The 60948-nt window shown below is 45.1% G+C and overlaps 1 protein-coding gene across 1 annotated transcript; it reads right to left on the bottom strand.

Annotated features, from left to right (window-relative positions):
• Positions 1–6902: 6902 nt before the first annotated feature.
• ebna1bp2 (EBNA1 binding protein 2) lies at positions 6903–29341 on the bottom strand. Its single transcript, XM_070886092.1, has 9 exons — positions 29210–29341; positions 24584–24667; positions 22819–22991; positions 20288–20411; positions 19334–19423; positions 14072–14147; positions 13781–13886; positions 13000–13168; positions 6903–7416 (listed from the first exon to the last, which is right to left on the bottom strand). The coding sequence occupies exons 1-9, from the start codon at positions 29279–29281 to the stop codon at positions 7363–7365; spliced, it is 948 nt and encodes a 315-aa protein (XP_070742193.1). The 5' UTR covers positions 29282–29341; the 3' UTR covers positions 6903–7362.
• Between the last annotated feature and the right edge of the window lie 31607 nt (positions 29342–60948).

The raw sequence follows: 60948 nt of genomic DNA, 5'->3' as shown, positions 1-60948 counted from the left end.
AGGCGGGAGATTAGGAAAAGGGGAGGTGCAACGAGACATGGGTGTCATGGTACATCAGTCATTGAAGGTTGGCATGCAGGTACAGCAGGTGGTGAAGGCGGCAAATGGTATGTTGACCTTCGTAGCTAGGAGATTTGAGTATAGGAGCAGGGAGGTCTTACAACAGTTGTACAGGGCCTTGGTGAGGCCTCACCTGGAATATTGTGTTCAGTTTTTGTCTTCTAATCTGAGGAAGGACGTTCTTGCTATTGAGGGAGTGCAGTGAAGGTTCACCAGACTGATTCCCAGGATGGCAGGACTGACATATGAGGAGAGACTGGATCGACTGGGCCTGTATTCACTGGAGTTGAGAAAGAGAGGGGATCGCATAGAAACATATAAAATTCTGACCGGATTGGACAGGTTAGATTCAGGAAGAATGTTCCCGATGTTGGGGAAGTCCAGAATCAGGGGACACAGTCTAAGGATAAGGAGTAAGCCATTTTGGACTGAGATGAGGAGAAACTTCTTCACTCAGAGAGTTGTTAACCTGTGCAATTCCCTGCTGCAGAGAGTTGTTGATACCAGTTCGTTGGATATATTCAAGAGGGAGTTAGATACGGCTAAAGGGATCAAGGAGTATGGAGAGAAAGCAGGATAGTGGTACTGAGGTGAATGATCAGCCATGATCTTATTGAATGGTGGTGCAGGCTTGAAGGGCCGAATGGCCCATTCCTGCACCTATTTTCTATGTTTCTAAACTTGGAGATATACATTTGGTCCCCTCATCCAAATTATTGATATAGACTGTGAATAGCTGAGGACTAAGCACTGATCCTTGTGGTACCCCACTAGTTACAGCCTGCCAACCCAAAAATGACCCATTTATTCCCACTCTGTTTTCTGTCTGTTAACCAATCCTCAATCCATGCTAGTACATTACCCCATCCCATGAGCCCTAATTTTGTTTAATAACCTCGTGTGGCACCTTAGCAAATGCCTTCCAAAAATCCAAATACACATCTACTGGTTACCCCTTATCTATTCTGCTAGTTACAACTTCAAAAAACTCTAACAGATTCATCAAATATGATTTCCCTTTCATAAATCTGTGTTGACTCTGCCCAATCCTATTATTATTTTGGAAGTGCCCTGTTACCACGTCTTTAAGAATAGATTCTAGCACTTTCCCTACTACTGATGTCAGGCTAACTGGTCTGTAGTTCCCCGTTTTCTCTCTCTCCTGCCTTAAATAGTGGGGTTACATTTGCTACCTTCCAATCCATGGGAACCATTCTCGAATCTATGGAATTTTGGAGGATAACAACGAATGCATCCACTATCTCTATAGCCACCTCTTTTTAAACCCTAGAATGTAGGCCATGAGGTCCAGGGGATTTATCAGCTCTCAATCGCATTAATTTATCCAGCAATACTTTTTTGTACCAAATAGTATCAGCAACAAAGTGATCAATGTTTCCTCCAATCAGTTTTGGGTGAACATAAGATAATAGAAGTTACAGGACAATGTAATATCCACCAGCAATAATTTCAGACTGATTCCAATTTGAAAAAGCTCTAAACATTGTATTTAATCGTGATACAGTGATTTTCTTGTAGCTGATTGAAGCATAAAAATTTGGAATTATCAAACATTACTGTGGTGGTAACTACACTACAGTAAATGTGATAATGTTGCTGCACATTTATGTGCAGTTAATTCACAGCCTGTCGTAATTGCTATTGATTCCATACACAATGCCAGTATAGATTTAAATGACACCATAATAATATTTATGACTAAATACTTAAGGTGCTTTAAGATTCGATCATACCAGAATGTCTCTCCATGTCAGTATTCATAAAACACATTGGATTACATGGAGGTTGAAGTGTGTTCTGGTGCCGGAATGAATTGAGTTGTGATTTAAAAAAAAATTTGTTCATGGGATGTGGGCGTCGCTGGTAAGGCCAGCATTTATTGCCCATCCCCAATGGTCCTTGAGAAGATGATGGTGAGCCGCCTTCTTGAACTTGTGCAGTCTGTATGGTGAAGGTACTCCTACAGTGCTGTTAGGGAGGGAGTTCCAAGGTTTTGACCCAGCGCGATGAAGGAATGGTGATATACTTCCAAATCAGGCTAGTGTGTGACTTGGAGGGGAACGTGGAGATGGTGTTCCCATGTGCCTGCTGCCCTTGTCCTTCTAGGTGGTGGATGTTCCGGGTTTGTGAGTTGCTGCAGTGCATCTTGTAGATAGTACACATTGCAGTCACGGTACGCCGGTGCTGGAGGGAGTGAGTGTTTAAGGTGGTGGATGGGGTGCTAATTAAGCGAGCTGCTTTGTCCTGGATGGTGTCGAGCTTCTTGAATGTTGCTGGAGCTGCACTCATCCAGGCAAATGAAGAGTATTCCATCACTCCTGACTTGTGCCTTGTAGATGGTGGAAAGGCTTTGGAAAGTCGGGAGGTGAGACACTCGCTGCAGAATACCCAGCCTCTGACCTGCTCTTGTTACCACATATTTATGTGGTTGGTCCAGTTAAGTTTCTTGTCAATGGTGACCCCCAGGATGTTGATGGTGGGGGATTCGGTGATGGTAATGCCGCTGAATGTCAAGGGGTAGTGGTTAGACTCTCGCTTGTTGGAGAGTCATTGCCTGGCACTTGTGTAGCACAAATATTACTTGCCACTTATCAGCCCAAGCCTGAATGTCATCCAGGTCTTGCTGCATTCGGGCATGGACTGCTTCATTATCTGAGGAGTTGCGAATGGAACTGGACACTGTGCAGTTATCAGCGAACTGCCCCACTTCTGACTTTATGATAGAAGGAAGGTCATTGATGAAGCAGCTGGACACTGCCCAGATGAACTCCTGCAGTGATGTCCTGGGGCAGAAATGATTGACCTCCACCCACCACAACCATTTCATTTGTGCTCGATATGATTCCAGCCAGTGAAGAGTTCCCCCCCCCCCCCCCGATTCCCATTGACTTCAGTTTTACTATGGCTCCTTGATGCCACACTCGGTCAAATGCTGCCTTGATGTCAAGAGTAGACATTCTCACCTCTGGAATTCAGCTCTTTTGTCCATGCTTGGACCAAGGCTGTCATGAGTTCTGGAGCCGAGTGGTCCTGGTAGAACCGAAACTGGGCATCGCTGAGCAGGTTATTGGTGAGTTCGTGCCGCTTGATAGCACTGCTGGCAATACTTTCCATCACTTTGATGATGATAGAGAGCAGACTGATGTGGGGCAGAGGGGGGAGTTAATTGGCTGGATTGGATTTGTCCTACTTTTTGTGGACAAGACATACCTGGGCTGTTTTCCACATTATCGGATAGATGCCAGTGTTCTAGCTGCACTTGAACAGCTTGGCTAGAGGCATGGTTAGTTCTGAAGCTCACGTCTTCAGCACGACAGCCAGGACGTTTCGGGATCGTCGATGATATATAGCAGCAGTGAAATGTGAGTGGCTCATCAAGCTCATCTGGATTCTGTCCTTTCTTTGTACCTCAACCTATTCTTTATACGAGAGATAAAAGTGGAGGCTGTGGGACTGTTTTTGCTCGTCCCGACTTTGGCCTTTTGTGCATCCGCTCACTCCCTCCCTTTGCCTTATCATTGGTGACTATGCATTCAGTTGTCTAGGCCCTATTTCCCTCCAACTCTCCTCCATAATGCCCTTCTTGTTGAAAATGTTTTTGTCTCCAAATATCTGTCTCTGTGCTCATTTTTGTATGATTACGCCTCTGAGGCAGCTTAGGTCATTTTTCTGTTGTAGGCACTATATTACAGGTATATGCAAGTCGGTTATTTTCAGTTTATTTGTACGATAACTGAGAAATGGTCCCCATAGAGCCCCTTTGTTAGTCCCCAATCAAAGTGAAATAGGGAAATTCAGGAACACAAGCACCAGACTAGGTATAGGTCTTTCTTTTCTCTGACATCCAGGCAAATACAATGAGAGATAAAAACAGTCCAGCTTCAATTACTAATTGCAGTGATAGACCCAACAAAAGGAGCTTGCAAATATAAACAACTTCAATAAACAAAGCCTTGACAAACAGAATCTAACTTGATTATTGTCCTGCTGTCTAAGTCTACTTAGGCCAAGCATATACCACAGAAAAATAGTCTCATTGCCGAGAGCATGCAGAAATCAAGCGCAGGCAGCGGAAAGAGCATGCGGCAAACCAGTCCCACCCATCCCTTCCCTCAACGATTAACTGTCCCACCTGTGACAGTCAGTGGCTCTCGTATTGGACTGTTCAGCCAGCTAAGGACTCATTTTAAGAGTGGAAGCAAGTGTTCCTTGATTCCGAGAGCCTGCCTATGATGATGAGTCTACTAGATAATGTACTGGTCTTGCTTTTAAAATCACTGTTTTGCCCAAAAGATACAAACAATTGCTCAAGTCTTGCACTCATAACAGCCAAGCACTTGATTTGAACTTTAACTTTGTAGAAGTAATGTACGCTTTTAGTCAGGACATCTGGATAAATTTGGAGACCACAACTACCAGTAACACTGCTTTCCTGACTAGAAGCCCAACTGTACCCTTGCTAAGCAACAAAGAAGATAATGGGCCAAAAATTGTGGCTTCCTCTGGTGCGGAAGGACCCGGCGAGGCCTCGCAAAAGTCGGTTTTCGGGGTGCGGTGCGCATGTGCCGAAAACGGGCTTTTCCAATCTGTCAAAATTTCTTGAGAAAGATCGAATGCATCCCCGCAGGAAGGACATGCGCGTGTCAAGAGTTTGGGCTATTTGCCCAACTCATGCCCAGCATTTTTTAACCCTATTAAAACACATTTTAAAAAAATTCCAAAAAATATATTTTTTCCTAAAACATTTAATTTTAAATATGCAAGATTTAAAAAAAATTTATTGTGCTGTGTTTCTTGTTTTAGGGGGTTATTCTCATTGATAGTAATGGGAACTTGTACAAACGGAGTTCCCATTTTTATCAATGAGAATACTAGATAGTGATTGGTGGTCCAGGTCCACCTGATTCCAACATAGACATTCGTATCTGGAAGACAGATCCCCACACGCTGCGCAGCGAATGAAGGCCACAGCGTTTCTCCGGGACCAGCAGGTAGTTTTGTAGATTTTTTTCGGGTTGGATGCGTTCGTACGAAGGAAGCCTCCAGCCGTAATTCTCTCCTATACGTTTTTAGGCTAATCTCCCAGGCAAGTTACGAATTGAATGGGTTATCAGATTTCTCTCCAATTCCAACCCATGTCCCTCCCCCAATGAACCTGGATGTCATTGGACATTCCCTAAAAAGAACATCCAGCTGCCAATGAGGTAATATGGAAAGCAGAAATAGCATCGACATAAAATAGGCTCAAGCCCTTCACCAAGAAGACCATGTACTTGCAGTACACCAGGCATGGTTGATTCTAAGCCACTCACCACATGTGGCTAATTGGGAATCCAGACATGGCTAATTGCAAAAAAATACATAGTTGTTGGGCATGTGATCACAATGGTCATAATCGCACAGCATATGCATGTGTACTTTAGTCTATTTGTGCACTGGATGGCAAGGCAAAAAGCAGAGCGTGCGAGTGTTTTTTGATCGTCGTGTGCGCTTTACCTCCTTAGTTACCGATTGGAACACGGGTGAAGATGTCAGACTTCAGCATATTGGAAACACCAGTAACATTGTATGGAAAGGGGTGCCATCGGCATGGTCAGCTTGAACAATCGCCATCCATGTTCTGGATGGAGAGCAGGGGTGGGTCTGGAACATCTCGTGCGAGTCAACATTCTCAGCAAATTGTTCTGGTGAAGTCAAGTATCGTTTGCAACTGCTGGACAACAACCTAGAAGCTGCACAAAGAATTTTTGTGTCTGATAAAATCACGCCAGATTTCCAAATTTTGGTGAAAGAGGAAGACTGCAAATTTCAACACTGAACCAATTAGCCACATGTGGTGAGTGGCTTAGAATCAACCATGCCTGATGTACTGCAAGCACATGGTCTTCTTGGTGAAGGGCTGGAGCCTATCTTATATCCATGCTATTTCTGCTTTCCATATTCTGTTAAGTAAATATACACGTGTAGTACATTTACTTGTATTGCGTCCAAGGTGTTTTCCGTTATCTTTAGTGCATGTGGCTAAAACGGCGTTGTGTCTTGTCAGTAATTTCTATTGGACAACACTGGGATTGACAATCAAACACCAGTCAAAATGTGCTCCATTTATGCTAATAAGGGTACAGTCTTCATTCTATGAAGGATTGTTCCAACTGTTTTGATCCTCTGATCTTCAGTGGAATCCTGATAGTCCCACAAATATAAATACAGTTAATGAACATGTGCTTTTCTCCTAATCTGGACTCCCAACAACACATACCATTACTGGCAGAGGGCAGGCAGCATACCTGATCCCAGTCAGTGTTAAATTATAGCTGGTAACTGATAGGAGAAGGGAAGATTGGAAGATTCACCATGACCTACTAGACTTCATACTCACTCACCCACTCCTTCCCACCGCAGCATTTCTGGATCACTAGATCAATGGGCATAAAATAAAAAAAGATTAAAGAAAATAAGCTATATGAAATGGTAAGTTTAATCCTGACAAACTGTTATTCTTACTTTCACTGGAGTCTTTACAAAAAATTGTCCAGAGGAAGTAAATTGTGAGAGAATTACTAATGGAATTATTTAGCTAGCTTGTTTATTCAGTTCTTGGTCATCCTGATACACTGAAGAGACTCAGTTATAGAATTTCCTGTGGCCACTATGAAGATGGGAGAGATTTATTCATAATCCCCCTGCCCTAGAGGGCAGCAGATTCCAAATGACAATTGAGACTAGAATGATATGAATGGGAGTCGCATGCTCAAACATCACATTTTTTCAGCACTGCATCCAAAGTAAACGTTACATTATGTAAACACTCAGGCAAGATGGAAAGGAGATGTGGGATTTATTTTTTGCATTGTTTAACAGTCCTTTGGTTACTACAAATGTACATGCTTATCCTAGGATCCGATAGCAACAAGTCACTGATCTTTCGTACACTGAATTTAACAAGATACTTGGTGATAAGTAAATGTTGGAATCTGTCCACGGTTAAAGTTAGCTGGTCATAGGTAGAAACCATTACTTTTAACAGTAATTTCTGAAGTGATTTACAAAAACATTTCTGACCTACATTTAATAAGTCAACCATTTCCAGACATTGATACCATCCAAACCAAACAAGCTTCAACCAATAATGTTGTAAAATCTTAATAATTAAAAGCAGATTTTTTTCTTCTAGAAGTATCCTCAAGTAAAAATCTGTATACATATAAAGACAAAACCAAGTTCATTAAACCCCACACTGTGGGGAAACAGGATAGGAAGATCCAGCTTTGTATTTTCAGTTCATTTTCGTGCCTGGTTTTTCATCTTCTGTCTATTCCTTTTGCCAGGACGCTTCTGCATATGACAAAAAAGACATATTACAAACTAAGTCACAATTAAAAGTGCAAATTTTATGCATTCTTCTCTTCACTCACCAAAAAAAAAAAGAGAAATTGTGATCCAATTGGAAGGAACTAAAGCTACTCCAAAAAGGCAGAAGCTTCAAAGTGAAGAAGACATATGTACTAATGAGGGGGGGGGGGTAATTAGATACCCACTTCAGCATTTCCCATAAAGACTTTTCTTTAAATAAAAAAATGCAAGTCACTACAGTATTACAACAAAATCATGATGGGAAGCCTAGCTGTTAAAGGTCCTCAGTGCAAAAGAAACTGGTCTTGGCAACATTGGGTAGTCATTGGAAGAACTTAAAATTGTCAAAAGTATTTTCCTCAAAACATTTCATTAAAATTGTCTAACCATAGAACCTAAATACGTCAAATGAATGGTTCAGCTTACTACCTAAAACACAACTACCAATGGTAATAAGATTTACATTCCATTTAAAATTTGTTCTAAGTGCACTAATTCTTAGCACAGTGGGCCCAAATTTGCCCAGATGTTGCTCAGTTTCTTTTGGAGCAACTTGATTTTTCTGGAGTGTCTTAAAAATCCCTATTCTGTACATTTAATTTGCGCCAGTGTAAGTGAATTAGTTAGGATTTTTTAAGTCATCCCACCTATCTTTCTATCAGCAGCAAATTTGACTACGTTACACTCGGTCCCTTCATCCAAGTCATTAATATAAATTGTAAACAGTTGCGGCTCCAGCACTGATCCCAATGGCACCCCACGAGTTACAGTTTGCCAACCTGAAAATGACCTATTTATCCTGACTGTTTTCTGTTAGTTAGCCAATCCTCTATCCGTGCTAATATATTACCCCCGACCCCATGAGCTTTTATGTTGTGCAGTACCATGAAGGTAGCAGGCAAGGCAGTTAAGAAGGCATATTGAATACTTGCCTTTATAAGTCAAGGTATGGAATACAAGAGCAAGGAGGTTATGCAGATACATCACCTTGGGTGCTGTTGGGGGGTGGGGATGACTCATCAGAGGAGGGCAGCAGCAGCCAAGTTCATGGCATCATGGGTGACTCTGCTGCACAGGAGGGCAGCAAAAAGAGTGGGAGAGCTATAGTGGTAGGGGATTCTATTGTAAGGGGAATAGATAGATGTTTTTGCAGCCGCAATCAAGACTCCAGGATGGTTTGTTGCCTCCCTGGTGCAACGGTCAAGGATGTCTCGGAGCGGCTGCAGGACATTTTGGAGGGGGGAGGGTGAACAGCCAGTTGTCGTTGTGCATATAGATAAAAAAACAGGATTAGGTCCTACAAGCTGAATTTAGGGAGGTAGGAGTTAAATTGAAAAGCAGGACCTCAAAAGGTAGTAATCTCAGGATTGCTACCAATGCCACGTGCTAGTCAGAGTAGAAATAGCAGAATAACTAAGATGAATACGTGGCTTGAGGAGTGGTGCAGGAGGGAGGGATTCAAATTCCTGGGACATTGGAATCGGTTCTGGGGGAGATGGAACCAGTACAAACCGGCCGGTCTGCACCTGGGCAGGACCGGAACCAATGTCCTAGGGGGAGCGTTTTCTAGTGCTGTTGGGGAGGGGTTAAACTAATATGGCAGGGGGATGGGAACCTATGCAGGGAGACAGAGGGAAGCAAAATGGGGGCAGAAGCAAAAGATAGAAAAGAAGAAAAGTAAAAGTGGAGGGCAGAGAAACCCAAGGCAAAAATCAAAAAGGGCCACATTACAGCAAAATTCTAAAGGGACAAAATGTGTTAAAAAGACAAGCCTGAAGGCTCTGTGCCTCAATGAGAGGATTATTCGTAATAAGGCGGACAAATTAACGGATGTGATATAATTGAGATTACGGAGACATGGCTCTAAGGTGACCAAGGCTGAGAACACAACATCCAAGGGTATTCAACATTCAGGAAGGATAGACAGAAAGGAAAAGGAGGTGGGGTAGCGTTGCTGGTTAAAGAGGAAATTAACGCAATAGTAAGGAAGCTTGGATGATGTGGCATCTGTATGGGTAGAGCTGCGGAATACCAAAGGGCAGAAAACGCTAGTGGGAGTTGTGTACAGACCACTAAACAATAGTAGTGAGGTTGGGGGACAGCATCAAACAAGAAATTAGGGATGCGTGCAATAAAGGTACAGCAGTTATCATGGGCGACTTTAATCTACATATAGATTGGGCTAACCAAACTGGTAGCAATACGGTGGAGGAGGATTTCTTGGAGTGTATTAGGGATGTTTTTCCAGACCAATATATCGAGGAACCAACTAGAGGGCTGGCTATCCTAGACTGGGTGATGTGTAATGAGAAAGGACTATTTAGCAATCTTGTTGTGCGAGGCCCCTTGGGGAAGAGTGACCATAATATGGTAGAATTCTTTATTAAGATGGAGAGTGACACAGTTAATTCAGAGACTAGGGTCCTGAACTTAAGGAAAGGTAACTTCGATGGTATGAATCCCCAGGGCCTGATGGTCTGCATCCCAGAGTACTTAAGGAAGTGGCCCTAGAAACAGTGGATGCATTGGTGATCATTTTCCAACAGTCTATCGACTCTGGATCAGTTCCTATGGAATGGAGGGTAGCTAATTTAACACCACTTTTTAAAAAAGGAGGGAGAGAGAAAACAGGTAATTATAGATCGGTTAGCCTGACATCAGTCGTGGGGAAAATGTTGGAATCAATTATTAAAGATGAAATAGCAGTGCATTTGAACAGCAGTGACAGGATCGGTCCAAGTCAGCATGGATTTATGAAAGGGAAATCATGCTTGACAAATCTTCTAGAATTTTTTGAGGATGTAACTAGTAGAGTGAACAGGGGAGAACCAGTGGATGTCGTGTATTTGGACTTTCAAAAAAGACTTTTGACAATTTCCCACACAAGAGATTGGTGTGTAAAATTAAAGCACATGGTATTGGGGGTAATGTATTAACATGGATAGAGAACTGGTTGGCAGACAGGAAGCAAAGAGTCGGGATTAAACAGGTCATTTTCAGAATGACAGGCAGTGACTAGTGGGGTGCCGCAGGGCTCAGTGCTGGGAACTCAGCTATTTACAATATACATCAATGATTTAGATGAAGGAATTGAGTGTAATATCTCCAAGTTTACAGATGACACTAAACTGGGTGGCGGTGTGAGCTGTGAGGAGGATGCCAAGAGGCTGCAGGGTGACTTGGACAGGTTAGGTGAATGGGCAAATGCATGGCAGATGCAGTATAATGTGGATAAATGTGAGGTTATTCACTTTGGTGGCAAAAACATGAAGGCAGAATATTATCTGAATGGCGGCAGATTAGGAAAAGGGGAGGTGCTACAAGACCTGGGTTTCATGGTACATCAGTCACTGAAAGTTGGCATGCAGGTACAGCAGGCGGTGAAGAAGGCAAATGGCACGTTGGCCTTCATAACTAGAGGATTTGCGTATATAGCAGGGAGGTCTTACTGCAATTGTGCAGGGCCTTGGTGAGGCCTCACCTGAATATTGTGTTCAGTTTTGATCTCCTAATTTGAGGAAGGACACTCTTGCTATTGAGGGAGTGCAGCAAAGGTTCACCAGACTGATTCCCGGGATGGCAGGATAGACATATGAGGAGAGACTGGATCGACTGGGCCTGTATTCACTGGAGTTTAGATGAATGAGAGGGGATCTCATAGAAACATTAAATTCTGACAGGACTGGGCAGGTTGGATGCAGGAAGAATGTTCCCGATTTGGGGAAGTCCAGAACCAGGGATCACAGTCTAAGGATAAGGGGTAAGCCATTTAGGACTGAAATGAGGAGAAACTTCTTCACTCAGAGAGTTGTTAACCTGTGGCATTCTCTACTGCAGAGAGTTGTTGATGCCAGTTCATTGGATATATTCAAGAGAGAGTTACATGTGGCCATTACGGCTAAAAGGATCAAGGGGTATGGAGAGAAAGCAGGAAAGGGGTACGGACGTGAATGATCAGCCATGATCTTATTGAATGGTGGTCCAGGCTCGAAGGGCCGAATGCCCTACTCCGGCACTTATTTTCTATGTTTCTGTTTCTATGTCTGAACTGTATAAACACTGGTTAGGCCGCAGCTGGAGTACTGTGTGCAGTTCTGGTCACCACATTACAGGAAAGATGTGATTGCACTGGAAAGGGTGCAGAGGAGATTTACAAGAATGTTGCCTGGACTGGAGAATTTTGGCTACGAGGAAAGATTGGAGATGCTGGGTCTATTTTCTTTGGAATAGAGGAAACCTAAGGGGAGACTTAATTGAGGTATATAAAATTATGAGGGGCCTGGATCGAGTGGATAGGAAGGACCCGTTTCCCTTGGCACGAGTCAACAACTAGAGGGCAAAGATTTAAAGTAATTGGGGGGCGATTTAGAGGAGATAGGAGGGGAAATGTCTTCACCCAGAAGGTGGTGAGCATCTGGAACTCACTGCCTGAAAGGGTGGTAGAGGCAGAAACCCTCACCACATTTAAAAGATACTTGGATGTGCACTTAAAGTGCCGTAACCTACAGGGTTACGAACCAAGAGCTGGGAAGTGGGATTTTGGCTGGATAGCTCGTGGTCGGCCGGCATGGACATGATGGGCCGAAATGGCTTCCTTCCGTGCTATAAATTTCTATGATTCTATGAACAGCAAGAAGACTAGAAAAGGAAAGTCAGCCCCATTCCCCAAGGTTTTTAAAAAAAAATGTTTTTAAAATTTGAATGACACTTTCCAGATAGAGGGAGGAGACTCCTTAACATCCCTATTCTACAATTTCACTTTTCAGATTTTGACTATTGCTGTACTGAAAAAGTCAAGTGTATAGTGGATAAAGATTTGAAGCAGATGATATGGACTATGGGGAGAACGTTGGGCAGTGGGATTAAGCTTTGGATTACTCTAGCAAAGAGCAAGCATAGAAAAAATGAATTTTTTAACAGGCAGAATGCATGCAAATACACAAACAGAACATTCATGAGGGACTGGGTACTTTGCAATTAATAGGATATTGCTTTATTAACCATCATCACCATTGGCAGTCCCTCGGAATCGAGGAAGACTTGCTTCCACTCTGGTGGCTGAACAGTCCAATATGAGAGCCACAGACCAGGTCACAGGTGGGACAGACATTCGCGGGGGAAAGGGGGTTGGGACTGATTTGTCGCACACTCCTTCCGCTGCCTGCGCCTGACCTCTTCACGCTCTTGGCGTTGAGATTCGAAGAGCTCAACGCCCTCCCGGATGCACTTTCTCCACCTAGGGCGGTCTTTGGCCAGGGACTCCCAGGTGTCAGTGATGTCACACTTTACCAGGGAGGCTTTGAAGGTGTCCTTGTAACATTTCCGCTGCCCACCTTTGGCTCGTTTGCCATGAAGGAGCTCCGCATAGAGCAATTGCTTAGGGAGTCTCGTGTCTGGCATGGGAACTATGTGGCCTGTCCAGCGAAGTTGATCGAGTGGGTCAATGCTGCGGATGTTAGCCCGGGCGAGGACTCTGATGTTGGTGCGCCTGTCTTCCCAGGGGATTTTTATGAACAGTGAACACCTCATTGCAGGAACTGTAATATTCATAGAAAATTTACTCACATTTGCGTTTTTCTTTCCTCCTTTTCCAAAACTCTTGTTTTTGGAATGCGCAACTTTTGATCGGAAGCTGGAGACATCATTGTGACTGTCTTTGGTGTTCCACTTTAAGCCTCTCTTCTTTCCTCCAAAACCAAACTTATCATTTTTGTATTTCCTCTTTGCATTTATTCTGGGTTAAAATGAACAAATGGCTGTCAATACTCAATTTAACCAGTCCTACAATTTATACAGTTATGGGCTACTTAAACTCTCACCTCGACAAGTCCAGGAGTAATTCATACAGGTGCATAAAGTAATGGTTCTGATATTAACTAGAGTACAGCCTGTGGGTTACTGGATTTAGTTCTCTTTTCTGAAAGTTTGTCTGCTATTTAAGTCCATCATGTAGCAACACCATTTCTACAGGACAAGCATGTAACCTGGTCCTCGGCCTTCTATGAAAAGCAATCTTGAACTGGTCATCAATTGGCACACAAAAATACTTTACATATGCTGCACCAATCTATTCCAGATATTTTACATAATAAAATAAAAATTGAAGCTCTGCTAGACAAGTTTTAATGGTCCCTGTCCCTTTTTAAAGGGTAGGTTCTCGCATTACTGACTTTGATTTCCAATCTTTAGTCAGGAGATTGCAAACTATTGTTAAAACTGTGCTTAATGGCATTGTGAACGGACTTCAGATGTATATAGTAAAAAGTTACCTGCCAGCCCTTTCAACCTAACAGAGAATCACAACAAAGATTAAGGGTGAACTTTTCTCACCAATACAATCTCTTACCCTTTCTTCTCCTGTGCAATTCCACCTGCTAATCCTCCACCACCTTCTTTCTTTGCTTTTGAAGAAGTCTTATCACCCTCAAGGAAATCCAGTTTGTCAGAAAGTCCTGAAGATCAAAGAATGCAGAATCAAAATCCCATTCTCTGTACCTTTGCACTAGTGAGTAAATAGTAAAACAAAAACAGCTCCACATATGTCTGGAACTGAATCTCTTGGGCTCTGGTGAAACAGGGTTAAAATTGCAACATTTCCAAATCTTCGGACACGTAGGTACAAAAACACAAAACAAACCTTTTTGGTACTTTTTCACTGCTGTCATCATGGCTTTCTTTTCTTTTTGACGCTTTTGTATAACTTCTATTTGAACCTATGGCCAAAATAATAGCATTCATTGATGAGTTGCAAATTACCTCAGCAAAATGGGCAGTACATTCTTAGATTGAAAAGTAAAATGAGCCACGCAATGCTTTGAAGGAACTGTTGCACTTTTCATAAAATATATACACAAACTTATTTCAGCAGAGCTTGAATTCTGAAGCTGAATATTTATCGACCAAATTCAAATTTTCTTCATCTGCAAAGCTGAATCAAGAATGAACAAGCTTATAGAATCATAGAAATTCATGGCACAGGAGGCCGCATTTCGGGCCATCGTGTCTGTGCTGGCTGAAAAAGAGCAACCCAGTCTAATCCTACTTTTCAGCTCTTGGTCCATAACCTTGTAGGTTACAGCACTTCAAGTGCATATCCAAGATTATGCAGGTAATTAAAATACCAATGGTGCATTTATATTGTAAACCCACAAAAGAAAGGGTTTCTTCAATGCTGGATGCTGCTCCTAATTATATAGAAACCAAAAGGGGGAATTTTAACTTTTTGACCCGCTGGGTGCCGGGGGCGAGCCGTGCTTGAAAGTCCATGTTTCTCCTCACATGGTGGAGTTCCCTGCCCAGAGGTCAGCCTGATTAACAGACTTGGCTTCCAGTCAGGCGGGGAACGCTGGAGAAGAGGCAGCAGGACCAGGTAGGTCTGAACCCTGGTGCCCTGGGGGCAGAGCTTGGGGGGGCCTTGAGGAAGCACTCCTGCTCCTCGTGGCCCACAAGGCGTGCTCTGAGGCTATCCCTCGCCTTGCTACGGCTGCCGTGTTCCAAAATCCGACCAGTTAAACCTGCAAAGCAGGTTAAATCGGAGGCTTTCAGCCTCCTCATTAAAATATTTAAAATGCCAACCCGCCTCCTGGGAGCGGTTGGGCTGCCCGCTCCTTGTCCCGCCGCAGCAAGAGCCGGAAGTCGGTGGGTTGGAGCTGGCTTCCAGACATGCTTCCATTTTTTGGCCATTTAACCCCCCACCCGCTCACCCATGTAAAACTTCCAATATTTCTATCAAGGTGATTTCTACAGTGTTAATATCTTGAACATGTATAATTGTTTCAAATTGCTGTTCACAACCTTATTTTTGGTGCTATTACCTTCCCTGGTGATTTGTTTAGATATTAAAATACAACAACTTGCCTCTTTTTCCTCTAGTTTTTCACTCCCCTCCCAACCACTGCACTATGACATTGTCTGCAACAAATCAACTTGCTTTCAGGAATATTCCACGTTCTCATACAAGTAAAGCATGGATGTATAAAAAATCGTAAATAATGTAAATGTGAAAAGAGCTTCCATCAACATTGTGACTACTAGTATGCTGCTCAACATTCCTGTGCTAGGGAGGAAAGGAAATAGAGCACAATCAGGAATTCCTGTTAGAAACTAAAGATGCCTAAAAATGTATATGGTTATACAATTAAAACTGTGATGCGAAAAAATGCATGTTTAAACTCTGATGTTCGAATTGCAGACGGAAAGTCTTTTCGGATCAGAGAAATGCTAATGTCTTGGTTTCCTACGGAGGTTATAGTTCTTTGTACGATATACAATCTCTCTGTTGTTAAGTGATTATCTGTGGTTTTTAAGTTAAGACTTCAACCTTGCTTATGTATAATGCTAAGATAGGATTTGAAGTTAGCTTAACAGAACTGCTCGAGAGAGATAATGGAAGGAAGTTCGTAGGATTTAACTTAAACACAAGCAGTTTGCTATGCTGTAAAGAAGTTAATGACCAGTTATACTGAGAAAGCTCTGCTTTGGGCCTCATAGTTCAAAGGGTAGAGGACTAGGCCTTGTATTCATTGACATCAAGGGGGTAACACTTAATCGAACAGGTTTCTGGTTTAGCCTCATGGCATCAAAGACAGGATACGGACGAAAGAGATAAGATACAAATTTCAAAGGAAGAAACCCTGGGAAGTATAAAAAAGAAAGACATGTGGCCAAGAAAATCGTAAGATATCTTTAGGGCGGGTTCTTGACACACGAAGCGAGACAAAGAACTAGAAGCCTTATTGGATATTATGTTTTTAGGAGAACCTCCCATGTCAGGCCCACCCTGAAAATGAGAATAAAAGTAGCCTAATCAAGATTGTCCTCACAATTGGTGTGAGGGGAGAGTGAAACAGAAGTTGAGCTGGTCGAACAGTCTTTTAGTGATCCCATGCTTTACCGAAGGAAGCTCTAGACAAGTGGACTGCAAGCCAGAGAGCTGCTCACGTGTGCCAGTCGTTTGTCTGATCGGGATCGGTATCAACTATTTGTTACGGTCATTAGTTATAGAGCAAAAACTTATGTGTTATTCCGTCTAAAACTCTGATTAAACACAATATATCCACCAGATTGGTTTAGTCAATCTTGATTATTAAAGTGACCAGAGATAGCCTTAAACTTGGCTACTTCTAACACTCCGCTCCTGATTATTATTCAGTGCCTCTGACTGGAAAGTACATTTGTGTGGATGTTGGGGAGGACAGGATCAGGCTCCACTGATAGTCTCTGTCGTTGAATGGCAGGCCAGCACTCACTGCCTCGGCTCATACATAGAAACATAGAAAATAGCTGCAGGAGTAGGCCATTCGGCCCTTTGAGCCTGCACCACCATTCAATAAGATCATGGCTGATCATTCACCTCAGTACCCCTTTCCTGCTTTCTCTCCATACCCCTTGATCCCTTTAGCCGTAAGGGCCATATCCAACTCCCTCTTGAATATATCCAATGAACTGGCATCAACAACATTCTGCAGTAGGGAATTCCACAGGTTAACAACTCTCTGAGTGAAGAAGTTTCTCCTTATCTCAGTCCTAAATAGCTTACCCCTTAACCTTAGACTATGTCCTCTGGTTCTGGACTTCCCCAACATCGCGAACATTCTTCCTGCATCTAACCTGTCCAGTCCCATCAGAATTTTATATGTTTCTATGAGGTCCCCCCTCATCCTTCTAAACTCCAATGAATACAGGCCCAGTCGATCCAGTCTCTCCTCATATGTCTATCCTGCCATCCCGGGAATCAGTCTGGTGAACCTTCGCTGCACTCCCTCAATAGCAAGAACGTCCTTCCTCAGATTAGGAGACCAAAACTGAACACAATATTCCAGATGAGGCCTCACTAAGGCCCTATACAACTGCAGTAAGACCTCCCTGCTCCTATACTCAAATCCCCTAGCTACGAAGGCCAACATACCATTTGCCTTCTTCACCGCCTGCTGTAACTGCATGCCAACTTTCAATGACTGATGTACCATGACACCCAGGTCTCGTTGCACCTCCCCTTTTCCTAATCTGCCACCATTCAGATAATATTCTGCCTTCGTGTTTTTGCCACCAAAGTGGATAACCTCACATTTATCCACATTATACTGCATCTGCCACGCATTTGCCCACTCACCTAACCTGTCCAAGTCACCCTGAAGCCTTTTAGCTTCCTCCTCACAGCTCACACCGCCACCCAGCTTAGTGTCATCTGCAAACTTGGAGATATTACACTCAATTCCCTCATCCAAATCATTAATGTATATTGTAAAGAGCTGGGTCCCAGCACTGAGCCCTGCGGCACCCCACTAGTCACTACTTGCCATTCTGAAAAGGACCTGTTAATCCTGACTCTCTACTTTCTATCTGTCAACCAGTTCTCTATCCACATCAGTACATTACCCCCAATATCATGTGCTTGAGGAATACATGAGGAATTGCCACTTGGACCAGCTACTGGAAAGCTGCTGACCTCCATGGCTTATTATCCAAAGGCACTAACTGTTGCTGGGAGAGTAGGGAAAATTGTGTACATTTTACATTTATATATAACCACACAGAAAAATAATCATCTTGTTTAGATATCACATAATTTTTCTGGCTGCTATGTTAATAGAGGAACAGATTTTGGGTCAAAATCTTGAACTCCCTCTCCAACAGCACTGTGGGAGTACCTTCACCACACGGATTGCAGCGGTTCAAAGCGGCGGCTCACCACCACCTTTGCGAGGGCAATTAGGGATGGGCAATAAATGCTGGCCTTGCCAGCAACGGCCACATCCTATGAATGAATGAAAAATAATAATAAAATGTCCTCTCAATAAATGTATTCCTTGATGTGAGTTTTGTACCATTCCATGAAACAGAACTGTAAAGGATGGATTCAAACCAACAAGCCAGAGGTCTAAAGGCAGTATTCTGAACTATTGCGCCTTCCAACTGTAAGAAACTGAGCAGTTATGACAATAGGACGTCAGCGTACTGATTTTAGAACACATGGGAATACAATAGAATATATTTTTGATGAGTTTGCAAAGAATTATGGTGAAATAAATGGCCAGTCCTTCAAATAGATAACTACAATAATTGCTTTAGTTCAACAAATTGATAAATTCATGGTGGAAAACAACTATTACATCACAAGTTATTTGGCAATCCAGGAACAGCACATTTGCCTGGCCTTAATTTATCCAACAATTGCACTGAGTTTTATTAGTTATTATATTATAGTCACAAGACACTTTGCATCTTTGACCAAGTTAGTACTCCTTTATGTAACATAATAGTGCATATAACATGTCTAATTTATTCCAAAGCCTTAATATTAAAGGCAGTTGAGCTAGTATCTATTGCTTTTGTTTGCGAGAATTCCACACTTCCACCACCCTTTGCGCGACAAAGTGTTTCCCAACTTTCCTCCTGAATGGCCTGGCTCTGATTTCAAGGTTATGTCCCAGACTCCCCCACCAGTGGAAAAGGTTTATGTCTATCTACACTATCAGTTCCTTTTAAAATCCTAAAAGCCTCAATCAAATCATCTTCCAAATTCAGTTAGAATAATTTACCTATTGTTGGAGCTTTTGCACTACCACAGCTTCTTTGACAAGAGAGTTAGCCATCAATCAACACGGTGCACTAAAGGCTTCTGGCTTCAAATTATGCACCATCGTCAACGCTTGCAAGATCTCAATAATATTTTGCAGAGGTTGCTGAATTTTATCAACCGTCAGAAATAAAACATTCACAAAACCAAGGAACGTTCATTTATAGTATTCCTGAAGAAAATCAAGTAATAAGCACAAAACTGTGACCACTAACTTTCTCAGGACATGTCAGGGGGCATGAATTAACATATTTTCCATTGAAGATGAAAATCATACAACAATCAAATTCTAGATGTTCACACACAAAAAAAAGCAAATACCTTCTTGCCATATTTTCGCAATGCTCGGAGCTGTTTTGCCTTTTCAGACTTTTCAATGGAGATCTGCTTCGATAGCATTTTTTCTCGAATCTAACAAAAACAAAAACATCTTAAGAAAAAAAATTGTACAGGTATTCATATAACCTTATCACACCGATCAGAAATGTTCCAAAGTGCTTCACATAGTGATCTGCTTCAAAGTGGTATGCAGGCAGATGTGTCCCAAACAACACTGAGCTGAATAACCAGTTAATTTGTTTTTAGTAGTGTTGTTATAGGGAAGAATGTTGGCCAAGACACCGGGAGAGCTCCATACTCTTCTTCAAATCATCATATGGAATCTTTTACATCTACTTGAACCACTCTCTGTTTAACATTACATTGGAAGGATAACATCTCTGGCTGCAATACTGAACTGAAGTGTCAACCTACATTATGTACTTAGGACCCGGAATGGGGCTTAAACCGGCAACTGTCGGATTCAGCAGTGAGACTGCTACGAACTGAGCTAAGAACACAAAATACACACTTTGGATGAAGCATTCTGTGGCTCTCATTAAAAATCATTGGACTAACGGATTTATACAAGCCCCCATTGATTAAAGAATACAAAACCCCTCCCCCCACCCAACGAGCCAGCCATTAGCATTCATGCTATTTTCTTAAGCTAAGAATGGTAGGTTGATCTACCAAATGGATCTCAAATATTATTGTGTGGGTGAATTGCCATGAAGCATATTTGAGCAATATTACAGATTGGTCCCTGGATATTCTCCATCTCTTTCCCTCTTCCTGGTCTAGAATTTTGGGACCAAGTAGCTGCCTTAAAAAAGTATCTTAGATTTACATCAAGTACTTACTAAGAAATTGTATGACAGTTTCCAACATTAACCCTTAATGTTCAGTTAAAGCTAAATCACTCCAATATGTACAAAGAGACTGATAGCTACTCACCTTCTGCATTTGCTGGTCTGACTTGGCCATCTCTGCAAAGTAGTCATCTGGTCTCCTTGTTGCAATTTTCAGTCGCTGTAGCCGAGGCAATGCATCCAATGCAGTGGCCTGTGCCTGGCGATAACTAAACAAGGTGAAATTATTGAAGAAAATATAAGGACTTTGTAAATTCAGTTTGGCAGAAGCTACACTGAAAGTGGGAGAATACTTACTTTGAAATGGGTGCAAAAGAATTAATTCATCTCAAGTCATGAAATGCAAAACTACACAATCTCAATTGTTGGTATTTAAGACTAAATTAATTATTTTCAAAACTAACTAGAACTTGGAGGGGGAAAAAAAAAGCCATGGGGCCAGATAAGATAACTCATTCATACCAGTCCTTTCTGTATACAATTAACCTTAGTTTAAACCCTTTTCCCCCCCAGTTATTTACAATGACAATGACATCTTAATTTATTTCCATTTCATTACTACCATTTATTTCTGTTTGTAACCGCTAACTCAATACATTAGAATATTTTTGGCACCAAACTTACTTTTTTTTGGCCTTCCACACCACATTTCAGTGCTGCACGGTACTCTTTGAAAATAATTTGGATAAAGGGCAACACTGGTAAACCTCTGAACAATGTCAGTCACCCCAATAGAACCATTATATAAAGAGAACCCCCATCTCCACCCCTCCTAGGTAAATGGAACACAGAGGACCAAATACAAACAATTAGCCTCAACTTTCAAAAGTGCATTGCTCCCAGTGAAGGCTACAATAATGCCAAGAAAGCCAATATATCAGTGTGTTCTTATCACTCCCAAATTCAAAATGTACAATGGTTCCACAAAAAATGTGTATGTGTAAACATTGAAAATTTCAATTAATTTTTCTTTTTTAGCTAGGAAATATATACATAATGTACAGGGCACACTTGTACGTGTCATTTTGCCACGTAGTGCCAGAAATTCAACACGATACAATTGCAATTCCATTACACCATCCTTCAGCAAGAAGTAATTTGTGCCCATACGGACAGTGTCTGGACCTTAAAGCAACAACATTTGCATGCTGTAAATCTTCAAGGAACGAGGTATATTGCAGGAATGAGCCCACCTTGAGAAAATAAGAATATTACTGCAAAGTGTGAAAACATTCGGGTTAATGTATGTTTCAATGAAAAAGAATAATTTAAACTTAAAAATGGAGGGATCATCCAACTTTGATTACGTAGCCTTTAGTATGTCTTTTAAAAACTCCACAAGAAAAGCTTAAGGGAAAGTCATGTTTGACAAATTTGCTGGAATTCTTTGAGGATGTAACGAACAGGGTGGATAAAGGGGAACCAGTGGATGTGGTGTATTTGGACTTCCAGAAGGCATTTGACAAGGTCACTGCACAAGATAAAAGTTCACAGGATTGGGGGTAATATATTAGCACGGATAGAGAATTGGCTAACTAACAGAAAACAGAGTCGGGTTGGCAATCAGTAACTAGTGGGGAGCCGCAGGGATCAGTGCTGGGACCCCAACTATTTACAATCTATATTACGACTTGGAAGAAGGGACAGAGTGTAATGTAGCCAAGTTTGCTGACGATACAAAGATGGGAGGAAAAGCAATGTGCGAAGAGGATACAAAAAATCTGCAAAAGGACATAGAGTGGGCAGAAATTTAGCAGATGGAGTATAATGTTAGAAGTGTGAGGTCATGCACTTTGGCAGAAACAAATCAAAGAGCGAGTTATTATTTAAATGGAGAAAGATTGCAAAGAGCTGCAGTACAGTGGGGCCTGGGGGTACTTGTGTATGAAACACAAAAGGTTAGTATGCAGGTATAGCAAGTGATCAGGAAGGCCAATGGAATCTTGGCCTTTATTGCAAAGGGGATGGAGTATAAAAGCAGGGAAGTCTTGCAACAGTTGTACAGAGTATTGGTGAGGCCACACCTAGAATACTGCGTGCAGTTTTGGTTTCCATATTTAAGAAAGGATATACTTGCTTTGGAGGCAGAGAAGGTTCACAAGGTTAATTCCGGAGGTGAGGAGTTGACATATGAGGAAAGGTTGAGTAGGTTGGGCCTCTACTCGTTGGAATTCAGAAGAATGAGAGGTGATCTGATCGAAACGTATAAGATTATGAGGGGGCTTAACAAGGTGGATGCAGAGAGGATGTTTCCACTGTTGAGGGGAGACTAGAACTAGAGGGCATAATCTTAGAATAAGGAGCTGTCCATTTAAAACTGAGATGAGTAGAAATTTCCTCTGAGGGTTGTGGATCTGTGGAATTCGCTGCCTCAGACAGCTATGGAAGCTGGGAAATGGAATAAATTTAGGACAGAAATAGACAGTTTCTTAAACGATAAGGGAATAAGGGGTTATGGAGAGCGGGCAGGGAAGTGGACCCGAGTCCATGATCGGATCAGCCATGATCATATTAAATGGCGGAGCAGGCTCGAGGGGCCGTATGGCCTACTCCTGCACTTATGTATGTTTATATATCCTCAACAGCTTGAAGTTAACTGTTGAACCTTATACCTACAAGTACATCTCACGCTGAAAGTCATCGTCTGGGTCAATATCTGAACATTCCTGTCCTACAGATTTGCCTTCAGCCTTTGCTATGATGTCAGCAGCTGGGCCATTAGTCATGTCCAGCCTCTCCACCCACTCCATGTCTTTCTTGAAGTCTTCTAAGCATTGTTTCAAGCCTACCTGAAGATTTAAAAAAATATATACAATTATGTAATCACAACCATATTTCAGGCACACATTAACCACTTTCATATAGAAAGTAAAGGTTTCAGACCAAAGGAAATTCACCACATCAGTCAAAGTGGCAGTGTTCTCCAGGTCTTAAATGGCAGCATCTAATTCAGTTTTGTTACAACTATACCAAATTTGCTGTGACTGTGTAAACGCTATAAAAATCAGTAGCTGGAAGCTAAGCAAATCACTTTGTTCTGTGGATTCATCTTTGCATCAGTGGAAACTATCATATTCCTGAGTATTACTATATAAACAGCTTGGCACTACTGAGGGGCAAGCACACAATGGTTTCTAGTTCGGAATGGGGGGTGGGGGTTGAGAAAGAGAGCAGGGTTGAAGGAGGAAATAAGCTCTCATGTGCTAGCTTTCCCAATATTTTTCTCAGAAAGTTAGTTACAAACTTGCTGTGTGTAACACATTGGGATAAAAATTCCGATGTCCCGGAGCTTGACAGATCGTAGACATCAGAAGCGAGGACATTTCTTGGGCAAGATTGCGGGATTTACACGTATCTTGCCCAGCAAATGTCCTCTAAAATCACGCGCCTGATAAAAGCAGGCATAAAGCCTACGTTTACAGACGCAAGTGTTTTAAAACAAAAAAAACACGATAAAATTAAATTATAAACAGATATTTTTAATTGTTAAAACCCCTCACCACTAAGTTTATTTTTAACCATAATTTAAAAAACTTTTTAAAAAATCGGGATAATATTTTATTTTTATAAAGACATAATAACTTTAATTTCAATTAATTTTAAATATGTGTGGTCTGTTTTTTATTTTTTTATTATTTTGTGTTTGGTTTTGTTCCTATTAATAGCACTGAGAACTTGTAGATACGCAAGTCTCAGTGCTATTAATGGGAACCTGTGAAACACTTACCCGATTGGCAGAGCAGTTAAACGTGGCTGCATCTTCTGCGTGGGAACCCTCCGGATAGGAGTGAGCTTCGCAGCTCGGGAAGAGAAGGCCTCCCCACCGGAATCCAGGGCGCATCCTAGACCACCAGGTAGATTCGTAAAAATTGCCGCGGGAAGACAGAGGGGAATTTCTGGGCCATTAACTGCTGCAAAATCAATCTGGTTCAGTAGGATAATGAGTGAAACCCACACCGACTATGGATATTTTGAGTGTTGCTTTCAGCAGAATAATTAGGCAATACCCCAAAACCTAGTACCTTTGGACTTGCTCAACTAAATTTTTAGCAAGGAAATCAACAAAAATGTACAGTCATGCAGATGTTTTAAAGGACTGTTTTAAAATGCAGCTACTAGGATTGGATTATTGTTTCAGAAACTCCCATTTTTAAACTTATAGCATGGATTTATTTAATTCAAATGGACTTTTAAGTCTTGTTGGCTATATTTGACTGAATCAGTTTTGCACCATTAGTTGTGCTAAATCTCTGCTGCCTCAGGAAACTGTTACCTTAGAGCACAAGCTGCTGGTGGAGAGTTACTCAGTTTTACTGTGCATACTGCAAACATTTAAGAGGTAAACGTAAAAGGAAAAAAATGAATTAAAAAGTAACCTCACCACATTGTTGACACATTGTTTCTCTAACTCCTCCACTACGTTCAAACCAGGTTTGAGCAAACCCTTCGAATATGCGTCTTGAAGCTGTAATAAAATTAACATTTAATGTAACTGGTTAGATGAAAACCTGAGTGGTTTACATCAGATGTCAATCAAACTTCACTGCTGAGATGTGGGAAGTTAGACCAACCCCCATTAGAGTATGGGTAAAGATAAAAGGAGGATGCTGATTGAATGGTTTTAAATTTCTGGCCTTCATTATTCTGCATCTGATCAACTTTAGTAAACACACATACCTAGATACTCAAAAGCTGTGCGAGAAAGACATGGTAATGGCAAAATGTTAACTGTTTGAAAATTGGGCAATGCAATACTTGGCTGCTCCCTCTAGGGAATAAAGCTAAAAAAAATAATTTTAGGAGGTTAGAAAATGGCTCACATATGCCAACACCAAATCCCCACCATCTCAGGTTAGGTTCTGAATGAGGCCTCCCAATGCAAACAATTCACACCAAGTTCTAGCAATGAAGTATGAATGCCCATGTTTTAAAAAATTGATCTATCATAGAATCTAAAACAAAAGTTATGGATTCATTTTTGGATAAGTACTGCAAAGCTTTTGTGATGAATACTTAAATGTTATTAATTAAGCCATTATTGAAGTTCATTTTCACAACAAATCATACAGTCTAAGAGAGACAAGAATACTTGAAGTAACTTTTTTTTCCCCAAGTAATTTATAAGGTTAGGTCTCAAACATCCGGTCACAGGATAACCTCGGGGATACTTTTCAAGTGCTATTATGGCTAAGAAGATTAGAATAACATTTCCGCAATACCAAATTACAAATCAATATGCTGTTTGAAGTTACTAATATAGCCTATTTGTCCTTTTAAATACCACTATTTGGATGTTTCTTTTTGCTGTTATACTATGCTCAAATAAAGCTTTAAGAAAATCAGTAACGACCATCCAGAAAATAAATCGGATGTACAATATACACTCAAACCAAAAGTTTAAAGTACTAGATTTTATCGTCAATAGTTTTAATAATTTGCAACAATAACTTAACAATTAATTTAGTCAGTATAGTTATTAACATTTGAAAGTTTGCTACAATTTTGTATCTTCGCCCTGCCCCCCCACCTCCTCCAGATTGGTTTTTGCACAATCAGCTGAATGACATCATAAGTGCACAATCGTTATGCCCATAGCACAAAAGTAAAGGTTTGCTGCAAAACTACCAATACCATCAATCTCCAAACCCATTTAACAAGCATCTGGCCCAAATGTAGAAGCGCACTAATGCACTATGGCCAGGATTTCACAGGACCTAGTTCTGTGCCATTAATTCCCACTGATACTGATTTATGGAATATAACAGCGCTAAAAAGGGGCCGAGACCCATAATGCCAAATCATACCTCGCTCCGTATCTTTTCCTTGCCACAAATTACTGGGTTTTATATACACTAATAACAGCGTGGACATTTAACTCGCCCTTATTTTCTCAGTAAAACTGGGGCAAATAAGTAACAGAGGTAAAAGGCTCAAGATGCACAGGCAAGCCCAGAAGCCTGTACCTTTGTTTCTGGAGTAGCAGTGGTTGCGCTTTGTGCCACTCCATGGCACCATACCCATGTCTTTATTACAGTATGTGTGGAAGGAAAGAGGGGCAAGCTTAAGTTGCCAGTTGACTGGAACAGTTAATGGCAGTCCCAGTCCCAAGGAGCTGTCCGAGCAGATGGCACAACTCTTCATTGGTCACTCTGCTGACCTGGATGCCAGGAAGAAACTTTTGCAGTTTCTGCTAGATGTGACAGTGCCCGAATATGTAATTGCTGGCATCTTGGTACGTGATCAATCATGCTGTACTGGCTGATGGTCACTCTATTGCGCCTTCTTTCATGCAATACCACTAAAAGTATGACATAATGTGCTTCTAAAGAGCCATCTAACGCCCAGCTTTCTTTGGGAGTAGGAACCTCTACAGGTATTAATCATCAGCAAATGTGAGGCCTAGTCACCTCTGGCTGTAGGTACAGATACAGGATGGGCACTGAGCATCTCTCATGTCTGATATCCCTTTAACTTCGACTTCAGAGGCAATCTTGAACTCCCACAAGCACTTTGTCTTATGTCCAAATCTCCATCTGTAGCTGTGAATAAGGTGACCCACAGAATGTAAGTGTTTTTACATAAGAACCTAAGAAATAGGAGCAGGAGTAGGCCATTTGGCCCCTTGAGCCATTCAATAAGATCATGGCTGATCTAATCATGGCCTCAACACTTTCCTGCCCACTCCCCATAATTCATGACTCCCCTATCATTCAAAAATATGTCTATCTCTACCTTAAATATATTCAATGACCCAGCCTCCATAGCTCTCTGGGGTAGAGAATTCCAAAGATTCACGACCCTCAGAGAAGAAATTCCTCCACATCTCGGTTTTAAATGGGTGACCCCGTATTCTGAAACTATGCCCCCTAGTTCTAGATTCCTCCTCGTGGGAAACATTCTCTTTGCATCTACCCTGTCCAGCCCCACAAAATCTTATACGTATCATTAAGATCACCTCTCATTTTTCTGAACTCCAATGAGTATAGGTCCAACCTGCTCAACCTTTCTTCATTAAGACAATCCTTTCATCTCAGGAATCAACCTTGGGAACCTTCTCTGACTCCAAGTATATCTCTCCTTAAATAAGGAAACCAAAACTGTACGCAGTACTCCAGGTGTGGTCTCACCAACGCCCTGTACAGTTGTAGCAGGACCTCCCTACTTTTATACTCTCATCACCATCATAGGCAGTCCCTCAGAATCGAGGAAGACTTGCTTCCACTCTTAAAATAAGTCCTTAGGTGGCTGAACAGTCCAATACGAGAACCACAGTACCTATCACAGGTGGAACAGATAGTCGTTGAGGGCAAAGATGGGTGGGACTGGTTTGCTGCACGCTCTTTCCACTGTCTGCGCTTGATTTCTGCATGCTCTCGGCACTAATACTCGAGGTGCTCAGCACCCTCCCGGATGCACTTCCTCCACTTAGGGCGGTCTTTGGCCATGGACTCCCAGGTGTCGGTGGGAATGTTGCACTTTATCAGGGAAGCTTTGAGGGTGCGCTTGTAACGTTTCTTCTACCCAGCTTTGGCTCGCTTGCCGTGAAGGAGTTCCGAGTAGAGCGCTTGCTTTGGGAGCCTCATGTCTGGCATGCGAATGATGTGGCCTGCCCAGCAGAGCTGATCCAAGTGTGGTCAGTGCTTCAATGCTGGGGATGTTGGCCTGGTCGAGGACGCTAACGTTGGTGCGTTTGTCCTCCCAGGGGATTTGTAGGATCTTGCGTAGACATCGTTGGTGGTATTTCTCCAGCAATTTGAAGTGTCTACTGTACATGGTCCATGTCTCTGAGCCCTGTAGACCATGAGCTTGCTGGTGGATGTAAGGGCCTGACCTTCAAACACTCTTTTCCTCAGGCAGCCGAAGGCTACGCTGGCACACTGGAGGCGGTGTTGAATCTCGTTGTCAATGTCTGCTCTTGTTGATAAGAGGCTCCCGAGGTATGGGAAATGGTCCACATTGTCCAGGGCTGCGCTGTGGATCTTGATGACTGGGGGGTTGGGCAGTGCTGTATGGCGAGGACAGACTGGTGGAGGACCTTTGTCTTACAGATGTTTTACGCAAGGCCTATGATTTTGTACGCCTCAGTAAATACGTTGACTATGACTTGGAATTCAGCCTCTATGTGTGCAGACGCAGGCGTCGTCCGCATACTGTAGCTGGACCTGGCCTATCCCCCTTGCAATAAAGGCTAACACTCCATTTGCCTTCCCAATTACTTGCTGTACCTGCATACTCACATTTTGTGTTTCATGTACAAGGACCCCCAGATCCCTCTGTACCATGGCACTTTGTAGTCTCCATTTAAATAATAATTTACTTTTTTATTCTTCATATTAAAATGTATAAGCTCACATTTTCCCACATTATACTCCATCTGCCAAATTTATGCTCGCTCACTTAACCTATCTATACCCCTTTGCAGATTCTTTGTGTCCTCTTCACAACTTGCTTTCCCATATATCTTTGTATCATCAGCAAATTTGGCTACAGTACACTCAGTCCCTTCATCCAAGTCATTAATATAGATGGCAAATAGTTGAGGCCCCAGCACCGATCCCTGTGGCACCCCACTAGTTGTTATTAGCACAACCGTTCTGTAACCACTTCATAACCATACAGAACTGACTTATACCAAAAGACAAAAATACCCCGCCCCAAAAAACACAACTTCTCAACCAACCAATGTAATTGGTGAATAGGAAGGTCCTTTTATGAAGTTCAAGGAATTGGGGTCCTGAACCAATTTAAGTGATGGGAAAACTTTTGGGCGGGAGCTTCCATTAACAAGTAACTTACTCGCCGTGCCCTTTCCTTTTACAAGAAGCGGGCTACCTTCAAAGTGTGAGCAGTTGGAGCGCGGACACCGGGCACGGTTCACCGCCCCGGGGAGTGAGCGGCGCCGTTAGCCAGGTTTCTGTCTCCGGCTCCCAGCCAAATCCACCCAACGCCAGCCCCGCACCACCGCCCTGACACTGAGCGGGAAGCTGAGCTCCAAACCCCCACTGACCTCAGAGTCGGACAGATCGGATCCTTCGGAGTCCGACATGGAGTCGGAGTGGGCCTGGCGATCACGGGCCATGATGCTGATCCCCCCGCACCGACACAGCGTGAGCGGAAATGGGCACCGGTGCCCGCCGACTCCTGTCCGGACCCCACACAATAGTTCCGAGCGCTAGCCGGCCGCGCATCTCTCTGTCTTTCACTCACTGACTGTGTGTTTATTTATTTATTCAGACATTCTAAGTAATTACGGAGATTATTATCGCCGCATCCGGGGAGAAAATACGTTGAAAACCAAGTAAAAATAGGTGTTTAATTAAACGATACAAGGATACTTCATTTTCATCATTTAATTGTTATGATCTCCCCCCCCGATAAGAAGCCCGCCCCCCGCCCCCCGCCCGCTCTCCTAACCCGGAGCTCCAGCTTTTACTTCAATATTTCAGGCGCCTTCTCCCGCTGTCCGGCCGGACACAATATCGCGCTGCGCAAGGCTCCAGCTGTTGCCAAGGCGACGGGAGAATCTGTCTGCAGCAAGCTCACTGTCACAGGATAATATTGTATTGTATTGCAGAGGTAGCAATTTTTTAATATTTTCATCTCTACCATAAGAATTGCTTGTCATGTTCAACTTTAAAAAAAAAACCCTAAACCTCTGATGCCCTTACGATGCCAGTTTCTACAATCGAGAGACTCTTGTCTCTGGTATTATTAGGCTATTATTGGGCCATGAACAGAGTTACCTCTTGTGCTCCTTGACGACTGTGCAAAGAAAACTGGCTACATGGTGTTGTGCAAGTATATGATTACATTTATCTTGTGGGTGACCAGTAGCTCTGATGGAGTGTTGAACTTTGATCGCACTTTTAACATTCTCACCCTTGTGTTCAAATCCCTCCATGGCCTCGCCCCTTCCAATCTCTAACTTCTTCCAGTCTTATAATCCTCCTAGAGCGCTACGTTCCTCCAGTTTTGGCCTGTTGTCCATCCCCCACTTCCTTCACCCCACCATTGATGGCTATGTCTTCAGCCATTTAGGCTCTAAGCTCTGGAATTCAGCAAACCTCTCTGCTTCCTCTCCTGTAAAGACACTCCTTAAAACCCACCTCTTTGACCAAGTATTTGGTCACCTTCCTTACTGTCTCTGTCTTTGGCTCGGGGCTAATACTTGTCTGATTATGTTTTTATGAAGCACCTTGGGATATTTTATTACATTAAAGGTGCTATATAACTGTAAGTTATTGTGGCCCATTTACAGTGCCCCACACTCCAATCATCGCACTGCTCCCTGAAGTTGCAAGCCTCCACGCTGCTCCTGGGCCTCCGCACGCCGCTCCTTTTATGGCCCTGACCAGTTGCTGGTGTTCTCCCAGGAGCGGCGAGGTCGGGGCGAAGGAGAGGTGAGATACTGTAGAGCGATGTGACGGGGCACAGGGGAGGTGTGAGTTCGGGGCCAGGGGCCCAGGGGCAGCATGGGACAGCCACACTGCGATATGTGTGCGCGCTAAGTTTGCAGATGACACTAAATTGGTGTGAACTGTGAGGGGGACGTTAGGAGGCTGCAGGGTGACTTGGACATGTTAGGTGAGTGGGCAAATGCATGGCAGATGCAGTATAATGTGGATACATGTGAGGTTATCTACTTTGGGGGCAAAAACGCAAAGACAGAATATTATCTGAATGGCGGCAGATTATGAAACGGGGAGGTGCAACGAGACCTGGGTGTCATGGTTCATCAGTCATTGAAAGTTGGCATACAGGTACAGCAGGCGGTGAAGAAGGCAAATGGTATGTTGGCCTTCATAGCTAGGGGATTTGAGTATAGGAGCAGGGAGGCCTTCCTGCAGTTGTACAGGGCCTTGGTGAGGCCTCACCTGGAATATTGTGTTCAGTTTTGGTCTCCTAATCTGAGGAAGGATATTCTTGTTATTGAGGGTGTGCATGAAGGTTCACCAGATTGATTCCCGGGATGGCAGGACATATGAGGAGAGACTGGATCAACTGGGCCTTTATACATTGGAGTTTAGAAGGATGAGAGGGGATCTTATAGAAACATATAAGATTCTGATGGGACGGGACACATTAGATACGGGTAGAATGTTCCCAATGTTGGGGAAGTCCAGAACCAGGGGACACAGTCTTAAGATAAGGGGTAGGCCATTTAGGACTGAGATGAGGAGAAACTTCTTCACTCGTTGTTAAGCTGTGGAATTCCCTACCGCAGAGAGTTTTTGATGCCAGTTCATTGGATATATTCAAGAGGGAGTTAGATATGGCCCTTACGGCTAAGGGGATCAAGGGGTATGGAGAGAAAGCAGGAAAGGGGTACTGAGGAAATGATCAGCCATGATCTTATTGAATGATGGTGCAGGCTCGAAGGGCCGAATGGCCTACTCCTGCACCTATTTTCTATGTTTCTATGTGCAGCAGAGCAGGTCTCCAGTTTGTCTTGGATAATCCTTGCCACTGGACCAAGACCTAGCTCTGTCAAGCCCGTGTGGTGGCTGGTGTGCAACGGTCACCACACATTAAAAAAATCCAAGCACAGAATGTAGTTCAGGACCTGGAACTTTAAGTCCTCCATTGGAACACCTGTGAACTTATCCTTTTTTGGCGTGGAAGCAAGTCATCCTCGTTTTGAGGGACCGCCTATGATTGTGTCACAGGATAATTACAGAGGAGGAAGGCTATTCAGCCCATTGTCCCAGTTCTGACGAAGGGTCATCGACCTGAAACTTTAAACTAGAGGTGATCCAAAACTTGGCTACCCCTGTCCTAACTCGCACCAAGTCCCGCTCACCCATCACCCCTGTGCAGCAATGCCTTGAATTCCAAATTCTCATCCTTGTTTACAAATCCCTCCATGGCCTCACCTCTCCCTATCTCTGTAATCTCCTCCAGCCCCATAACCCCCCCCCCCCCAAGATGCCTGCGCTCCTCTAATCCTGCCCTCCTGAGCATCCCTGATTATAAATCACTGAACCTGATATGTATGCTTATCACTATATTAAATCACACGTGGCCCATGCTGGAGCTGATGACCTTGTGACCTTTAGGTTTAATGTAAACTCCAAAAGTGAGCACTGCAGGGGGAGCCTGCTATATATAGGGAGGCAGCACGAGGAGCACTGATGTGTGCCTCCCGGGCTTTCCCCATCTGTTGGCTATTACATGTAATTACATGGTACAATGCATGGCTGCAAATACATCACAACACCCCCCCCCCCCACCCCCCCCGCCCCTCCCCCAAGTCTTCGATGCAGTTTACAGGTCAAGCCTGACCGGGGGTCTGCGCTCTCTGGCTGAGCGTCTGAGTTGGACGCTGGGTGTGGGCGGCCTGACCGGAGTGTCGCTGCCTTGCGGTACTGCGGCTCTGGTCAGACTGTCCGGTGCGACGGGTTCTGTCTATTGGTGAACCACTGGTTCTGTTGCTTGTGGTTGGAAGCCGATGTCACTGTAGTCATCCAGCGGTTCTGGATCATCGGTGAACCTCAATTTGATTTGATCGATGTGCTTCTTGCAGGTTTGGCTATTGGTGTGTCTTGCCACGAATACCCTACTCTCCTCTTTAGCTATGACAGTGCCTGCGAGCCACTTGGGCCCCATACCAAAGTTCAGCACGAACACAGGGTCATCGACATTGATACAACGCGTTACAGAGTTGCGGTCATGATATGTACATTGCTTGAGACGCCGGTTTTCGACAATCTCACTTAAAACCGGGTGCATGAGGGATAACCTTATTTTGAGGGTCCTCTTCATGAAGAGTTCGACGGGCGGAACCCCTGTGAGTGAGTGGAGCCTCATCCGATATGCAAGCAGCAAGCGAGACAGACGGATCTGCAAGGGGCCTTACGTCACTCGCTGCATGCCCTGCTTTATGATCTGTACTGCCCGTTCAGCTTGGCCATTGGAGGCTGGTTTGAATGGGGCCGACCTGACATGCTTTATGCCGTTACAGCACATAAATTCGCGAAATTTGTAAAGCATGGTCTATTGTCACTAACAAGGACGTCGGGCAGGCCATGGGTGGAGATCATTGTCCGAAGGCTCTCTATTGTGGCGGTGGATGTGCTGGATGACATTATAACACATTCGATCCATTTAGAATAAGCATCAATTACAAATAGGAACATTTTTCCTAGAAAGGGACCCACGTAGTCTACGTGGATGCGGGACCAGGGTTTGGAGGGCCAGGACCACAGGCTCAGGGGGGCTTCCTGGGTGCGTTGCTGAATTGCGCACACGTGTTGCACCGGCGTACGCACGACTCTAAGTCTGCGTCGATGCCGGGCCATCACACGTGCGATCTTGCAATGGTTTTCATCATTACGATGTCGGGATGTGTGCTATGGAGATCCTTGACAAATAAATCTCTGCCCTTCTTGGGCAGGACTACGCGATTTCCCCACAAAATGCAGTCGGCCTGGACGGATAACTCGTCCTTGCGCCGGTGAAACAACTTAAAATCACCATGCATCTCTCCATACGTGGTTGCCCAGTTTCCACTTAATATACAGTTTTTCACCTGGGACAGCAGTGGGTCTTGGCTGGTCCAGATTCTTATCTGTCGCGCCATGATGGGTGACCCTTCGCCCTCAAAGGCCATGACCAGTCCCGTGGGCTGCCCAGCTTCCCCCTCGGTGGTGGCGAGCGGGAGCCGGCTGAGCGCATCTGCGCAGTTATCGGTGCCTGGTCTGTGGCAGATCGTGTAGTCGTAAGCGGACAGTGTTAATGCCCACCTCTGAATGCGAGCTGAGGCGTTGGTATTAATGCCTTTGCTCTCAGAGAATAACGACATGAGTGGCTTGTGGTCGTTTTTTAGTTCGAACCACCGACCAAAGAGATACTGGTGCATCTTTTTTACCGCATACACACAAGCTAGGGCCTCCTTTTCGACCGTGCTGTACCCCCTTTCAGCCTTGGAAAGGCTGCGGGATGCATACGCTACAGATTGGAGCTTACCCAACACATTCGCTTGCTGAAGCACACACCCAATCCCGTAGGATGACGCATCACACGCTAAAACAAGATGCCTACAGGGATCATACAGCGCCAGTAGTTTGAGCACAATAAGTTTCTGGCCTTCTCGAAGGCAGTTTCTTGATTTTTACCCCAGACCCAGTCATCACCCTTACAGAGCCAGTACAGGTAATGGTTCAAGCAAAGTGCTCAGCCCAGGCAGAAAGTTACCAAAGTAGTTCAGTAGTCCTAGGAACGAGTGCAGCTCCGTCGTGTTGCGTGGTCTCGGGACCTTCTGGATCGCCTCCGTCTTGGAGTCTGAGGGTCTGATGCCATCTGCTGCGATTCTCCTTCCCAGGAATTCCACCTCTGGTGCCAAGAAGACACATTTGGTTCATTTCAATCTTAGATCTACTCGATTTAGTCGGCGTAGCACCTCTTCCAGGTTATGGAGGTGTTCATCGGTGTCGTGTACGGTGATCAAGATGTCGTCTTGGAAGATGACCGTTCCCGGGGCAGATTTCAGCAGGCTCTCCATGTTTCATTGGAAGATCGCAGCATCTGAACGGATCCCGAAGGGGCACCGGTTGTATACAAACAGCCCCTTGTGTGTGTTTATGCACGTCAGCTTCTTGGACGATTCCGCCAGCTCCTGGATCATGTACGCCGAGGTGAGGTCCAATTTCAAAAACAGCTTTCCCGACAGGGTCACAAACAAATCCTCTGCCTTCGGTAGCGGGTACTGGTCCTGCAATGATACTCGGTTTATGGCTACTTTATAATCCCCACTGATTCTAATTGTCCCATCACTTTTAAGAACGGGGACAATAGGACTGGCCCAGTCATTAAATTCCACTGGCGATATGATGCCTTCGCGCTGAAGCCGATCTAGCTCGACTTCTACTTTTTCCCGCATCATGTAAGGGACCGCTCTAGCCTTGTGGTGAACGGGTCTCGCGTCTGGGCGGAGGTGAATTCTCACCTTGGCCCCTGTTAAGCTGCCGATGCCAGGCTGGAACAGTGATGGAAACTTGTCTAAGACCTGCGTACACGTGGCTTTCTCCACCGACGATAATGCTTTTACATCGCCCCATTTCCAGTTAAAATTCCGTAGCCAGCTTCTGCCAAGCAGCGTGGGCCCGTTACAGGGAACAATCCATAGTGGCAATTTATGCACTGAACCATCATACAGCAACTGAACCATTGCACTTCCGAGGACCGGGATAATCTCTTTAGTGTAGATGTGCAACTTTGCGTCGATCGGGCTCAGTTTGGGCCTGTGTGCCTTGTTTGCCCATAACTTCTCGAAGGCCTTCTGGCTCATGATCGATTGGCTCGCACCCGTGTCCAGTTTCACCACTACCGGTATGCTGTTCAGTTTAATGTTCATCATAATCGGGGGACTCTTGTTGGTAAAGGTGTGCACTTCATGCACGTGCACGCCATGTACCTCTTCCTCCTCGGTCATCTCTGCGCGATCCTCAGGATCTACGCTTGACCTCCCATCCTCCGCTACGTATCGAGTTGTAACACATTTACACATTCATTGGACGTGTCCCATCATTGAGCAATTCTTGCAGACATATTGTTTGAACCTGCACTGGCTTGCGCGATGGGCCCCTCCACAGCGCCAACAGCTTGCTGATGGACTTGCATTCACAGGTACTGATCTCTTCGCATTAGTCTGTTGTTGTGGTGAGTGAATCATCTCAGGTTGAGCAGAGGTCACATTAGCCCAGCTGGGGGCACTTCTCCTGTCTGCCGCCGAATTTAGCTTATTCACAGTGTTTGGCCCCGGGTGATTCCGAAGTTGTGAGTAGTGTAGCTTTGTTTCTTCCTCTCTGGCCATGTATGCCTGAGCAATTAGGGTGGCTTTGGCTAGGTCCAAGTCTTCCTCTGCTAGCAATTTGCGGAAAATCCCTTCGTGCCCGATTCTCAAAACAAAGAAGTCTCTTAACATTTCTTCAAGAACTGTCCCAAATTTGCATGGCCCAGCAAGACGCCTTAGCTCAGCGATGAACGCTGCCATGTCTTGGCCTACTCCGGGTCGGTGGGTGTAGAAACGGTAGCTCGCCATGAGCGCACTGCGTTTCAGCTTCAGGTGATTTCGAACTAGCTCGCACAATTCTTTGTAACTTTTCTCAGCGGGTTTCGTCGGGGCCAGTAGGTTCTTGATCAATGCGTATGTCCGTGATCCGCAGACCGTGGGGAGGACGGCCCTGCGTTTGCTGGAATTCGCGGCTCCCTCTAAGTCTTTAGCGACAAAGCATTGATCCAGCCAGTCAATGAAGTCATCCCAGTCTTTTCCGACGCAATATCGCTTGATGTAGTCAACGGTGGCCATAGCTGCGTGTTAGTATCCTATTCTCGTCGCCAGTTGATACCTATGCTTATCACTATATTAAATCACACGTGGCCCATTCTGGAGCTGATCACCTTGTGACCTTTTGGTTTAATGTAAACTCCAAAAGTGAGCACTGCAGGGGGAGCCTGCTTTATATTGGGAGGCAGCACGAGGTGCAGTCATGTGTGCCTCCTGGGCTTTCCCCATCTGTTGGCTATTACATGTAATTACATGGTACAAATGCATAGTACAGAGCATGGCTGCAAATACATCACACAATCATTAGTGGCCGTGCCTTCTGTTGCCTAGGCCCCAAGCCCTGGAATTTCCTGCCTAACCCTCTCCACCTCTCTATACCTCTCATTGCTCCTTCAAGATGCTTCTTAAAACCTACCTCTTTGGTCACCTGCGTGAATTTCTACTTATGCGGCTCGGTATCAAATTTGTTACCTCGTAATACTCCTGTGAAGTGCCTTGGGACTTTTCAGTATGTTAAAGGTGCTATATAAATACAAGTTGTTGTTGTTGAAACATTAAGTCTGTTTCTCTCTTTCCACAGATGCTGCCTGACCAACTGAGTATTTCCATTATTTACTGTTTCTATCCCAATAGCATAGATGCATTGAAAGGGAAGCTAGAGGAACACACAAGGGAGAAAGGAATAGCAGTATTTGTAGATAGGGTTCGATCATGAGGGGTGGGAGGTGGCTCTGACCTGTTGGTCCGAATGGCCTGTCTCTGTGCTGTAAATTCTGTGGCCATTATTTTGTGGTCAGCGATGAAATGACGGTGATCACCGGTGACCTCGAAGAAAGCTGTCGACAAAGACCTAGCGATCTCTGATGTGGATTTCACATCTCCTGACGTTAATTTGAATCTGGTGCCAAGTCTAGGGGATCTCCAGCATCCAGCAACAGTGATGTCATCAAGCTTGCTAAGCAGCTAATCACATTGAAAAATTTGCACAGACAGCAAACCAGGAAGTTAAAATGCACAGATTACAATTGACTTTTTAATCACTTTGCAGAGAGCAAAATAAAGATTGGGACATACACATGGGATTAAATTAGAAGCTGAAATATCATAAACTTAAAAAAAAATTATCATAATGGAAACATTTGACATTCCACAAATATAAAATTAACTTTTCAGGGCCAGAACAGTTCAGCACTAATTAATACTCAGTACGCCATTTAAAAACCCAGTTACAGCTCATTCAAAAAGGTTTAACTTCTTATGAAGGGGTTGACTTATGAAGAAAGGTTGAGCAGGTTAGGCCTATACTCATTGGATTTTAGAAGAATGAGAGCTGATCTTATTGAGACATATATGATACTGAGGGAGTTTGACAAGATAGATGCAGAGAGGATGTTTCCACTCGTGGGAGAATCTAGAACTTGGGGAATCTAGAACTAGGAGGTATAGTTTCAGAATAAGGGGTCGCCCATTTAGAAGAGATGAGGAGGAATTTCTTCTCTCAGAGGGTTGTAAATCTGTGGAATTCTCTGCCCCAGAAAGCTGTGGAGGCTGGGTTGTTGAAAATATTTAAGGTGGAGATAGACAGATTTTTGAACGATAAGGGCGTGAAGGGTTATGGGGAGCGGGCAGGCAACTGGAGCTGAGCCCAAGATCAGATCAGCCATGATCTTATTAAATGACAGAGCCTGTTCCAGGTGCCAAATGGCCAACTCCTGCTCCTATTTCATATGTTCTTATGCTTTGTGTCAAGTCTACAAAGATGCCAAGGACTCGTTTAACTTCATCCTTAGCTATTTCAACACTTTTCATGGAGTACACACACCAACTATTTTCCTTTCTTTACTTTATTGCATTAAATTTCATCTGCCATTGTTCTGCCCACTTATAGATCTTGTCCAACTTATCCACAGAGTTGTAACTGGACATCTCCATACTTTCTGTTTTCAATGCGTGGGATGAAACTCATTGCAGATTTGCCAATATCAGGAGTGGAATTTAGACTGCTGATAGTCGCTGTCAAGCCTGATATAGAACCAAAGAAATTTACAACACAGAAGGAGGCCATTCGGCCCATCGTGTTCGTGCCAGCCGACAAAGAGCTATCCAGCATAATCCACTTTCCAGCTCTTGGTCTGTAGCCCTGCAGGTTATGGAACTTCAAGTACATATCCAGGTACTTTTTAAATGTGGTGAGAGTTTCTGCCTTTACCACCCTTTCAGGCAGTGAGTTCCAGACACCCACCACTCTCTGGGTCAAAATATTTCCCCTCAAATGCCCTCTAAACCTCCTACCAATTACTTTAAATTGATGTCCCCTGGATGTTGACTCCTTTGCTAAGGGAAATAGGTTCTTTCTATCCACCCTATCTAGGCCCCTCATAATTGTATACACCTCAATCAGCTCTCCCCTCAACCTCCTCTGTTCCAAAGAAAACAACTCCAGCCTATCCAATCATTCCTCATAGCTAAAATTCTTCAGTCCAGGCAACATCTTCGTAAATCTCCTCTGTACCCTCTCGAGTGCAATCACATTTTTCCAGGAATGTGATGACCAGAACTGCACACAGTACTCTAGCTGTGGCCTAACTAGGGTTTTATACAGTTCAAGCATGACCTTCCTGCTCTTATAATCTATGCCTCGGCTAATAAAGGCAAGTATCCCATATGCCTTCTTAACCATCTTATCTACCTGTCCTGCTAACCTCAGAGATCTGTGGACATGCACTCCAAGGTCCCTCTGTTCCTCTACACGTCTCAGTGTCCTACCATTGATTGTGGTATTCCCCAAATGCATTACCTCACACTTCTCCTGATTGGATTCCATTTGCTACTGTCCTTCCCACCTGACTAGTTCATTGATTATCTTCCTACAGCCGCCTTCTTCATGAGGACATAAGAAATAGGAGCAGCAGTAGGCCATTTGGCCCCTCGCGCCTGTTCCCGCCATTCAATAAGATCATGGCTGATCTGGTCCTGGCCTCAACTGCACTTCCCTACCCGCTCCCCATAACCCCTGACTCCCTTATTCAAAAATCTGTCTATCTCCACCTTAAATATATTCAAAGACCCAGCCTCCACAGCTCTCTGCGGTAGAGAATTCCAAAGATTCACGACCCTCTGAGAAGAAATTTCTCCTCATTTCTGTTTTAAATGGGTGACCCCTTATTCTGAAACGATGCCCCCTAGATTCTAGTTTGGGAAAATGTTGGAATCCATTATTAAAAAAGCAGTAGCAGGACATTTGGAAAAACAAAATTCGGTCAGGCAGACTCAGCATGGATTTATGAAGGGGAAGTCATGTTTGACAAATTTGCTGTAACGAACAGGGTGGGTAAAGGGGAACCAGTGGATGTGGTGTATTTGGACTTCCAGTAGGTGCCACATAAAAGGTTACTGCACAAGATAAAAGTTCACGGGGTTGGGGGTAATATATTACCATGGATAGAGGATTGGCTAACTAACAGAAAACAGAAAGTCAGGATAAATGGTTCATTCTATGATTGGCCATCAGTAGTGGGGTGCTGCAGGGATCAGTGCTGGGACCCCAACTATTTACAATCTATATTAATGACTTGGAAGAAGGAGTTTGCTGACGATACAAAGATGGGAGGAAAAGCAAGGTGTGAGGAGGACACAAAAAATCTGGAAAAGGACATAGACAGGTTAAGTGAGTGGGCATAAATTTGGCAGATGGAATATAATGTTGGAAAGTGTGAGGTCATGCACTTCAGCAGAAAAAAAATCAAAGAGCAAGTTATTATTTAAATGGAGAAAGATTGCAAAGTGCTGCAGTACAGCGGGACCTGGGGGTACTTGTGCATGAAATACAAAAGGATAGTATGCAGGTACAGCAACTGATCAGGAAGGCCAATGGAATCTTGGCTTTTATTGCAAAGGGGATGGAGTATAAAAGCAGGGAAGTCTTGCTACAGCTATACAGGGTATTGGTGAGGTAATACCTGGAATACTATGTACAGTTTTGGTTTCCATATTTACGAAAGGATATACTTGCTCTGGAGACAGTTCAGAGAAGGTTCACTAGGTTGATTCCGGAGATGAGGGGGTTGACTTATTAGGAAAGGTTGAGTAGGTTGGGCCTCTACTCATTGGAATTCAGAAGAATGAGAGGTGATCTTATCGAAACGTATAAGATTATGAGGGGGCATGACAAGGTGGATGCAGAGAGAATGTTTCCATTGATTATAGGAGACTAAAACTAGCAGGCATAATCTTAGAATAAGGGGCCGCCCATTTAAAACTGAGATGAGAAATTTCTTCTCTCAGAGGGTTGTAAATCTGTAGAATTTGCTGCCTCAGAGAGGTGTAGAAGCTGGGGCATTGAATAAATTTAAGACAGAAATGGACAGTTTCTTAAATTATAAGGGGTTATGGGGAGCGGGCAGGTAAGTGGATCTGAGTCCATGATCGGATCAGCCATAATCGTATTAAATGGTGGAGCAGGCTCGAGGGGCCGTATGGCCTACTCATGCTCCTATTTCTTATGTTCTTATGTATTCCCCCCATGAGGGGAAACATTATCTCTGCATCTACCCTGTCAAGCCCCCTCAGAATTTTATATGTTTCAATAAGATCACCTCTCATTATTCTAAAGTGCAATGAGTATAGGCCTAACCTGCTCAACCTTTCTTCATATGACAACCTCTTCACCTCACGAATCAACCTTCTCTGAACTGCCTCGAATGCAAGTATATCCTTCCTTAAATAAGGAGACCAAAACTGTACGCAATACTCCAGGTGTGGTCTTACCAACACCCTGTACAGTTGTAGCAGGACTTCCCTACTTTTATACTCCATTCCCCTGGCAATAAAGGCCAACATTCCATTTGCCTTCCTGATTACTTGCTGTACCTGCACCTATCTTTGTATCATCAGCAAATTTGGTTACGTTACACTCGGTCCATTCATCCACGTTATTGTGTTCCTAACACAGATGAGGCTGCACACAGGGAGGTTAAAGTAACAGTGACCTCAGTCTTTATTAAGACACTCCAGAGTGAGGAACAGGCTTTAGGGGCCGGCTTATATACAGTGCTCCCAAGGGATGCTGGGATCCCTTGGGACTTCAGGGGATGAGCTCCCTGGTGGCAGAACATGTGGATACACATCATACCCCCGCCAAAGTCAAAGTGAAAACTATTTACAAGGTGAGGCGGTCGGGAGCCTTTCTTTCCCTGGTGGACCGCCTCGGTACAAATGTCTGTTCTGGTGTGTTGGCTGTGTTCTCGCTGGGCTGGCGTGTTGTTAGTCCTGCAGGGCTGCTAGGTGAGCCTGGCCTTGCTGGGCTGTTGGGCGTGATGTGTTTGACTTCCTGATCCGACGTGGTGTCGTTGATCCTTTGGGTGTGTTGTGGGCTCGAAAAAGGTGGTGTCCGCTGTGGGTTGTTCAGGGCAGTCTGAACCGCAGCCTCGTTTGGTCCAGGTGCTTTCTGCAAATTTGTCCGTTGTCTAGTTTGACTACAAACACCCTACTCCCTTCTTTAGCTATCACCGTGCCCACGATCCACTTGGGACCATGTCCATAGTTTAGCACATACACAGGGTCATTCAGATCAATTTCCCGTGACACAGTGGCGCGACCATCGTTTACATTTTGTTGCTGCCGCCTGCTCTCTACCTGATCATGCAGGTTGGGGTGAACCAGCGAGAGTCTGGTTTTAAGTGTCCTTTTCACGAGTAGCTCAGCCGGGGGCACCCCTGTGAGCGAGTGGGGTCTCGTGCAGTAGCTGAGCAGTACTCGGGACAGGCGGGTTTGGAGCGAGCCTTCTGTGACTCGTTTAAGGCTCTGTTTGATGGTTTGTACTGCCCGCTCTGTCTGCCCATTGGAGGCTGGTTTAAACGGGGCCGAGGTGACATGTTTGATCCCATTGTGGGTCATGAATTCTTTAAATTCGACACTGGTGAAACATGGCCCGTTGTCACTGACCAGTATGTCAGGCAGGCCGTGGGTGGCAAACATGGCCCTCAGGCTTTCAATGGTGGCGGTGGCAGTGCTTCGCGACATTATTTCACATTCAATCCATTTTGAAAAAGCATCCACCACCACCAGGAATATTTTACCGAGAAATGGGCCCGCATAGTCGACATGGATCCTCGACCATGGTCTGGAGGGCCAGGACCACAAACTTAATAGGTGCCTCTCTGGGCACGTTGCTCAACTGAGCACATACGCTGCATTGCCGTACGCAGGACTCGACTAAGTCAGAGTCGATACCGGGCCACCACACATGGGATCTGGCTATCGCTTTCATCATTACTATACCCGGGTGTGTGCTGTGGAGATCCGAGATGAACGTTTCTCTGTCATGTGTGTAACCTGTATGTAACAACACTGCAATACTGTATATACGTAAGAAATGCACACCTTGACCACAGGGGGTGAACTTGTGGGAGACACTCCTCACCTGGTCATCCAGGTATATAAAGGGAGGTCCCATGCAGGGTCATCGCTTCTTGGTCCTGTGAATAAAGGTTCAGGTTATGGACTGACTTTGTCCATAGAATGTGCCTTGTGTGGATTTGTGGTATTGTGTAAGGACTTTACATTGGCGACGAGAAACGAGAATCAATAACCCACGAGAATGGCCACCAGCAGCACAGATGAACAGTACTGTGTTGGTGAGGACTGGGACGATTTCATTGAGAGGCTGCAGCAGAGTTTTGTCACGAAGCACTGGCTGGGAGACGCAGCGGCCGACAAGCGAAGGGCTCATCTGCTGACCAGCTGTGGACCGAAGACTTACGCGCTCATGAAAGACCTGCTAGCACCCGAGAAACCGGTGGACAAAACCTTTGAAGAGCTCAGCAAACTAATCGGTGAGCACCTCATACCGGCGAGCAGCATACACATGGCCCGACACAGATTCTATACCCACCGTCGTCGGGAAGGACAGAGCATACTGGATTTCATTGCGGATCTCCAGTGCTTGACCAGCCTCTAAGTTCACAGATGCCTGCAAGGGGGAGATGCTAAGGGATTTCTTTATTGAGGGCATTGGTAATGCTGAGATTTTCAGAAAGCTAATTGAGACCAAGAAATTGACCTTGGAAACGGCGCCGTTGATGGCTCAGACTTTTATGGTGGGGGAGGACGAAACCAAGATAATATTCGCGCGCAATTCTGCCTCCAATGTGGCGATGGATCAGGGAGTCAATATCATAAATGCGACACAGAGCCCCGCAGGCAGGCAAGGGCAGTTCGAGACACCCCAGGCAGCAATAGACCCAAGAGTAAGTCTCCAACAGAGACAATGGCAGGCTGAACGGACATTTACGCCCCCCCAGTGGACATTGCGGCCCGGGATGGGGCCATTGACACCCACTAACAGGGTGCTCAAGTGCAGTCAAAGGAACAATCAGTGAGGAATGCCTTGTAACAGCTCTTGTTCATAACAATGGGAATCTCAGTTCATGCTGGAGGTGTGGGGGCAGACATGCTGCCAGGACTTGCAGGTTTCAACAGTTCGTCTGCAGAAATTGTAACCTCAGTGGCCATTTAACCAGAACGTGCAGAAAGCTTGTAACCAGGCTAATATACGAGGTGGATGAACCAGATGAGGGGTCTGCGAGGCAGGATGACGCTTGGGGCAAATCAATGGATGCTGAAGTTCAGCGGGTTCATGTGGCAAACATTCACAGCTCATATACCAAAATGTCACCTATGATGATGAAAGTCCTATTAAACTGCATCCCTGTACGCATGGAGCTGGACATGGAGGCCAGCCAGTCACTCATGAGTGTTCAACAATTCGAAAAGCTGTGGCCACTCAAACCCAGCAGATCCAAACTAGAACGCATTGAGACGCAATTACAGACGTACACCAAAGAAATCATTCCAATGCTAGGCAGTGCAATGTTGGCGGTCACACACAATGGATTGGTGAACCGGCTGCCGCTCTGGATTGTCCCGGGCAATGGTCCCACACTGTTGGAGAGGTGCTGGTTACCTGAGATGAACTGGAAATCGGGGGATGTGCACGCCATGTCATCTGTGGAGCGAAGTTCATGCTCACAGGTCCTACAGCAATTTGAACCACTATTTCAACCTGGCGTCGGGATGTTCAAAGGTACCAAAGTAGTGATACACATCACCCCGGAGGCCAGACCAGTGCACCACATAGCCAGAGCTGTGCCGTATGTGATGCGGGAGAAAATTGAGAGCGAGTTGGACTGGTTGCTGAGAGAGGGCATCATCTCGCCTGTTGAATTCAGCGACTGGGTGAGCCCCATCATCCCCGTCCTAAAAGCGGATGGCTCGGTCAGGATCTGTGGCAATTACAAGGCCACTATCAACCGGGTGTCCTTATAAGACCAATACCCGCTCCCGAGAGCGGAGGACCTTTTTGCCACGCTGGCAGGCAGCAAGCTGTTCACCAAGTTGGACCTCACTTCAGCCGACCTGACCCAAGAACTGGCCGACGAATCTAAACCACTGACCACCATCACCACGCACAAGAGACTGTTTGTGTACAATAGGTGTCCATTTGGTATTCAGTCAGCGGCCGCGATTTTTCAAAGAAACATGAAAAGCCTGCTCAAATCCATTTCGGGAACGATCATATTTCAGGACGACATCCTCAACACCGGTCGTGACACCGAGAGACACCTCCGCAACCTGGAGGAGGTGCTACGCCGACTGGACCGGGTAGGCCTGCGACTCAAAAAGTCTAAGTGTGTGTTTTTGGCTCCTGAGGTTGAGTTTCTGGGCAGGAGGGTTGCTGCAGACGGGATTCGGCCTACCAAATCCAAAACGGAGGCGATTCGACGAGCGCCCAGGCCCTGCAACACATCGGAGTTGCGTTCATTTCTGGGACTCTTGAACTATTTCGGGAACTTTCTGCCGAACTTAAGCACATTGTTGGAGCCACTACACATGTTCCTGCGTAAGGGTTGCGATTGGTTTTGGGGGGACTGTCAGGAACAGGCTTTCAATCGGGCGCGGAACCTACTTTGTTCAAATAAGTTGTTGACCCTGTACGACCCCTGTAAGAAATTGGTTCTGACATGTGATGCATCGTCCTATGGGGTTGGGTGCGTGTTGCAGCAGGGTAACACTGAGGGCCAACTACAACCTGTGGCTTATTCCTCCAGGTCGCTCTCTCAAGCTGAACAGGGATATGGGATGGTTGAGAAGGAAGTACTCGCATGTGTCTATGGGGTGAAAAAGATGTATCAGTACCTTTTTGGCAGGAGGTTCGAATTAGAAATGGACCACAAGCCGTTAACATCTCTGCTGTCAGACAGCAAGGCTGTCAATGCCAATGCGTCAGGTCGCATACAGCGATGAGCTCTCACGCTCGCTGCGTATGACTACACCATCCGCCACCGGCCTGGCACCGAAAACTGCGCTGACGCGCTCAGCAGGCTTCCACTGGCCACCACTGAGGGGGCAGCGGAGCAAAGCACTGAGATGGTCATGGCTGTTGATGCTTTTGACAGTGCAGGATCCTCCATCACAGCCCGCCAGATCACAATCTGCACCAACAGAGATCCCCACCTATCCCTGATTAAGCAATGTGTCCTGACTGGGGATTGGGCGCCCGCACACAGAGCATGCCCTGAGGAGGTCAGACCGTTTCACACACGGATGGATGAGCTCTCCATCCAAGCCGACTGCCTACTATGGGGCAGCTGGGTAGTCATGCCCCAGAGGGGCAGGGAAGCATTCATCAGGGAACTCCACAGCGAGCACCCAGGCATCGTGCTGATGAAGGCCATTGCCCAGTCACGTGTGGTGGCCGGGAATTGATTCAAACCAGGAAAACTGTGTTCGCAGGTGCATGACGTGTGCCCAGCTAGATAATGCCCCCAGGGAGGCCCCGTTCAGCCCGTGGCCCTGGCCCACCAGGCCATGGTCACGTAGACTACGTGGGCCCGTTAATGGGAAAAATGTTTCTCATTGTGGTTGATGCGTACTCGAAATGGATCGAGTGCATCATTTTGAATTCGTGCACGACATCCACCACCATGGAGAGTCTGCGCGCGGTCTTTGCACCCCACGGCTTGCCGGACATCCTTGTTAGCGATAATGGCCCATGTTTCACAAGCTACGAATTCCGGGAGTTCATGTCGGGTAATGGCATTAACCATGTCAGGACAGCACCGTTCAAGCCGGCCTCCAATGGCCAGGCGGAACGTGCGGTCCAAATCATAAAACAAGGCATGCTCCGGATTCAAGGACCTTTCCTTCAATGCCGCCTATCGCGCCTCCTGCTGGCCTAGGTCCCAACCGCACTCACTCACGGGGTTCCCGCCCGCGGAGCTACTCATGAAATGAACACTTAAAACTCGGCTGTCCCTCATTCATTCAGGCCTGTTCGACATTGTTGAGGGCAAGCGCCAGTCCCAAAACGAGTATCATGACCGAAATTCAAGGGAGAGATGTATAGAAATTGATGACCCTGCATTTGTTCTCAGTCACGCTTTGGCGCCCAAATGGTTTTAGGGTTATGTAATAGACAAAGAGGGGAATCGGGTCATAGTGGTTAAACTTAACAATGGGCAGATATGCCGCAAGCATCTGGACCAAGTAAAAAAAAGGTTCAGCATGGACACCGAGGAACCTGAGGAAGATCATGAGATGGTATTCACACCACCGCCAAGGAACGAGCAACAAGAGCATTCAGCAGCATGCACAGTCCCTGCGGTCAGCCCGGACAGGCTGGAGTCACCACAGGTGACGGAGACGCATACCAAGGCTCACAACCAGAACACCAACTGCGGCGCTCCATGAGAGAGCGCAGACCACCCGAGAAACTTATCCTATGATCCCAATAAGGTGTTGAGGGGGAGGTGATGTCATGTATATAACCTGTATGTAACAACACTGCAATACTGTATATACGTAAGAAATGCACACCTTGACCACAGGGGGTGAACTTGTGGGAGACACTCCTCACCTGGTCATCCAAGTATATAAAGGGAGGTCCCATGCAGGGTCCTGTGAATAAAGGTTCAGGTCATGGAGTGACCTTGTCCATAGAATGTGCCTCGTGTGGATTTGTGGTATTGTGTAAGGACTTTACAATCCCTGCCCTTTTTTGGTAGCACTACGCAGTTACCCCACAACAGGCAGTCTGCCTGAATGGACAGCTCGTCCTTTCACCGCTGGAACGGCTTGATTGGCTCTTGCATTTCAACAGGGATGCTGGCCCAGCTCCCATGCAGTACATAGTTTTTTTTACTAGGGACAGCAGAGGATCTTGGCTGGTTCAAGTCCTGATCTGGCAGGCCGTGACAGGTGATTTATCATTTTCAAACACTTCCATGACCATCAACAAGTCTGCGGGCTGCGCCACCATCAACAAGTTTGCAGGCTGCGCCATTTCCACCCCCGTGGTGGGCAAAGGTAGCTGACTGAGAGCATCCGCACAGTTCTCGCTGCCTGGCCTGTGGCGGATGGTATAGTTATACGCTGATAGCGCGAGTGCCCACCTTTGTATGTGGGCTGAGGCATTGGTATTTATCCCTTTGTTTTCAGCAAACAGGGATGTGAGGGGCTTGTGATCGGTTATCAGCTCAAATTTAAGGCTAAACAGGTACTGATGCATTTTCTTTACCCTGAACACACACGCTAATGCCTCTTTCTCAATCATGCTGCAGGCCCTCTCGACCTTAGACAAGCTCCTGGAAGCATAGGCGACAGGTTGCAACTTCCCCGCAACGTTAGCTTGTTGTAATACACACCCAACTCCGTACGACGATGTGCCACATGCTAGCACAAGTCTTTTATTCGGGTTATACAATACAAGCAGCTTGTTGGAGCATAAAATGTTTCTGGCTTTCTCAAAAGCAGTTACTTGGTTTTTTCCCCATACCCAGTTCTCACCTTTGCGCAATAACACATGTAGGGGCTCTAAAAGGGTGCTTAACCCCGGTAGGAAGTTACCAAAATAGTTGAGTCCCAGGAACGACCGCAGCTCCGTGACGTTCTGTGGCCTGGGCATGTTCCTGATAGCCTCTGTCTTGGCGTCTGTGGGCCGAATGCCGTCCGCCACGATCTTTCTCCCCAAAAACTCCACTTCTGTTGCCATGAAGACGCATTTCGACCTCTTCAGCCATTGCCCTGCACGATCCAGTCTCTGGAGGACCTTCTCCAGGTTTTGTAGGTGTTCGACGGTGTCGCGACCCGTGACCAATATGTCGTCCTGAAAGACCACCGTGTGTGGTACCGACTTGAGTAGGCTCTCCATGTTTCTCTGGAAGATCGCTGCAGCCGACCGAATTCCAAACGGGCATCTGTTGTAGATGAATAATCCCTTGTGTGTCTTGATGCAGGTGCGGCCCTTCGAAGACTCCTCCAGCTCCTGCGTCATGTAGGCCGAAGTCAGGTCAAGCTTGGTGAACGTCTTGCTTCCTGCCAGCTTCGCAAATAGGTCATCTGCCTTAGGTTGCGGGTATTGGTCTTGTCGCGAGAAACGATTAATAGTTACTTTATAATCGCCGCAAATCTTGACCGTGCCATCACTTTTGAGTACTGGAACAATCGGGCTGGCCCACTCGCTGAATTCCACTGGGGAAATGATGTCCTCACGTTGCAGCCTGTCCAGCTCGATTTCTACTCTCTCCCTCATCATGTGAGGTACCGATCGCACCTTGTGGTGAATGGTTCGTGCCTCTGGAACCAAATGGATCCACACCTTCGCCCCAGAAATGTTTCTAATGCCTGGCTCAAATAGGGAAGGAAATTTGTTAACAACCTGGGTATTTAAGGCCTCATCGACATGTGATAGCGCTCGGATGTCATCCCAGTTCCAGTGGATTTTGCCCAGCCAGCTCCTTCCAAGCAGTGTGAGGCCATCGCCCGGGATAATCCAGAGTTGCAGTTGTGCACCGTGCCCTCGTAGGTGACCTTGACCATGGTGCTGCCCAGGACAGTGATGAGCTCTTTGGTGTACGTTCTCAGTTTCGTGTGGATGGGGCTCAGGGCTGGTCTGAATGTCTTGTTGCACCACAGTCTCTCAAACATCTTTTTACTCATGATGGATTGGCTAGCGCCAGTGTCCAGTTCTATAGCTACGGGTAAACCATTCAATTTTACGTTTAGCATTACATTTCGTCGAAAATGTGTGCACCCCATGTACTTCAGCATCTGCCTCCTCTGAGGCTCGAAATTGCTTTGATCCACCATGGACCGATCTTCCTGTGCCACGTGGTGGTTAGCAGGTTTTTCAGAGCTTACAGCTTGTTTGCAAGTTCGATGGAGGTGCCCCATTGTTCCACAGCTCTTGCAAACATACCCTTTGAAATGGCATGAATAGGCTGAATGGAAGTTCCACAATGCCAACAAGGTGTGAATTGTCTTGCATTCATCCTTTGTTGGGAACTCTGAGTCATCTGGGTCACCTGAGGCCTGCTGGCAGTTGCAGTCTCGTGGTTCTGCCCTGTACATTTCTGCTCGCAAATGCAGTTCCAGTTAATTTATGAACATTGCTAGCACTTGTGTGCTGAGAGATTTGTTTGGTGTTATCACTGGTGGACATAAACACCTGTGCTATTGCAATGGCCTTACTGAGGGCCGGTGTCTCTACAGTCAAAAGTTTTCATAGGATGGTCTTGTGGCCAATGCCCAGTACAAAAAAGTCGCTGAGCATTTGCTCCAGGTAGCCATCAAACTCACATTGTCTTGCAAGTCGCCTTAGCTCGGCGACGTAGCTCGCTACTTCCTGACCTTCAGATTGCTGGCACGTGTCGAACCAATACCTCGCCATTAGCACACTCTCTCTCGGGTTAAGATGCTCCCGAACCAGTGTACACAGCTCCTCATATGACTTATCTGTGGGTTTCAATGGAGCCAGAAGATTCTCCATGAGGCTGTAGGTCGGTGCCCCGCAGACTGTGAGGAGGACCGCTCTCCTTTTTGCAGCGCTTCCTTCTCCATCCAGCTTGTTGGCTACAAAGTACTGGGCTAGCCATTCGACATAGGCTTCCCAGTCCTCACTCCGAGAACTTCTCCAGGATGCCCACAGTTTACTGCATCTTTGCGTTGGATTCGTATTCTCGTCGTCAGTTATTGTGTTCCTAACACAGATGAGGCTGCACACAGGGAGGTTAAAGTAACAGTGACCTCAGTCTTTAATAAGACACTCCAGAGTGAGGAACAGGCCTTAGGGACTGACTTATATACAGTGCTCCCATGGGATGCTGGGATCCCTTGGGATTTCAGGGGATGAGCACCCTGGTGGCGGAACATGGGAGTGCATGCTTTACAGATAGAAACATAGAAACATGGAAAATAGGTGCAGGAGTAGGCCATTCGGTCCTTCTAGCCTGCACCGCCATTCAATGAGTTCATGGCTGAACATTCAACTTCAGTACCCCATTCCTGCTTTCTCGCCATACCCCTTGATCCCCCTAGCAGTAAGGACCTCATCTAACTCCTTTTTGAATATATTTAGTGAATTGGCCTCAACAACTTTCTGTGGTAGAGAATTCCACAGGTTCACCACTCTCTGGGTGAAGAAGTTCCTCCGCATCTCGGTCCTAAATGGCTTACCCCTTATCCTTAGACTGTGACCCCTGGTTCTGGACTTCCCCAACATTGGGAACATTCTTCCTGCATCTAACCTGTCTAACCCCGTCAGAATTTTATATGTTTCTATGAGGTCCCCTCTCATTCTTCTGAACTCCAGTGAATACAAGCCCAGTTGATCCAGTCTTTCTTGATAGGTCAGTCCCGCCATCCCGGGAATCAGTCTGGTGAACCTTCGCTGCACTCCCTCAATAGCAAGAATGTCCTTCCTCAGGTTAGGAGACCAAAACTGTACACAATACTCCAGGTGTGGCCTCACCAAGGCCCTGTACAACTGTAGCAACACCTCCCTGCCCCTGTACTCAAATCCCCTTGCTATGAAGGCCAACATGCCATTTGCTTTCTTAACCGCCTGCTGCACCTGCATGCCAACCTTCAATGACTGATGTACCATGACACCCAGGTCTCTTTGCACCTCCCCTTTTCCTAATCTGTCACCATTCAGATAATAGTCTGTCTCTCTGTTTTTACCACCAAAGTGGATAACCTCACATTTATCCACATTATACTTCATCTGCCATGCATTTGCCCACTCACCTAACCTATCCAAGTCGCTCTGCAGCCTCACAGCATCCTCCTCGCAGCTCACACTGCCACCCAACTTAGTGTCATCCGCAAATTTGGAGATACTACATTTAATCCCCTCATCTAAATCATTAATGTACAGTGTAAACAGCTGGGGCCCCAGCACAGAACCTTGCGGTACCCCACTAGTCACTGCCTGCCATTCTGAAAAGTACCCATTTACTCCTACTCTTTGCTTCCTGTCTGACAACCAGTTCTCAATCCATGTCAGTACACTACCCCCAATCCCATGTGCTCTAACTTTGCACATCAATCTCTTGTGTGGGACCTTGTCGAACGCCTTCTGAAAGTCCAAATATACCACATCAACTGGTTCTCCCTTATCCACTCTACTGGAAACATCCTCAAAAAATTCCAGAAGATTTGTCAAGCATGATTTCCCTTTCACAAATCCATGCTGACTTGGACCTATCATGTCACCTCTTTCCAAATGCACTGCTATGACATCCTTAATAATTGATTCCATCATTTTACCCACTACCGATGTCAGGCTGACCGGTCTATAATTCCCTGTTTTCTCTCTCCCTCCTTTTTTAAAAAGTGGGGTTACATTGGCTACCCTCCACTCCATAGGAACTGATACAGAGTCAATGGAATGTTGGAAAATGACTGTCAACGCATCCACTATTTCCAAGGCCACCTCCTTAAGTACTCTGGGATGCAGTCCATCAGGCCCTGGGGATTTATCGGCCTTCAATCCCATCAATTTCCCCAACACAATTTCCCGGCTAATAAGGATTTCCCTCAGTTCCTCCTCCTTACTAGACCCCCCGACCCCTTTTATAACCGGAAGGTTGTTCGTGTCCTCCTTCGTGAATACCGAACCAAAGTACTTGTTCAATTGGTCCGCCATTTCTTTGTTCCCCGTTATGACTTCCCCTGATTCTGACTGCAGGGGACTGCAGGATACACAACACACGTCATTAATATAAATTGGAAAAAGTTGAGGCCCCAGCATTGATCCTTGTGGCATCCCACTAGTTACAATTTGCGAACCTGAAAATTACCCATTTATCCTGACTCTCTGTTTTCTGTTAGTTAGCCAATTCTCTATCCACGCTAATATATTACCCCCAACCCCGTGAGCTCTTATCTTGTGCAGTAACCTTTTGTATGGCACCTTATCGAATGCCTTCTGGAAATCCAATACCTGACACCAACTGGTTCCCCTTTATCCACTCTGTTTGTTACATCCTCAAAGAACTCCAACAAATTTGTCAAACATGATTTCCCTTTCATAAAACCATGCTGACTCTCTTGACTGCATTATGATTTTCTAAATGTCCTGCTACTACTTCCTTAATGATGGACTCCAGCATTTTCCCTATGACAGCTGATTTTAGTATTATCCGCAAACTTCTTAACCATAATCATCCCTACATTCAAGTCGAAATTATTGATATGTACCACAAAAGGCAAGGGAGCTAGTACTGAGCCCTGCGGAACCCCAATGGAAACAGCCTTCCAGTCACTAAAACACCCATCAACCATTACCCTTTGCTTCCTGCCTCTGAGTCAGTTTTGGATCCAACTTGCCACTTTGCCTATGTGAATAATAAGAACTTGGTTAGGGGTACTGGGCACCTACTTAGGTAGGCTACTGCAGCAAAGAATGAAAGCCATCAGGAGGGGAGAAAATTGGTGAAAAAAATCGGAAGTGAAGAGACACTGGCGGATAGAATTAGATCAGGAAATTGAGAGCCTGAAAGATGGGAGTTGCAAGTTGATACTTTGAGACTGGGTGCAGCTAGCTGAAAGACTGGAGATAAAGTCAAAAGCAGAGGAATGGCTCAATATTCTGTACAGATCAACAAATAAGATAAGACAAGGAAAACAACCATGAAACAGGGATAGAAAGACTCGTGGGATCCAGTAAGAACTTGAAACAAATTCAGAAAATGTGCCTTAACAATAATTCAAACAAATGTTGTGGGATATTTCAAAATACTCAATACAAGTCTGAAAACGAGGGAACAAACAGTCTTTATTTGCACGCATGGGAGACAACTTGCTCTGTCTTGAGCTAAGCTTCTCAAATTGATACAGCATGTACCTGATTTTTATACATTCAAATGACACGTTGTACAATGTCCCCGCCTCCCTTCTGGAACATTCCACATTACATCGTTAGTTTTAATTCTGTTACTACCGGGTGTCCACCTTAGTTTAGATAACAGTTTGACAGTAGGCAGTTGAGGTCAGCTCATTTAGCTTAATCATATTTTGCTTTATCTTGTTTAGCCTTGTCCATTGTTTTGTCGCACAAGTTGTTTGTTCAAGATATCACTGGTTTCTTGCCACACAAGCTATGTCCCCTGTTTCCCTGGTGCTCCTGTTTCACAAAAACAAACTAGGAGATGTGAAAGAGAAAAGGGACAACTAAGAAGGACAAGAAAACTATGGAAGTAGCAATTGAAAGTTTAGATCTATTGTGAGATGACATGTACGCCAGCAGAGGGAGACATTCAGGGTGACTCCAGTTTAAATCCAGGTCCTAAACTGTTTGGTGGATCTAGTGGCACCACCATAAATGACCTGTACTCCTTGCTTAAACCTTGTTACACAATACAACTATCCCTATAGCTCAAAGGGAACCATGTATATGTACAATGCATTAAGTACAAAAACAATTTACTTATTATTCTCGAGTAGCTTTATAAACTTGTATTTGATATGTAAATATTAGTTTAAACAGTACTTATGAATAAAGTTAGAACCTGGGAAATATTGCAGCACTGATATTAACTACAGTTGAGCTTTGGGAAAGGCATGAGATCCAATGCAATAGCAGGATATAAAACCTGCTGCTGCTTAAAGGAATCATAACAACACTGGAAGAAGCAAGAAATCTTGATATCCACCATGACTGAGAAACCCAAAAGAGAAGGCTGAAGGGTGACCTGATAGAGGTCTTTAAAATTATGAAAGGGTTTTTAGGATAGATGTAGAGAAGATGTTTACACTTGTGGAGGAATCCAAAACTAGTGGCCATAAATATAAAATAGTCACTAATAAATCCAATAGTGAATTCAGGAGAAATTTATTTAACGAGAGTGGTTAGAATGTGAAACTCGCAACCACAAAGAGTAGTTGAGGCGAATACCATAGATACAGTTAAGGGGAAGATAGAAAAAGACATGAAGTGTAAAGGAATAGAAGGATATGTTGATAGGGTTAGATGAAGTATACCTGGGGGAAATAGATAGTTCTGATGAGAGTTTGTCACTGGGTGCTACACAGACCATTTGGATGCCAGACGAGTCAGGAGTGAAAGTGAAGTTTGACAGTGAGGAGTGGAGGTTCCATGATGTCACTTCCTGGCTGTACAGCCTATAGACTCAGGGCTCCTGCTCTAAAAAGGATGGTGGATGAGAAACCAATGTGGAAGTACCAATGAGCATCTTATAGGACATGAGACAAATGGCAGAGGTAATGGTGAAGTCCAATATTATCCAAAATGATTTTAACATGATGTAGCACTAAGCACTACCTGGAGTTACAGGCAACACCAGGCACATTTGCATCCATTCCTGCTGGTGGTGGGGTATCCAGATTAATCAGTGCTGCAACAAGAAATCATTGTATACAGGCCTTCAAGTCTCAGGGAAATGTATGTAGAAGGCCTTCCAAGAGCCTGGGATGCTGTCTTTCAGGTCACCATGATCTAACTGCAACCATTTGCACAATCCTCCCACTGATCAGCACACCTGCCAGCGTGAATGAATAAGTCCCAGCACCATAACAGCACAACAACAGAGGAATTAACATCAAGGACATTCAGAGCTTATGATTCTACTTTGAAACTAATACCTGCGATATAGCCATGCCTGAGATCAAAATATTTATTTGATGGTCAAAATAATGGAGATGAAGATTTGGGAATAGAAAATAACTTAATATGGGACTGGATAAAAAAAGTGACACAGATAAATGGCTTGGTATCATTTCTATCCTCAGAGCTGCTGATACTGTCAAGTTTGTTTTGTGAAGGCAATAATTAGAATGCGAGTAATTATCTGCCTTGATCTCAGCATCAGTCAGGATAATGCCAGCGTGTAATCTTTTATGCATTCACCCATGTTTAATTTGATGGTTATAGTAAGATATGATTATGTATGAGATACCTTTTATTAGTTATTGTGCAGCATATTATACAATACATACTGCATCCTCTCTCTTTTAACTGCAAGCTGCATGAGAACATAACATAAGAATTAGGAACAGGAGTAGGCCATCTAGTCCCTCGAGCCTGCTCCGCCATTCAACAAGATCATGGCTGATCTGGCCGTGGACTCAGCTCCATTTACCCGCCTGCTTCCCGTAACCCTTAATTCCCTTATTGGTTAAAAATCTATCTACTGTGATTTAAATACATTCAATGAGCTAGCCTCAATGCTTCCTTGGGCAGAGAATTCCACAGATTCACAACCCTCTGGGAGAAGAAATTCCCTCTCAACTCGGTTTTAAATTGACTCCCCCGTATTTTGAGGCTGTGCCCCCTAGTTCTAGTCTCCCCGACCAGTGGAAACAACCTCTCTGCCTCTATCTTGTCTATCCCTTTCATTATTTTAAATGTTTCTATAAGATCACCCCTCATCCTTCTGAACTCCAACGAGTAAAGACCCAGTCTACTCAATCTATCATCATAAGGTAACCCCCTCATCTCCGGAATCAGCCTAGTGAATCGTTTCTGTACCCCCTCCAAAGCTAGTATATCCTTCCTTAAGTAAGGTGACCAAAACTGCACGAAGTACTCCAGGTGCGGCCTCACCAATACCTATACAGTTGCAGCAGGACCTCCCTGCTTTTGTACTCCATCCCTCTCGCAATGAAGGCCAACATTCCATTCGCCTTCCTGATTACCTGCTGCACCTGCAAACTAACTTTTTGGGATTCATGCACAAGGACCCCCAGGTCCCTCTGCACCGCAGCATGTTGTAATTTCTTCCCATTCAAATAATATTCCCTTTTACTGTTTTTTTTTCCAAGGTGGATGACCTCACACTTTCCGACATCGTATTCCATCTGCCAAAACTTAGCCCATTCGCTTAACCTATCTAAATCTCTTTGCAGCCTCTCTGTGTCCTCTACACAACCCGCTTTCCCACTAATCTTAGTGTCATCTGCAAATTTTGTTACACTACACTCTGTCCCCTCTTCCAGGTCATCGATGTATATTGTAAACAGTTGTGGTCCCAGCATCGATCCCTGTGGCACACCACTAACCACCGATTTCCAACCCGAAAAGGACCCATTTATCCCAATTCTCTGCTTTCTGTTAGCCAGACAATTCTCGATCCATGCTAATACATTTCCTCTGACTCCGCGTACCTTTATCTTCTGCAGTAGCCTTTTGTGTGGCACCTTATCGAATGCCTTTTGGAAATCTAAATACACCACATCCATCGGTACACCTCTATCCACCATGCTCGTTATATCCTCAAAGAATTCCAGTAAATTAGTTAAACATGATTTCCCCTTCATGAATCCATGTTGCGTCTGCTTGATTGCACTATTCCTATCTAGCTGTCCCGCTATTTCTTCCTTAATGATAGCTTCAAGCATTTTCCCACTACAGATGTTAAACTAACTGGCCTATAGTTACCTGCCTTTTGTCTGCCCCCTTTTTTAAACAGAGGCGTTACATTAGCTGCTTTCCAATCCGCTGGTACCTCCCCAGAGTCCAGAGAATTTTGGTAGATTATAACGAATGCATCTGCTATAACTTCCGCCATCTCTTTTAATACCCTGGGATGCATTTCATCAGGACCAGGACACTTGTCTACCTTGAGTCCCATTAGCCTGTCCAGCACTACCCCTCTAATGATAGTGATTGTCTCAAGGTCCTCCCTTCCCACATTCCTGTGACCAGCAATTTTTGGCATGGTTTTTGTGTCTTCCACTTTGAAGACAAAGCAAAATAATTGTTTAAGGTCTCAGCCATTTTCACATTTCTCATTATTAAATCCCTCTTCTCATCTTCTAAGGGACCAACATTTACTTTAGTCACTCTTTTCCGTTTTCTATATCTGTAAAAGCTTTTACTATCTTTTTATGTTTTGCGCAAGTTTACTTTTGTAATCTATCTTTCCTTTCTTTATTGCTTTCGTAGTCATTTTTTGCTGTCGTTTAAAATTTTCGCAATCTTCTAATTTCCCACTAACCTTGGCCACCTTATACGCATTGGTTTTTAATTTGATACGCTCCTTTATTTCCTTGGTTATCCACGGCTGGTTATCCCTTCTCTTACCACCCTTCTTTTTCACTGGAATATATTTTTGTTGAGCACTATGAAAGAGCTCCTTAAAAGTCCTCCACTGTTCCTCAATTGTGCCACCGTTTAGTCTGTGTTTCCAGTCTACTTTAGCCAACCCTGCCCTCATCCCACTGTAGTCCCCTTTGTTTAAGCATAGTATGCTCATTTGAGACACTACTTCCTCACCCTCAATCTGTATTACAAATTCAACGATACTGTGATCACTCATTCCAAGAGGATCTTTTACCAGGAGATCGTTTATTTTTCCTGTCTCATTACACAGGACCAGATCTAAGATTGCTTGCTCCCTTGTAGGTTCTGTAACATACTGTTCTAAGAAACAATCCCGTATGCATTCTATGAATTCCTCCTCAAGGCTACCCCGTGCGATTTGATTTGACCAATCGATATGTAGGTTAAAATCCCCCATGATTACTGCCGTTCCTTTTTCACATGCCTCCATTATTCCCTTGATTATTGCCCGCCCCACCATGAAGTTATTATTTGGGGGCCTATAAACTACGCCCACCAGTGACTTTTTCCCCTTACTATCTCTAATCTCCACCCACAATGATTCAACATTTTGTTCATTAGAGCCAATATCGTCTCTCACAACTTCCCTGATATCTTCCTTTATTAACAGAGCTACCCCACCTCCTTTCCCTTCTTGTCTATCTTTCCGAATTGTCAGATATCCCTGTATGTTTAATTCCCAGTCTTGGCCACCCTGCAACCACGTTTCTGTAATGGCCACCAAATCATACCCATTTGTAATGATTTGTGCCGTCAACTCATTTACTTTATTTCGAATGCTGCGTGCGTTTAGGTAGAGTGTTTTAATACTAGTTTTTAAACCATGATTTTTAGTTTTGACCCCTCCTGCAGCCCCTTTATATTCATAAATATTGTCCCTTCCTATCACCTTGTGGTTTACACTTACCCCAGTGCTACTCTGCTCTGTTGCTTCCTGCCTTTTGCATTCTTTCTTGGGATCCTGTTCATCTGAGATCTCACCCATTCTAACTAGCTCAGAGCCCTCTCCTGTGTTCCGAATACTCCTTGCATTAAGGCACCGAGCTATCATGCTTGCCTTTTTTTTACATTTTGACCCTTTAGAATTTTGTTGTACAGTGGCCCTTTTTGTTTTTTGCCTTGGGTTTCTCTGCCCTCCACTTTTCCTCATCTCCTTTCTGTCTTTTGCTTTTGTCTCCTTTTTGTTTCCCTCTATCTCCCTGCATTGGTTCCCATCCCCCTGCCATATTAGTTTAACTCCTCCCCAACAGCACTACCAAACACTCCGCCTAGGACATTGGTTCCGGTCCTGCCTAGGTGCAGACCATCCGGTTTGTACTGGTCCCACCTCCTCCAGAACCGGTTCCAATGCCCCAGGAATTTGAATCCCTCCCTGCTGCACCACTGCTCAAGCCACGTATTCATCTGAGCTATCCTGCGATTCCTACTCTGACTAGCACGTGGCACTGGTAGCAATCCCGAGATTACTACTTTTGAGGTCCTACATTTTAATTTAGCTCCTAGCTCCTTAAATTTGTCTCGTAGGATCTCATCCCTTTTTTTACCTATATCGTTGGTACCAATGTGCACCACGACAACTGGCTGTTCACCCTCCCTTTTCAGAATGTCTTGCACCCGCTCCGAGACATCCTTGACCCTTGCACCAGGGAGGCAACGTACCATCCTGGAGTCTTGGTTGCGGCCGCAGAAACGCCTATCTATTCCCCTTACAATCGAATCCCCTATCACTATCGCTCTCCCACTCTTTTTCCTGCCCTCCTGTGCAGCAGAGCCAGCCACGGTGCCATGAACTTGGCTGCTGCTGCCCTCCCCTGATGAGTCATCCCCCTCAACAGTACTCAAAACGGTGTATCTGTTTTGCAGGGGGATGACCGCAGGGGACCCCTGCACTACCTTCCTTGCACTGTTCTTCCTGCTGGTCTTCCATTCCCTAGCTGGCTGTGGACCCTTCACCTGCGGTAAGACCAACTCACTACATGTGCTACTCACGTCATTCTCAGCATCGTGGATGCTCCAGAGTAAATCCACCTTCAGCAACAATTCCGCAATGCGGTCCATCAGGAGCTGGAGGTGGATACACTTCCCGCACACGTAGTCGTCAGGGACACCGGACGTGTCCCTGAGTTCCCACATGGTACAGGAGGAGCATATCACGTGACCGAGCTCTCCTGCCATGACTTAACCCTTAGATACACTTAAATTGGCAACAACAATGCTAAAGTTTACTCACTGTTATCGAAGAGAAAAAAGAAAAACTACTCACCAATCACCAGCCAATCACTTACCCCTTTGGCTGTGACATCACCTTTCTGTTTCTTTCTACTTCTTTTTTGCCTTCCCCCTGTAGCTGCACAAGCTGGCCTCTCGCCGAACTGGCGCTGCTCCCGGTCTCGCTGGCCTTTTGTAGGCCTCTCCAATCCCCGGAACTCCCGCCTCTCGCCGAACTGGCGCTGCTCCCGGTCTCGCTGGCCTTTTGTAGGCCTCTCCGATCCACGGAACTCCCGCCTCTCGCCGAACTGGCGCTGCTCCCGGTCTCGCTGGCCTTTTGTAGGCCTCTCCGATCCACGGAACTCCCGCCTCTCGCCGAACTCGCACTGCTCCCGGTCTCACTGGCCTTTTGTAGGCCTCTCCGATCCACGGAACTCCCGCCTCTCGCCGAACTGGCGCTGCTCCCGGTCTCACTGGCCTTTTGTAGGCATCTCCGATCCACGGAACTCCCGCCTCTCGCCGAACTCGCGCTGCTCCCGGTCTCGCTGGCCTTTTGTAGGCCTCTCCGATCCCTGGAACTCCCGCCTCTCGCCGAACTCGCGCTGCTCCTGGTCTCGCTAGCCTTTTGTAGGCCTCTCCGATCCCCGGAACTCCCGCCTCTCGCCGAACTCGCGCTGCTCCTGGTCTCGCTGGCCTTTTGTAGGCCTCTCCGATCCCCGGAACTCCCGCCTCTCGCCGAACTCGCGCTGCTCCCAGTCTCACTGGCCTTTTGTAGGCCTCTCCGATCCACGGAACTCCCGCATCTCGCCGAACTTGTGCTGCTCCCGGTCTC

The sequence above is a fragment of the Pristiophorus japonicus genome, chromosome 8, assembly GCF_044704955.1.
Source record: "Pristiophorus japonicus isolate sPriJap1 chromosome 8, sPriJap1.hap1, whole genome shotgun sequence".
In the NCBI taxonomy this organism is placed as follows: domain Eukaryota; kingdom Metazoa; phylum Chordata; class Chondrichthyes; family Pristiophoridae; genus Pristiophorus; species Pristiophorus japonicus.
This window is presented reverse-complemented; position numbering and strand designations above follow the sequence as displayed.

Coding starts and splice junctions, on each gene's coding strand:
- ebna1bp2 (XM_070886092.1), bottom strand. CDS start 29,281: ATGGCCCGTGATCGCCAGGCCCACTCCGACTCCATGTCGGACTCCGAA. Junction 19,424..20,287: donor CAGACCAGCAAATGCAGAAG/GTGAGTAGCTAT, acceptor TGTTTTTGTTAG/ATTCGAGAAAAAATGCTATC. Junction 7,417..12,999: donor GAGGAAAGAAAAACGCAAAT/GTGAGTAAATTT, acceptor TGTCATATGCAG/AAGCGTCCTGGCAAAAGGAA.